The sequence below is a fragment of the Tetrao urogallus genome (assembly GCF_951394365.1).
Source record: "Tetrao urogallus genome assembly, chromosome: 17".
Taxonomy (NCBI): domain Eukaryota; kingdom Metazoa; phylum Chordata; class Aves; order Galliformes; family Phasianidae; genus Tetrao; species Tetrao urogallus.
The window spans coordinates 5,910,652-5,980,817 of record NC_136830.1 but is presented as its reverse complement, the minus strand read 5'-3'; the positions used below and the strand labels follow the sequence as shown (position 1 = coordinate 5,980,817).

The window sequence follows — 70,166 nt, the reverse complement described above, 5'->3', positions numbered from 1 at the left end:
TAGAGCAGGATTTTCCTGAAACTCTAGTAGCACAGTTTGTGCTGTCAGGTCCTGTGTGCCTTACCTCTGCTGACGTTAATAAGAGCTCAGTTTTACTGTAAGTAATAGTTACAATTCTTACCTCGTCTGCTCTGGTGTAATTAATGCAATTTTCCCAGTGCAGGTCATTAAAAACAGGGAATAGGATAGCCTAGGAGGACATGCAGTTGATTTTGAACAATTCTTAATTTTTAAAGTTTAAAAAATAGCAAGATGTGCTGTGCTGATAGTTCTTACCCAGCTCATACCTGTGTTGCACGTTTGGAGGAGATGGAAGCTGGCAAATCAGGCTACAGAAGGCTTACTGACTGCCAGGATCATTCAAGAGGTGGATGTGTACCTAAAGATACCATTACTGGAGGTTGCATCAGCTGCCAGAGCTGAAATGTTTTGGCTTTATTGACATTTCAGTTGGGATTTTGGGTTCTGTGAAGCCGTAATGGCTTTTCAGTATTTAAAATGATTACCAGAGTCACTGGTGCTGATGTGCATTTTTATTGCTTATTAAATGCCTGTTGTAAACATTTTTCTCAGGCAGTGATGGTTGACCTTTGTGACAGTCATTACTTTTTTTCACTTCTAGAAAGGACAAAATGATAGTACATTTTAGCAGGTGCCACACTGTGGATTGGGGATAAATTGTGTGAATTGCTGTGAGCATCGTTCTCTTTGGTTGTTCAAAATTTGACTCTTTCCCTGGAATTGCAGAGGTGCAGTTAGGTTGGTGGTGGGACTGAACTTGTACGGACGGATCTGCATGGTGTTAAATGAGGGGGGAAAGTCAAGTCTGGAGTATGTGCAGTGTTTCTCATCCTATTTAATTTGGAATAAATGAGGAAATGTAAGAGGCATTTCTGCCTTACCTGGCGTTCTTTTCAGTGTAGCGCTGGCACACAGCTGGGTGGTGTTAGTCCCATCAAGTCTGATGTATGTGTTTGAATTGATAGCCTTTCAGACAAGGCTGCACTCAGGTTGTTGCAGTCATAATCAAGTATTTCAGTGTTGCTGTTCTTAAAATGTATACTTGTATATTTTTATAACTATTAGATAATTGTACTAGTAAAATGCAAAGGATATGAGCAGCTAATATGGCATTATCCCTTCTTCCTTTTTAAAGGTCAGGGAAAAAAAGTGTATTCTGGAGGTAGCTGATGAAATACTCAAATCATTGTGAGCAGGCAGTTGTACCTGTGTCCTGTAAGGCACCTTAGCACTGTGCTGTCAGAAGACCGAGAGCTGTGCTGCATCTGATGGCCTAGGTAAAACAAAGTCCTTAATTGGTGAATCATAATTCTTGCTTTTGTTCCTAATGTAGGGCATCAATAATTTATTCATCATTGGGTTTTTGCTTGCTTTCTGTCATGACTGACTTTATGATATTTGAGGTAATTATGCAGGTCAAATGACATTATTCTTTCTCCTTCAAGTAGCTGATTCTGTCTCTGCTACATGGGCTAGTTTGCTAATTATTAAATTAGTCTTTAAAAAATCTGGGTATATTTATATCTTCTTATTCTGAAGTAAATATTTGGTGAGTCTTTCTTGTTCCAAATGTTTGTAGCACAGAGGCATCTGGCTTTGAGATGTCTCAAAAAAACATTTTTCAGTAACGTTGTGCTCAGTCTCAGTGAGCAGGTCAGTGAAAGCACTAATGAGGGCTGTGTTCTGCTAGGAACATTTTCATGAGAACATGTTGTCTACTTTTGGTGCTTTTAGTAACTCTCCTAACAACGGTTTTCTCAAGAATAAGGCTTTTAAAGCGTGCTAAATGACAGTACCCTGCAGTGACTATTGAAAAGTTTCCTAAGTGTGCTTGATAGCAGATAAAGGCTCGTATTTTTATGACTGAGGAATAACAGGGACAATCTTAGGAGCAAATTACTCTCCTTCCAGGAATACTTTAGGCAGTGACTTCATGGCTCTGAGCTTACAGCTTTATGTGCCTGCTAAACTGAAGCTGCAAGTAACATGAAAAATCAATGTCATCTGCATAGCAATGGAGAGGCTCCTAGGAAGTGGTGGAGTTCCTGCTTGGCTCTGGGCAAAGGATGAGTGAAAAGAAATTCTGAGATCCCTGAGTGAGCATGGCTTCCTTTCTGTGTTACGTTACGTTTGATAACAAGGCCCCTGTCCTCATCCTTCACCCAGAGTGGGTAGGGTCCAGGTTGAAAATGGTGCTCATGGCAACAAATCTAGTTAAGGAGATTGACATGCCCTAGTTTTAGCATGGTAATAATAAATAGCAGGGTGAAATAACAGAATTTCAGCATAAGAGGAACTCAGGCTGAAGGAAGTTGCTGAAAATCGTTTTTTGTGCTCTAGCCTCTGCAGGTGCTATTAAGGGAAAGCAGGTGATAAATGGAGGCTGCTTTGGATACAGTCATGCAGGGCCAGAATGGCAGTAGCCTTTTTGATAGCTGAAATCCTGGTTAGTGAACTAAAATCAGCAAAAATATTCTGAATCCTCTAACTTCCCTGTTAATACACCCACGGATTGCTATTCCCAGTAAAGCCTGTTGTATAGCTGTTGAGGAGTTGCTCTCTTTAATTTGCTTTAAATGGTGGAAGATGATCATCCCATTATCAAAAATAGATAAGCCAAAGAGTACGGATAAACTTCTGACAATAGCAAAACCATTTCTTACAAGTGCAGTTTTCTGGTTTTGTGCCTTTCTGCTCAGACCCGGCATCGATTGGGTCTGAAGGATCGCTTTCTGTTCAGCTTATGTCTGTCTGATTTTCACAGATGTTAATCAGAAATTGGGACAGGTTTCGCTTGGTAGGTTGGGATGCCGTGGTAGTTTCTAATAAACAGGCAGCACTCGTTGACCTCAGACTGTGCTTTTCAGTAGTAGCTAAATGCTAATTGCTTTGTGCTCTGTTGCAGCAATTTTTGATGACAGAGATAGGAGCCCTGTATCTGAAAGACGGGTTAGGTTCCTGTCAGTGCTGTGGATTCAGATAAGTTGGTTACATGCTACATTTTATCTTCTAGTCAGTGAACCAGGAGTTTGTCATCTGAGGTTTGAGCCTGAGCACCTGTTGCTTTGTAGCTCTCTAGTTTGACAGTATGGTACAAAATGGAAACCTTGCGGTCATGGAAGATCTTGTGTTTGATAATGCTGCTGTGAACTGTTGCCTACAAAAAAAGTAGTCTAGAACTTTTCCTTAGAGGCTTGGGCACTGTGGAGTTGCTTTTCAGTTTCAATTTTGCAGTGATCTGATCAAAGTTGTTACTGCCTGAAGTAAACCTAACGCTTTTAAAAATCAACCACCTCCAAGTTATTTATTCCCTTTGTGTCTGTGGTGCAAAATAAAACGTGAAGCTGTCATCAGGATCTGCCAAAAACAAGATAAAAACAACCTGTGGTATTTTTGGAAATGTCTCCAAGATTTCAAGCATCTTAATGTAAAATATGGCAAAACTAAAAGACTTGTTTAATAAGCTAAAAATGAACTGAGTTGCTGATAGACTGTTTTCTTTAAAACATTGCATACAAGAACTCAATTCCAGCACTTCAGTTGATGGCTTCTGGTAAAGTATTACTGAAGGACAGAGAAATGCACAGATCTGTTCATGGATCTAAACACTGAAATCTGTTAGTTTTTTAAATATCCTTTCTTAAGGATCTGTCCCTTTTCTATTAACAGGTAACATTGATTTTGTAATACCGTTACCTTCACCAAAGAATTGTGTGGCTCCACTGTGACCATTGGGAAATGCTGGTGATGGAATGTTGTGCACAGTCTGCTGCACTGCACACACGTGGCCGTCTGATTGCTCTATGCTGAAGATCCCGCAGTTCCTGACTCGTCTGTCCTTCAGACACATCTAAAACTTGTCCTGGATGTCAGGTCCTGGCAGCTGCAGCTAAGATTTGTGCTGGCCCCGTGCACCAAAGTGGCAGGGATGTCCTTGCTCCTGCTTTTCTTCCTATCCTTCCTTTCCCCCTCTGCTGGGCAGCTGTTGTACTGCGCTCGTGTCCTCATTTTAAAGTTGGGATCTGTGATCTGTTGTTGCTTTCCAGCAGCTCTCTCCCTGTCTTGAACAGCACAAAAATGAGTTCAGTAGTTGGTATCTATCACATGGTGTTTTGAGCAGGCTGTGAGGAGCCTGTGTAACCCTTAGAAATAAGGTCTGGAATAGCAAACACCAAAGGGATAAGAGCACATAGGTGTCACTGCTGCAAAGCTATGGCTGGGCATCTGCTTAATGTGTTGGAAAAATGAACAGCTCTAGAATGCCAGTACCTTCATAGGGCTTAAACTTCTGTTTGGACAACAGATGTATTGCTCTCCTTGAAAGCTTTCCTGTATTGGCATTGCTGTACATAGCTGTAGAAGCTGGAGTATTTTCTAGTTCAGCTACTGTGACTTGGAAGAGTAATCTGCAGAAGAGAGCATCCAGGTCTCAGGGAGTGATCTTTCCTGTGGTTTTTTCCAGCCAAGGGAGCCATGTTTTTCCCAAGCTCCTACAATCATACATTGCAGATGATTTTGCTTGTTAGAAAACCGCCCAGGCTGGACATTGAAACTCAAGCTCTCAAAATGAATTTTAAAAGCAAGAATGTTGCTGCCTAAAGGAGGAAGGAAATGTATTTCTGTCTGGAAATAGTGCAGCAGTGTGTTGAGACAAGGTGCAAATAAAATATTATTTGAAGTGGCCTGGCTTTTTCCCTCGACTGATTAATCTTTAGCTTGTTTCGCTCTCAGTTCCAGACTGTCATTTCAGAGAGGTTATTTTTTATGCATTGAAAGAACAAATGTGTGAGTACAGCACTGTCAGCTGCTCTTTTGACTTTGACCAAGCTGTCAATCAGTAATGTACTGTCTGATCTCTACAAGCTGCCTGGTTTGGGTCCAAATCAGAGAAGAGAAACTTGGAATACCGCATTTTTCATAGGATACTATTTTTGCCCTTCTTACTGGGGCTAAATCGTTTAGGATTCAGTCGCAGAAGTCTCTTAAGAATTCAGACAGAGTGAATATCCTGCATTTTCTTGCCAGCTCTTTCATCATGATTGAGAAAACCCTTGCACTGAAGATGCAGATTTCTCAAACCAACGTGCGTCTTCGATTGTTGAAGCCAAAAATATTTTGCACAGCTTTTTGGTATATAGGCCACTGGTAGAAGTAATTGAACAAGCTCATTTCTCCTGTGCTGATCCTACTTTAGGGGAATGTCTGTCATTGGCAGGCAGCACGGAACAGAACTGAATCAAATCTTCCTGGTTTTCTTCTGTCCTTTTGACATCTGTGTTAATGAGTTTGTATAAACTGCAACAAAGCATCTCTTGGTCACACCGAGGATTCCTGCAACCAGATGACTGAAACTGCCTGGGGATTATGCTGGTCCAATGGAAATAGGTCAGAGACCTTGGAAACTTGAATCTGAAACAGCCCGTTTTCAGATTTCCATTTAATCTTCAACAAAAATGAATGCATGTGCTTTATTCATGAGCTGTAGTGACTCAGAGTGTTGCTTACATTGTGTGCTTTTTTAAATCCTTAATTTATGTGTGTGAGATACAGGTTTTGATTTTATGTATTTTTTAGCAATTTCTAGCAGGAGCAAATCATGGAAAATCTGAACTTTTGCCTGCATGTATCTCATCTCTAAAATCAAAGATGAATTCTACTATAGAAGAAGAATGGAGAAATTAGCATTTGCAGTTTAACCAGCGGATCACTTTTTTCTGTACATTTCTGTTCATTATTGCTTCTGGATATTTGGCATTTTTAGTACCTTGTTCATTGCTTGGGAGCATTAGGAAAATTACTGTATAGATGAAAAAATGACTGCAAGGATGGGAAGCCTCATGCGTGATAAAGTGCTGTGACAAAGATTTAACTCTCATTTGTATGCTTCATTACTTGTAATATTTTAATGGAATACTTGAAGTTTAGTGGTAATTCCACATCGCCATGTGAGTAAATGCCAGTGGTGAGCAGTAACACGTAGGCAGTGGGTAATAGAAGAGCATGTATTGCTTGAAAGATAGCGTTATTAAAACAGTGACTTTTGGCCTGCACTTAACTGAATGTTGCCATCACTGCGCATTGTAATTTGGACTGAAGCTTGTTTGAGAAAAGGCTGTGTGCTTTACAGTCAGTAAAGTTGTCAGTGATTTGTAGTGCAGACAGTGTGAGCACCACTAGGGTCTCTGACAGGAGTTGGTGTGCAGGGTAGGGCTGTTTTGGTGGAAACACCATGTGCCAGCAGAGGTTGTCTTATGAATGGATATAACATGGTCACCTCTTTATTCTTCGTCTGAAGAAGGCATGCTAACTGAACAGTGTCTTCTGCCCGTGATCAGAAACCTGAACTAAAGTTGGGAACTTAAATGCTAATAAGAGAACATAATCCTTCTGGAAAGTAGTTCTTGCTCCTACTCTTCCCAGAGCATTCCACCCTCTCCCCCCAGGCCTTCTCCTTACTCTGGAATTCTCTCTTGTTTCATAAACCAAAAGGTGTGCAGTGAGAGTAACAATGTAAACAGAAACACTTTCTCCATTCACTCAATCTAACCATGACAAATGCTCTTGCATGCAATTTCGGTACAGCTGAAAAATTATGGCTAAAAGACATTTCCTTTGTATTTCTGGGCAGCAGAAAATGGTGTCTGTGACTGAGGGGTGGATCGGATAAATGGAGGAAAAACTCTTCTGGTAGCTACAGGAGCTTGTTCATGCCGAGCTGGTGTCCTTGTCATGTGGCTGAGCATTGGCAGGTGATAAAGGGAGCCAAACACTGTGAGGTGGTGGTGTACTGGAGGAGGTGGAAAGAGTGAAGGATTGGAAAAACAGCCTGAGCTGGGAGATGAATCTCATACCAGGTTGCCTTTCACTGTGTTCAAAGGGACTGGTAAGGAGAGAGCTAAAGGAGAAAACACAGAAAATACAGTGCTTGCTTTAGTATAGGTGAGTTTGTCTGGGCTCCAAGTGAGTAATGAAATGGCTCAACTTGAATGGCTGAAGAACTAGAATCTCCTTTTCTGAAATACACGAGCTGTTTCCCTCTTGATTAAATCCTTTGTAGGTTGAGACAGTCAATTTCTCCGTAGTAGAGACTTTCAAAGCAGTAATGATGCTAATAGCTCCCTCTCAGCTTTGTTGTAGAATTCATCAGTTTGGTGGCTTTGATTTTAATGTGTTTAAGAAATTATTCTGGTCCTAGGCCCTTTCTTCAGCTCTGCACTTTTTCTCATGTTGTTCCTCCTCCTCCTTGGCACAACCAAGAAGTGGGAAGGCCTGAGGATGGGATTTACAGGAAGCTTCTAAAATAAATGTGTTCACAGTCCCAATCATACGGAGCAGAAATTCTGTTTGAAGGGTTCCCACCTCTCCTTCCAGTTGCCAGATGTTCAATGCATTCAGCTTTTCCTGAGGGACTGGTGAAATAAGTTCATGGGAGGATGAAATAGGATCAGTAAAAAGGTAAAATGTTGTCTTGCAATATTGATGACGGTTCAGTACTACTAATTTCTGCAGCATGCTCTGTAACTTTGAGGCAGTTCTTAGGAACACAGTTATATTTGTCTGACTGGTCCATTTAGATTGTAAAACAATCATTAAAGGTGTGCCAGGTCATTCAATTTTGACAAGTCTTGTTTTGTGGAGGCATTTTCTGAGGATGAAATGCAGGTAGCATGCTGCCTTTGGGTTAGTTTAACCGAAACCTGACTGATGAGCAGAATGAAACTATGTTTCATAAACCTTGCGTGGCTTGGATATTTTCTTCATCTAAGGAAATGGATTTTGTTTTGTTTTTATGAATTCTGGGGCTCAAACTGTTTACTTTTCAGCTTTATCTGTGGTCTGACTGCTTTAATCTGTCAGTAGTTAGCTTAACCTCCGGCTGGTGCTGGTGATGGGCTGACAAGCATGTTCACATGTCTGACATTCCCATGTGCAATTATAATGGCCTGCTTTAAACTTATTTTAAGAGTTCAGAGCAGTTTGAATAAGATGGCAAACAGCTGAGTTTAGCAGCTAAGCATAAATACAGAATATTGTAAAATCTTGTTGAAGTATTCAATTGTAAAAGAACAGTTGTGTTCTCGTTCAATGTTAGTGGTGTTTTGGCACCCTTGAAATAATGCTGGGAATACTCTTGGCTTGGGTAACTGACTTCTGGTTCCTTCCAACAGTGAGAGGATCAAAACCAGGTAAAAATGTCCAACTTCAAGAGAATGAAATCAGAGGACTGTGCTTGAAATCCAGAGAAATTTTTCTCAGTCAGCCTATTCTGCTAGAACTTGAAGCTCCACTGAAAATATGTGGTAAGTGCTGTGACGTGATGCGTGGTTGGGAGTGGGGGGCATTTAGATGGATATCCTCTTCTAAGCAGAGAATGAATGCCAGATGCTGCTTTCGCTTACAAAACTGATGAATGATTGTAGCAAAAGGGAAAGTAAGCCTGTCCTGAGTGCTTCAAGTGGAGGAATGGGAAGGAGGTAAGTGCAATTTGTAGAGGGGACCAAAAAATCCCAAATCAGAAAGTAACTGGTCCTGTTTGATCGAGTCTCTTGGGAAAGGGTTTCAGAAGTAGTTTTGGAAAGAAATTTTTCTATCAGTTACTGCTCAGGTCAGTCATCACTTTTCACAAGGAGAAAAAAGGAGACACAGTAGTTGATGGTAGCTGCTGTTCAGAGCTGAATTGTGGTTTGACACAATTTAAAAATCTTTCTGGAAACTGAAGTTTCTGTATCACCTCTGGTTTGGCTTCACCATATTTCCACGTGGTGATATTGCTCATTTTTCACACATGCATGTCTAGGTATGCTAGAAGGATGAGGGATGTCAGCATAAATCCTCAATAAATGCACGCCAGCAGAGGTTCCAGGAAGCAGTATTTTATCCTGCTCCAACACTGCGGATCTGCTTCTGAAGTAGCGTGTTCAATATTTATAATATGTGGTAGTCTTAAAAACAGATTTATTGTTCTGCTTGCCAGAAACAAAACCATGATTTAAACCAAAGGCAGAAATATCAATTTCTTCCAATCCGACTTCCCTGCTAGAATTTGAGTTACTGGGTGTTGCAGGAGAATATCAGACACAGCATGGAGGAAAGGAAATTCCCCAAGCAGTTTTTCCATCAGTGTCACTACTGAAGTGTGGCTGTATCAAGGATGAAGTAGAGGTTCCTAGTCTTGCAGCCAGTAGTCAAGTAAAAGGATTAACTGGATGCCACACTTCTGCTCGAGTACGCAGAGTTGATTTCCTGGGATCTTGGAGTTGTGTTATGAGTGTGTGAGTATTTCTGAGTAGATGCATGGAGTCATCGTGCGTTCTTAGTCAGTGCCTTACGCAGATACCAGCTTTTGGAGCGCGGTGGCAGAAAGACAAACGATGTCATCTTCAGGAATGCTGCAGGCAGTATCTGTCTGCAGGTTTTTCCTGTTCGTGCTGCTTCTCTATTAAAAAAAAAGGTAAGATATCACACAGTCAGTTACATGCCATTTCTGACTGCTTCTTACAGGTGACATCCATGGACAATACTATGACTTGCTTCGGCTCTTTGAATATGGAGGCTTTCCACCAGAAAGCAACTACCTGTTCCTTGGTGACTATGTTGACAGAGGAAAGCAGTCTTTAGAAACAATTTGTCTTCTATTGGCCTACAAAATTAAATATCCAGAGAACTTTTTCCTCCTCAGAGGGAACCATGAATGTGCCAGCATTAATAGAATTTATGGATTTTATGACGAATGTAAGTAATATGGACAGACGTGGGGATCTTTGGTTTGGGAAGGCAGGGTAGGAGGTGCTTGCTGTCTTCTAGACTTGCAGTAATAAATGGCTTTCTGAACTTGCAGTTAGCTCTGCCTAGATCCATGGCCCCATGCAAAGAGGTAATTTTGTTTATTGGCCACTGAAGTTAAGCAGCTGTTCCCACCGGTATGCATTTGTAAAGTTCTTGAGGCTGTCTGGTCAGAGATTAGGGAGTTTTACTTTGCTTTACAGTTTCAGTTACTTCCATCTGCCTTACAAGGTGTAGCAGTGGGGCAGGGGGCTGCTCTGTGCTGTTGTGTGACAATGCTTGCAGCCTCGTTCCCAGTCAGTCCTGTAACTTAACAGATGCATACGTTCATATGTTTCAAAAGGATGTGACCTAATCCCATGTGGAGGAGGTGAAGCTGTTATGGTGGTTGGGTACTGAGGCATTCTCACTGCTCCCGCTGGGGACGTGCTTGGCTCGGGGCTCACAAGATGTTCTCTCTGTGTCTCGTTCTCCTTTTCCAACAAGGAAGCGGAGTTGTGTGGTGTTTGAGCTGACTCCTAGACATGAATCACAGGTGTAGTCACATGGTGCAGAGATGTTCAGGGTTCGTATCTGCTGGGAGAGTCGCTTGGAAGGTCAAACAGCAGCAGCTTCATCTTTTTCAGTCCTATTTCTTTGCCCAGAGAGACTTTGCAGTGAAGAATTTGAAGGGAAAACTGCTTTTGAGGGAGTGCTATCTATCCCTAAGAAAAAGCAGCCCATGGCATTTTCTTTTTTTAATTGATCAGATTCTCCAAGGGATTTTTTTCCAAAGCAAAGTGGAAGCAGGAGTCTGGCTGCCAGCAGTACAACGTTCTCTTGAGTGTACAGGAGTGTACAGTCCTGAGCCATTTCAAAGCTGTGTCTCTGCCACACAGAAAGAGGCCTTGCAGCTTTCTTAGCAGTATGTCACGGGTTCCAGAGAAGATAAATACTTGTGTGTAAACTTTATTGTTCACTTTTTGCAAGTCGTAGTTACAGGCAGCCATATTAGGTTATTTGTAGTTGTGTTAGAGAAGTATATTGACTCTTCTTCCCCTGCCCATCCTTTCTAGGTAAGAGAAGATACAATATTAAGCTGTGGAAAACCTTCACAGATTGTTTTAACTGTTTACCAATTGCAGCAATTGTGGATGAGAAGATATTCTGCTGTCATGGAGGTGAGTTCTTCAGTTGATATTTTATAAAAATGTAACACCCTGTACTACTGAAATATTGGCAATTTCATGTTCATGATGTGTGCTCCTCTGTTGCTGGAAAACATAATTTTGTGGGGTTTTTTTTGTTGTTTTGGAGCTCATTATTGAGGTTTTGAAACTTCAGGGATTTGTCTCTGCCTCGCTTTGTGTTGAGAGCCTGCTTAGTGGTAGTGCTGTGAACTGCTGAGCTGGTAGTTCTCCTTTATTTTCAGCTGGGACACCTCTAGTACTGTCTCCTTTGGAATAAAGAGCCTCTAATGGTTTTTTTACTTGCGTGACCAGAAGTTGCACAAACATCCTGAAAGCAGTGTTTTAGTGCTTCGTTTACAGATTGGCCCCGTTATGCTATGTGATACTTGTTAATTACTTGGAAAAGCTGCACGAAGCATTTAAGCTGCAACATGTATATTATTACCTGCAAGTAATCATCACCTGCAGTTGCTTGAGAGGAATATCAGTAAAAAAAAAAATGGTATGAGATCTGATCCTGCGTTCCATGTGATTCAGCCTGATCTTTAAAATAAACAGGCCTCGTGACCTCTAGTATTAGTATCTCTTAAGAGCTCTTCTAACAGACACTTGCAGGCTATTAAAGTGGGATGGTTGTAATCCTTTACACGTGGAAATGGCTCTGCTTATCTTGCTCTCAGAATATCTTGTGTCTTCTGTCAGAAAAGCTTTAAAAAAAATGCTGGATTGAAATGTTGGTTCACGTTGCCGTTGGACCACAGCACACATTGATGGTGGATCAGTCTGTGAGCGTCTTTCATCTTGAGCTGATTCCTCTGTTTCACACTAAGTTGGAGTAAAAAGCGAGCTGTGTGTCTCACCTCACCCAGGTTTGTCACCAGACCTGCAGTCGATGGAGCAGATCAGACGAATTATGCGCCCCACTGATGTACCTGACCAAGGTCTTCTTTGTGATCTCCTGTGGTCTGACCCTGACAAGGATGTCTTAGGATGGGGTGAAAATGACAGAGGAGTGTCCTTTACTTTTGGAGCTGAAGTGGTTGCTAAGTTTCTCCATAAACATGACTTGGATCTCATATGTAGAGCTCATCAGGTATTTTAATTTTGTACGTTAAACTGTAGAATAATGGAAATGGAAGGGACCTGGGGTGGTCATCTCCACACACAAAACAGCATGGAGCAAAACAGTGTCAGACCAGACACACAGCATCTCATCCATCTGACTTTTAAATATCTGCAAGGGTGGAGGTTCCAGCATCTTGGAGGAACTTGTCCACTGTTTAAAAACCTTTATAATTAATTCTTAATACATTCATAGTGTTGGTCTGAGATTTGAACAAGATAGCTTTGAGTGTAGCAGAACTCTGGTGGCTTTTATTGTTGATGGCCCTTGTTGCTAAACTGGAACTTGTGATGTTTGTCCAGTTTGGGGGTAAAAGTCTAGGACCTGTGCTCCTTGGCTGTAACTGTTTCTTCAGAGCTGTACTTTGTCTGGAAGAAATTGCCCGGTGTAACTCTGCGTTTCTCTCCAAAGGTTGTGGAAGATGGATATGAGTTTTTTGCAAAAAGACAATTGGTGACTCTCTTTTCTGCCCCAAATTACTGTGGAGAATTTGATAACGCAGGTGCCATGATGAGTGTGGATGAAACCCTAATGTGTTCTTTTCAGGTATTGTATCTGACAATGTTACCTCCTAGTTATTGCAGTCACACTTCAGATTCCCTCTTTCCATTTATACGTACCATCACAAAACTGTAGCACTGCTTCCGATAGATCTCACAGATATCAACTGTAGGCAGAGCTGTGTTTGCCCTTGTGGCCTTAATGCAGTGAGCCCTGACTGGTGTGATGAACCGCTTGACCCTGGGATTAAATCACTGGAGCAAAGCTATCAGCTGTCTTCCTGCTTCCATTGGCACGGGCTTTCTGGTCAGCTGCTCTAAGGCCTGCCAGAGCTCAGAGCAGAAAATCTATTTAATTCAGAGGCTTTCGAGCTGCCCGGATGATCTGCGTAAAACGCCTAATGCTAGCAAATGGATTGTTGGGGTGTGAGACTGCTGACGGCTTTCCTTAAAGGCTGAACTGTCTCTTTCAGATTTTGAAACCTGCAGAGAAGAAGAAGCCCAACGCTAGCAGACCCGTAACACCTCCCAGGAGTATGATCACAAAGCAAGCAAAGAAATAGTCCACGTGGTACTGCCTGGCTGGGACTTGTATCATAATATGTAACCTTCATTTTTAAACTGTAACGTGTACTGTTCAGCTTGCTCAAAATAGAATGTGTTTGTGGTTTCCCTTTTGATTTGATGAATGGCATTTGCTGGTTGTAGCAGCAAATGAAGGACTTTTCTCCCTTCTAGGAAAAGAGTTTTAAACTTTCCTTCTGTTGGTGTTCCCGCTGTACACTCCAGCATTTATCCTGTCATGATGGGTAACTGTACAACTGACTTTCTCAATCTGTACGACGAGTAGTGTAAATGCTTGTTTTCTCCTTTAGGATCTAAAGAGGGCACTAGTGTGCTGTGAGAGTAGGGCTTTGTTACTGTTGGAGATTACATTGTTTATACAAACCACTGTGAACTTTTTTTACGTTAAAATTTGTTTTAAAGGGATTGCTTTTCTTTTTATGTCTTGTCCTGTACACGTTGGTTTTATCGCTGTCAACATTAGAAATAACCTTCAACCTCCCCAGCATCACTGGTATGATGTATATTTAATGAAAACACACATCCCTGTCCTTTAAGTGACAACTAAAGCCATTATTTCAAGTGTTCGTGTCTTTCCTGAAGCCAAAGTCTGCATAGAGATCTGTATGTACACGACCCACCGCACTGAGCTGGCAGGGCTTTCCACTCATGCCTTCCTCGTGGAGAGAAAAGGAAGTCTGGACTTGAAGTAGCGAGTAGAAATGCTGTGCTGTTTGTTCTATTCACAGTAAAATTAAACTCAATTTTGTACAGTTTCTGTATGCTCTATCAAACGGACTTCTTACAGTTGCATCAGGCCCGTGGCAGCCGTGTCAGACAGCTGGAAGTTACGGAAACGGCTCCACGTCTGCCCGAATGGCTTGGAGCATTGTGGCCTAAAGACTTTGTTCTACGGAGGCGCCCAGGAAGCAGCTTGAAGAGCCAACCCGAGGCATCGATCAGCAGTTTATACAGATACCTCACGGTATCTCGTTTTTTAAGACTTTTTTGAACAGATGACAGTGTACAATACCATGTAGTGAAAATCGCTTATTAAATGAAGAAATTGTTAACTCTTCTCAGTGTCGGTTTATCACAGCGTGTGCACTACTGCTATCAGAGGACATGACTTAGAGAAATAAATCGTTCTGGAAACCCACACCATTCTGGTTTGGATTTGTCTGAGCTGCACACACTAGAGCTGTGCCTCTGAATTCTAGATGAAGAAAGTCGGTGTGCTTTAGCACTGCTGTTACGTTACTGAGGTTTGGTACGCATGCCAACTGCAGCAGTTTGCCGTGGGAGGAAATAGGTCAGGTGCAGCGTGGGCAGCCTGCTGTCCTGCCCTGCTGTCTGTGTGCATCTCTCACCTGCTCCCGTGTGCCTTGCAGCAGTAGAGCTGGACGTGGAGGTGACTGGGGCGGTTTGTCGGTGTCAGGGCTGTGCAGGGCCTGCGGGTGCCGCTCCATTTGGCACTGAAACATCTGCCCTGGGTCAGCCACCAGCTCTGCTCTGGCATCCTGCTCATCAGATCAGTTTCTGCTCCCTTCTCCTGGAGCGAGCTGAACTTTGTTGATGAGAACGCAGTGGGCCGGGCCCAGCTATTGATCACATTTTGAAATGCACTGCTCAGCTAAATCAAAGCATTTTCCTACTCGGATTTTTGCTTTCTAAAACTAATTAATCAAACTACCTCTGTAACCGTTCGTGGCCCCATCAGATTAGGTGTTGGATTGGCTGGAAGAGGGCTTTCTCACAATGTGCTTTCACCTCTTAAATCACATTTGTGGTTTTCTTGATAGCTTTATCATTTTTCTACCACCACGTAAAATGGTGTGCATTGTTACCCATCTGGTTAATAGAGAACACGCAGAACCAGCTCTCACTACAGGAATGCATTAACCCATCTGTGCAGCAGCCTTTGTTGGTGCGTCACACCTTTTTCCCCTGACTGCAGCTCTGCCCTCAGATGTGGCTTTAGTGACACACCATGCCTATTCTGGGCTCTGTTTTCTGCCTGACTGCATTCCCCAGGCGGCAGCTGCTGGGCTGAAGGAAGTCCCAAAGCACGCTGTGGCGGTGAGGAAGGTTCATGCCCTCTGTGTTTGTGTCCCTGGTTTGCTTTAGGATTTGTCGACCCTGTGCTGTGACGTGAAGCTGCAGCGCTGTGAAATGAAGAACAAAGCGTTCATTTTGCGTGCAGTGCAGCGCAGGACCGGACTAAAGGCACTCAGGCCGTACAGGAGGCTACGGGAGTTTCAGCAACGTCTGCCCTGGTGTACACAGCATCCTTTACATCCAAGTATAATGCTGAACAACATGAATTGTTGAATGAGAAGTGGACGTAAGAGAGCGCTTTTGGATGCGGCAGCGTCAGGCCTGAGTCCTGCAAAGCAGCCAAAAGCAGACGGGCTGGGGAAGGCTTCGGGGCAGGCAAGGCTGCAGTGCAGGTGCTGGAGATGGGCTGAGCTCCCTCGTGCTGTTGGCTCACACAGGGTTGTGCAAAGCGGTTCCTATTCAAAGCATTGCCTCGCAGAACGTGACTCTGAGCACGTTCTCTCTGGGGACCTTGGGGAGTGCACGTCTTTTTCTTTGTCAGATGCAGCCCAAGCCCTTCCTTTCAGCATCCGCACTCTCCGCATGTTCCGCTTAGGGTGCAGGTGGCCAATGCTGAGCATCCACAGCAGTGTAACAGCCCAGAGGCTGCTGATCTCCTGCATGGGCTGCAGCAGCGCTGGGCTCCTGCCCTGTCCCAGTGCCTGCAGCCCAGCACACCATCCTGACACATCCCAGCGCAGGGAGCTCATCCTGCAATTAACAAGGTTACAAGCACTGTTACTATAAAAAGAAAACACTACATACACTCACTGCATGTGTATTTTCTAGAGTGACTGCCTTCAGCAAATGGATTAAAAATAACCAGTCATAGAATGGTTGGAGTCAGAAGGGACTCCCAAAGGCCTCGTGCTCCCACTGCCCGCAGTGCACAGGGACACCCACAGCTCCAGCAGTGCTCACTGCCCCGTCCCCTGACCACGGCTGTCTGCTGGGATGGGGCAGCACCAGCTCTCTGGGCACCCTGTGCAGTGCCTCACTGCGCTCAGGGTCAAAACTTTTGCCTTGTATCCAATCTAAATCTCCTTTTAATTTGGTAGAATCAGCCAGCTGTGATGGGGTGTGTTCTGGCAATGCAAGAACGTGGGTGAGCTGACAGTAAATCCTCAAGAGCTGCTCTAAGCATTCTTGGCCTTGTTGTCCATTTCCCCTCTTTCCCCCCCCAAAAAAAGTTGTCCCCAAGCTGAGGAGCAATGACAATTTGCCCCAGCATGGATCAGAGCTGGTGGAGGCCCTGTTCCACAGTGAGATTGGAGCTGATGACAGCCAGGAGCACAAGGTACTTCTCTGACCCACAGAGCTTAACCTGCATTCCCCATCCTGTCGGCTGACTCGGCTCTCACACAGCACAGCAGCTGGCTGTGTTTTCTCCTTAAATCCTGCACTCCTTACCAAGAACAGATTCGGGTCTGCAGGGCTCTCACGAGGAAGCACTGCTGTCTGCAGCTTCAGTCCTGAGCTGGTGCCTTCTTGCATTTGCTGATTGCGTTGGTGTTTTGGGGGCCAGCTGAGACCAAATGCCTAAATGAGCTGGAAACACCCAGGTTAAAGCTCCTCCTCCCTGCTGCTGCAGGGTCACACCTGTGCTGTTCTCTGTAAGTACGTGCTTTGGGGAGGGGGCTCTGGGACTCTGCACTGGGCATTGCATGCGCTGCTTCCCCTTCACCCTGGGGAACGGGCTGAGGACAGGGCTGTGTGCTTGGGTTAAGGTTCTGGGAAAAGTGTTAGGCTCTCTAGAAGGAAAAAGAAACAGGTGAAAACAGAGCTTTTGCTTGGTGGAGCACTGAGGATATTTTGAGTTCGTTGCAGCAGAGACTCCTCCCTGATCCTTTTGCAGCTGAGTTTGCTCGGTGCACTTCCCAAAGCAGCTGTGTTTGAAAGATGGTGGGTTCCCAAAGTAAGTAGGGCCCCTAAAAATCGAGGTGGATTAACAGGGGCCACGTTTCTCAGGTTTACACCGTTGTAATCCTCCTGATCCCGACCTCCGTCTGCTCCGTGGGACTGATCCGCACCCTTCAGCAGCTGAGTTCTGGTCTCAGCACTCGGGCTTCCCTTCTGTGCCCGCCCTCGTGTTGTTTTCTTGCAAAATGAGCACGCCGCTGATTTTACAAAAAAAGTTTAGGAAAACAAACCCAAAGTTAACATCCATTTGGTGTATCCTCTTCCTGCAGCTTCCGCTCATGGACGTCCATCGGGGCCGAACTGGGGGAAAAAAATGCTGCGAAAACGGAAAACGTCAGCAAGAAGGGAGCGAGGCTCCGGGCTGGGGGGGGGTCGGTGGGGCCGGGCCGGGGCAGTGGGGCCGCCCTCGGCCGGGAGGGGCGGAGCCGGGCTGGGAGCTCCGCTGCAGCGGGAGGGAAGCGGCGGCAGTGGGACGCGCACGGTACCGGGGCTGCTGGGGCAGCGGGGGGCTGTGGGTCGGTGGGTCGGCGGGGCCTGGCCACGGCTTCCCAACCCGGGTCGAGGGTGAAGGTGTTGGGCGGACGTTCGTCTTCCTTTGGATCTTGGCCCCGTGTTGGCAACGTCTCGACTTCGGTTCGGTGTCAACAGGGTGGAGAGGTTGGGGATAGGTTGGGTTGTCCTGTGCCACAGCGACGGCTCTGGATCCTGTGACTGGCGGCCCCTCAGTTTGCTAGCTTCGAGTGTCGGCCCATGCTGGGCTCCTGGCCAGGAAAGGATGGGGATGGGGATGCACTTATGCACTGGCATCAAGAGAGGGTTCTCAGTGGGTTGGTGGGCTGGGCAAGCTCACCAAGTTGTCCAGAAGAGGAAGGGCTGTGAAAGGGGAACATAGGAGCAGTCAGAGCCCCTCCCGCAGCCCCATTCGATGTCAGGCCACATCCACGGGTTTGGGCTGGAGCTGGGGGTGATGCGAAGGAAGGGAAGTCACAGCTGTTGCGTGGGGTGAGAGGGACCAGGAGGAGCTGGGCTGAGGCCGCCTGAAGGGCTGAGGGAGGCTCTGAGAGCACAGCGAGGGTCGGTCTCAATAAGGGCTGCTGCTGTTCTCCTGTAGCTGAAGTTTTGGGATGTTTGGAAGTAACCTGTTGAGGAAGAGCCTCAGAGTTCAGCAGTGCATGGAGCCCTGGGAGGAGTGGGGGGGGTCATGTTGTGCCGTGGGCGGTGATGCAAAGCAAGCGGCAGCACCGTATAGCGATTTCCCGTCCGCAGGCTTTGTTCTCAGAACGAAACGCCGCGCTCTTGTCGCGCTCACGGTGCTGAAACGGGAGATCTCGCGTCCCCGGGGAGGTGACGCTCAGCTCTGGTCCCGCAGGCAGGTGATGCTCGCTTGATCCGGAGCCATGTCCCGGTACCTGAAACACTTCACGGTGGTGGGGGATGACCCCGTACAGTGGAGCAACGATTATAAAAAGTGGGAGGAAGAGGAGGAGGACAATGGGGAGAAGGATTCGGAGATCAAATTGGAGCCCTCCCGTGCCCACGTCACCTTCCAAGATGTGATGAAGAAGCTCTTCAGTTCACGCAGGTTTCAGGTGAGGCAGGGTAAGCAGAGGCAAAGGGAAACGAGGCAAAGCTCGGCCTGAAGGCATCTGTGGGAGCAGAAATGGTGTGGGATCGGGTGCAGGGTGGGAGCTGAGTGGTTTCCTATGGACTTGGGCCCATCTGCTGCACTTGGAGAGGTTCACCTGAGTTCTTCTCCAACAGATTGTCATTGTCTTCTTGGTCATCGTGGATGCCTTGCTGGTCCTTGGGGAATTGCTGATGGACTTGAAGATCATCCATCCAGACAAATATCACATAGCCCCAAAGGTAAAGCACAAGAAAGGATCAAGAGGAACTGCTGTTTCCCCCTCTTCGGTGCTACAGAGCTTGCCAGAAAGCTGACCAGCCCATGGTCTGTGCAGCAGCTCTGTGTTTCCTTGGGCTCAGCAGAGCTGCATTGTGCTCACCACTCTTCTTCTCTGGTTCAGCCAAAGTCTACTGCAGAGCTCAGCCAGAGGTGCCCTCGAGTGGCAGAGGCTCCCAGCCTGCCCCACACATGTAGACAGGATGGTTTCCTAGCTCGAAATCTGCACTTTCTTTTCACAGGTTTTCCACTACCTCTCCCTTTCTATTCTCACCATCTTCCTGGTTGAGGTGGGGTTTAAAATCTTCATTTATGGCCGGGAGTTCTTCCACCACAAGTTCGAAGTGCTGGACAGCATCGTTGTCGTCGTGTCTTTCATCCTCGACCTCGTCCTGCTTTTTCGGGAGCACGAGTTTGAAGCTGTGGGGCTCCTGATACTGCTGCGGCTGTGGCGTGTGGCCAGGATCATCAACGGTACGTGGCACAGGCTGGGTCTGCTGCCCTTCCCTGAGTTACCTTGCATGTTTTCCCACCTCAAAGAAAGAGCGCGGGGTCCTGTTCTCTCACCAAATTAAGTTGTACTGGAGTGTGACCTTTGCGAGGCTGTCGTCTCTCTGGAACAAAAACAACCCATTGCTGGTGTGGGTGCGATGACTCGGTGACGGGCGCACAGCAGCACGTTCCCCTGCAAGCCGCTGGAACGCTGTTCTTGCACAGCTCCCTCCTGAAGGGATGTGACGCACAGCGTTGTTTGCGTCGCAGGATCCTCTTGGCAGTGCTTTAGCAGGGAGCAAGGTGAGCTGCACCAGTGTGGGTTTGATGGCTCTGTCTCTGCTGCGGCTCCGTCATCCCCCCAGGGAGCTGCAGGGAACATCTTGATCTTCTGCTGGGTTTTTCTCGCTGGGAGGCAAAGGATTTGCTGTAAAAAGAGGAATACAAGATGTTCCCAAATTAGACCTTTCTGTTGGAATTATGAACTGTGGTGAATGGTTGTAAGTTCTGACACTTCTAAATTTGCCATAGCTGGAACCATTTCCTACCTTTGAAGAAAAGTCATTTTGTGATTTATTTATTTATCTTTTTCAAGAATATACTGGTAATGAGCTTATCCCTAATTCCTGCATGAAACCATAGCCTGAGCATTGACCCCAGCCCTGTGCCTACAAATGCACTCCTGGTGAGGAGTGAGCCTCCTGAGCCTCAGGGCTGTAAGCCCTGTGAGTCAGAGTAGGAAGAAAAGAGATTCTTAGTCCCTGTAACTGGCACCTCTGGTGCCATTCTGATGGGGTCAGTGTCTCTGGAGGCTGAGAGGAGATGAGAGCAACTTGAGCCCTTTGGGAGTGGATGTTGGACAGAAAGCAGCCTGGTGTGCAGATGCATAAGCCACAGGAGCTTGGTATCTCTTAATGCACCATTTCGTAGTGGGAAAACAGCACTGCTTTTGCAAAGAAACCTTATCCTTGGGTGTTTCTGTTCTCATGGCAGGGCTGCTCACCGTGCCCACCTGCTTGGTTCTGTGCTTGGTACCAAACCACTGTGAACTTTGGGTGCTGTGTAGTTTGGTGCTTTCAGCCCCTGCTGGTTGGAAGAGGCCGGGTTACAGCAGATGGAAGCTGTTTGATGTTGTCAGTGCAAATAAGCAGCATTGCTTGTTTGTTTTCGGAGAAATGAACCCCAAAACTGCAGGCCTGCTGCCTGTAGCACTGGAAACACAGGCATGCACTGGTGGCTGAGTTAGTGCATGTTGTTCTGTAAACAGGCAGAGGAGCTGTCAGGGAGATTGTGCTGTTCTTGGTGCTCTTACCAAGCAGGTTTTTGGTTTGGTTGGTTGGTTTGGTTTTTTTCCCCTCAGAAAAGAGTGGGAAGAAACTGCCTTCACTGTGTGGGTTGAGTTCACATGTAATAAGCTAAGAATAATTTGGTAGAGAGGTGTCACTTCTGCACTAAGGGGAAACTGTGTGCCATTGCTGCTGGGTTGCACAAGTTGAGGCCAAACCATGTGGTGCTGGCAGCAGTACTGTGCCCGGGGCTGAGCTGTGTGCTGCTGCTCAGCAGGTCCTGTGATGGGAGCCCTGAGCCCTGCTAGAATGCAGCCCCTCGCTGTATGCAGCACTGGTTACATCCCCCCGGCTCTGCCAACGGATTGAATTCAAAGTCAGGCTTTGAATGACAGTTTGAGAGAATAATTCAGCTCTGAGGCCAGACTGCCTCTTCCCAGCAGAGCATCGGTATCCGAGTCCCTGGGGTGGCTCATCTAAAAACCTCCTCATTAAGAAAAGCACTTGGGAAAGGTGGTTGTAAGATGACAGAAGCAGAGCTTGAGAGGAACAAGCTTAACTCCCTGTGTACCATTCACCTCCTGCTAGCGGTTGTTTTACATTGTAAGATGAACCCACTGTGAATTGTTGCACAGGAATAATCTTATCGGTGAAGACCCGCTCTGAACAACAAGTGTCCAAGCTAAAGCAGGTGAACCTGAAACTCGCAACAAAGGTTGAACAACTTCAACACAGCTGTGTGGAGAAGGTAAGAAAACACTTTTAAATTAATCATGCTTTACCTACCAGCTGCTCCCAAGAACAAGCTGGCCTGGGATTCTTTTGCAAGCTTGTTGCTGCCAGCTTGGTTTCCTCATCAGCCAGTTGTGAGGTTGTGTCTGTGAGGAACCGCAGCCTTGCCTGTGCTTCCCTGAGTTGTTTCTGTTTCAAAGGAATGACGGCTACCTCTGTCCTACTTGTGTTAGCCAGGTTGTCCTGTTTTCCTGCAGTGAGACACGTTCCAGCAATGGGAAGATCTGTAGGAATCTAGGAAACTACTTTAAGGTCAGAGCTGTGTGAACGGGGTGACTTTTGTCTCCAACAGGAGCAAGAAATTGAGAGGCTTACCAGGATGTTAAAACAGCACGGGCTCATCAGCGAGCAAACGTAGAAGGCCGGTTTTCCAAGGTGGGGAAGTCTGCCGTGGCGAGTGCAGCGTTGAAACGTATCAGATTGACCTGAAAGGTTTTCCTCTCTGCCTGCTTTCTCTGCTGTAGTGTTTCTGTAAATGTTTTCTATTTGACCACACTTTGATTAGATCTTGGGATTGCGAAAATAGCTTTACTGGAAAATTAAGTGAGTGCTCCCTGTAAACAGTGACTCCACAAGACCCTTGTACAGCTGTACAGACGAGTGCAAAATAATTTAATAAAGACACAACTTTACAAGCTGTACATTCAGGAAGTACCACTCATTTCAAGGAATTCTGTTTTTCAGTGATAAGGTTCTTTGTTTTGCATCACCTTGTAGAAACTTGCTGTAGCAGACATAAGAATCCAGGCTGGAAAGGTCATTTCATCTCTCACAGCTGACCATTCACCACTGCTACATCTCTTCTTTGCTAACAGTTCTTTTTCACGCTGCTGGTTGATTCGTTTTCTGTTGCTGCTTGTGCCACTTCATTATTTATGTAATCTGACTTCTTTAGCTGGCAATCACATGAGCACCAAAATGGAGGCAAACACATGCCATCTTATGTCAAACAATGCTTGATTCTCAACAGCAGATCTGAGTTCTGATCCTGTATTCTGTCATCTCTTCTTCCATTTAAGTGTTCGTTTGCAGCCTGCTGGGCTACAAAGTCATCTGCTTCCACAGCTCATAAATCAACACATTAAAGGAATCTGTAAGACAAGATCTAGGTGAGTGGACTTCTGGGAACAGTTAGACTCCAGGAAAAATAAATAAATTAGGAAGCACATTCTAAAGGACTAGGCTGGTGTCTGAATACCATGTCAACTTGTTCAGGTACTGGCAGCCCTGGGGTATTTTATAGTTAAAGAGTGAGACTTGAGGAATAGGAATTTCAAAAGGTGTTGACTGCAGCAGGCTTCTCCAATTGATTTTAGCCACAGCCAGCTGGAGGGTCACTGAACTCTTCTGAAAGCATCATTTAACTGTTCACATTTTTAAAAAGAAATGTAATAAATTAGTGATTTGGGGAAAATAACCAGGAATGTGTATCTCATTCATCTATAGAAACAGATAAAGCGGAGGCCTTATCTAATGCCACATGATTAATTAACAATTAGCTCTGCTGTTCACGGAATAATAAAGCCTCGTTTGCTATGGAGCTGTGCTGCTTCCCTTTCTTTCCTTTTCTACCTGCTTGCTGTGAGCCCCAGACCATTGATCTGGAGCGAGCTCAGAGTGCCCAGCTGCTGGCTGAATGTGTGCTGACAGGCCAGCTTGCAGCCCCCAAGAAGCTCATGTGCAACATTTTTTCCTCCCAGCAGAAGTGCAATTGGTGCAACTCATCACTCATGCTTCTTTCTCTTTTTTCCCCTGCCTTAAAGCTTTTGAGAACCCTCACGAGGGCTCACTCACCTTTTCTTCTATTGAGCAGTTTTTAACTCAGCATGCCTACAGTTTGGAAGGAAGGGATGGCCAGCACAGTGACTGGATAAACCTTGCTTCTTTGGGAAATGGATTAAAAATAGAAAAAGAAATTAAAGAAATTAGCTTTTTATCTTTTTTTTTTTTTTTTTTTGGCTTGGGCACTTACCTTAGACAAATGGGAAGAAAAAGTCATGGGGTAACTTGGCATTAATGGTGGGCCAAGCTTTATAGCCTGGTTCTGCAGGTGAAGAAATATCAGTGAAAACAACAGAACTTGTTATAGGAATAGTCCTTTCTCTTCCCAGAGGAAGCTGCAATGAAAATACAAACAGGCATTAGCCTTGCTCTTCTCCTTGTATGACTGCTTTGTTTAAACTGAATTCTGTTTTTTGCTGTTATTTGCAATAAGGTTTTTCCATGTATAGTTCCACAATTCTTTTCATGGCTGATGTACAAATTTTACTGAAGCTTTGGCAAGCTGCCCACAGTCATGTTTGAGTTGGAACAGAATCTGGTGGGTGTGATATGTTCTAATATAAAGTGTTATCTTTATCTAGAGAGATTAACCAGGTCACTGTTGCACAGCTGATACCCAAGCAAAACAAGCCACTCTTTTTATCTGAGATCCTGTAATTTAATTACATACCTGCTTCAATGTAGTAGTAGTGATTGTTGCTGTAACATTTACTATTCTGGCTTGTGGATTGACTAGGGATCCGTATTTAGTCCACTTCACTTCTATGTCAAGTGCTGCTGGTATTTGGCAGGAGCTCTGAAAAGTGTTAGAAATCCTCTCATTGTCTGACTGGTATGGGAGTAACCTCATGACTTATTCATCTTATTAGCTGAGCACAGTGCCCCCAGGAAGCTCTCTGCAGGAGGTCAGCAGAGCAGCTCAGCCTTGGGGGCGTCTCTGAAGTTTCTCCATAGGTGACAAACTGACCTCGTAAGTGAACTTCAGGTAGGGCTGCTGTATGTGAGCAGAGCAGGGCTTTGGCTGTTAATGACAGTGCTGAGCTGGCTCTTTTCAGCAAGAAGGCTTTCCTAATAGTTGCATCTTACTAATGTGGCTGGGACAGTAGAAAACCCTTAACTTTGCCAAGGCAGAGTTTTGAATTTTATAACCTTAAATATTTCTAGATTATTTCTTTTTTAACTCTCATGTTCCTGTTTATAGAAATCATTCACTGTTCAGCTGCAAAAAAGATGCAAAAAAAACCTCTACAGAAGCTGCAGTTGAGGATGAACTGTCATTCAACCCACTCAAAGTAGCATAAGTGCTCTTTTACAGCAAGAGGGAAATGCTCCTTGTTTCTGAATATTCCAGAGGAACTGACCTCCAGTTTGTTTTTTTTCTGCACTTTTTTCGTGTAGGTCTGAGAAACCTTAAGCTGAGAACAGGTTCAGATCCCAGAACAGGAGATGGAAAGGGTGATAGTGGGGGGGAGAGTTAATCTTCACCTGTTCTGAGGTGCGAAGGTGAGTTATTGGCACCCAGTCAAGCACATCCTGGGCTTGAGAATTTCCAAATGAGGCCACGTATTCAGGAAAGCTTTGTCCCATCAGTAAATCCAGGAGGATCTGAGCCAAGGGCTGGCAATTCATAGCTGCTGTAATTCTTCCGGGGAGGGGGGATAAAAAAAAAAAAAAGTTAAAGCAAAATCCATTGGTTTGGCACAGAAGTAATTCCTCCTTGCTGTCACGCACTGCTCAAGCCTTCTGGCTAAAGTGGCTAATGTGAACAATCTCTCCAAGAGAAAGAACGTTGTTAATTAAATGATATTTCTTATAATTAAATACTCTATTCCCAATACTCTTACAGCAGTATGAATGTCCCAGGATGTGAACAGATCCTAATGGAAAGGGTTGTTGTGGGGCTAAAAGCACTGAATAAGGAAAAAAAAAAATCCTCTTACCGTAACTTACAGCCTGATACCATGTTGTAACCAAATAACACTGGGGTTCTGGCTTCCTGTGCTGTGAGACAATCTTGGTTGGCTGTGCTTTGCAGAATAGTGAGCTGACTGTATTTGTTAGTACTCTGAATGATGCCTGATGTAATGCACAGTTAAAGGGAAACACAATACTTGAGGACTATGAAGAAAGAATCTGTAGTCAGACCCTTAAGATTTATCTAAAATGCTGCAGTAACCCAAGACTCCTCTTAAACCATGGAGAAGCATTAGAGCATGCAGTGAAGATCTGAGTCTACCTCACTGCACAGTTCCAGGAGATTGCAGTGAGGACAGGCATTGGTCACTTCTAGAACACACCAAAAAGCATACATTTACTTTCAGTAAGGAACTGATGAAATGTACAGGGTGTCCAAGCTAGAAAGTCTTTGTGAAGTTGGAGCAGAACAAGTGTTGAAAGCATAACTGCAGCAGGGAAAGGATATCCTTGTGGCTTGAAGCCTGCTCTTACAGCCAGTCCAACGACATAACCAGGATTACCACTGAAAGGAACTGGATTTGTATTCACCTGCAACACAAATTTACAGTATTACTCATCTTGTGCTGAAATATTTGGAAAATGGTAAAATGTTTCAGTGTTCTTCCTGTTATTAACTGCCTTGTACAGCAGTAAAGCTTCGCTGTAAGAATATCCCAGTTTTCTGATACTGGGATCAGCTTTGCTTTCTCTGGATATGGTCGTACACAGTGACAGGCCGAGTCTTCTGCACACCAATAACAGTCTCTGGAGGCCCTTAATGCCCACTTCTGAAATGCTGCCTCATCTGTGTAGTCAGGACAAGTTACATTTTTACCTTGCTGCTAACAATTGCTCTGATTCAAGTTTAATAAGTTTTGTAATTAAATGTCTTTCACCAAGTCATCCATAACATCTCTAGCAGTTACCTGAGTAAAGCTGATTTCAAAGCTCTGTTGTATTGAAAGTGCTTCTTTGTTAACTGCTCCCAAGACAAAAGAAGCAGCTGCTTCTATTATTTCTCCTGTGTCTGTGTATGTAATATGATAACTCACCTGAAAATGAAACATTTTAGATACTAATTAGAACAAGTAGATAAGAGTATGGAACTAAAATAAAGGAATTTAAAACTATGGAAGTATTGTTTTCCTTCCTCCTTGTTTAAGAAACACTCAGCTGCATTGTAGAGATGTACTCTATCCTCAGTTGCAATAATGGGCTCAGAAAATAGAAGAAACTGAACAAGAGCTTCCCTCTCAAAATAAAGCACTATTTTCAGTGCTTGTTATTTATTCTATTTTGCCCATCATTTCTGACCTCAGAAGAGAGGGAGTTTTAAGGCCACGAGAAAAGCTGTAATTTGATCTGACAAAAGCATAGCATTTGCAAAGAAGTTAGTAGCCACATCAGCATATTTAGGACATGATTGTTACCAAATCAAGCCACTGATTAGCAATGTTTAAAAACAGATCTAGGTTTGGAGCCTCTTCAAAGCTGAATTCTTGATAAACTTCTAGGTGTAATTCTAACGCTCATCTACTTAGGATAAAGAGGTAAACTGCAGTGTGTATTCCTCTGTCTCTGCTACCACTGTGCCTTAAGTCATATTCTCCTAAGGGTAATCTGGATTCTAAACTCATTTATTGTCCATTGTGTTATATATGTAGAGCAATAATAAAAAATATTTCATCTTGACTGATATTATTTTGTTGCAAAATGTATTCTTCTATCCTAAAGTCTGTGCTTCTCTTGTGATAGTAGCTTTGGAGGTACCACAATCTATGGAAATGGCAAGGCTTCTCTCACATCTTTGTAAGCTGTGAATCAGAAGTTATTTGATGCACACGTTTTCTGCTAAACAAAAGAGGGAAAGGCAAATGTCATACCTACCCCAAGAACTACATTTATGCACAGTTCATTCAAAATCACAGGGTGCCTGAGGACATCACTGCTGTTAAGTAAAGTCTGCATTCCATTCAGAGACTGGACAACTACGGACCGGACAGTAATGTTAACCTGAAAAATAATCAGTGTCATTTCCAAATATGATGTATAATTATTTCTGGCTTTTTCTGTATCGTTACATTTGTGACTCTTCAGAAGTTCTGCTCTGCAGGGACAGCAGTCAATAGTCCTTTAAGCAAGCATATTGATGAAGTTCAACTAAAAAAGCAAATAAAATTAGCCAATAGTTTCATGTTGGGGTACTCCATCAGATTAAAGTTACCTGCAGATAGCACGTTATTTGTTGGTAGCACGTTATCATGGAGTTGCTAATATTATTACTGAATAAAAACTGGCAGCATTTTTGTCCTAAGGCAGGTGCAGGGGATTTTTGCTTTACTTTTTGCTCTAAAGAACAAGGCTGAAGTCACTGTTCTGATGAAGTCAGTGAAAAACTCCCGCTGCCTATAACAGAGTAAGAAGTTTACCCCCACCAGTTCCAAGTTAGAAAGATACTTACCATCTGACTTGATTTAGGCACCTAGAGAAGAATAAAAGAGCAATTTCAAACAATAGCAAAGGTATGAACTATTACAAGTAGCAGTTAAGTAAAGCAATTAAGGTTTAATTGCTTTGCCTGTTTAACTCCCTGTCATTACAGTGATTTTTGAATACTGAGAGTCATTGGATACACCCTGCTGTATTTAGGGAGTGTGAAAATAACTGCTATTTGTGGCTACTATGCAAAATCTTACAGTTCAGTGCTCTTCTTCCCCTGGCAGCAACTGGAAAGTTTCTTAGTGACTACCAGCAGTTTTCCACCAGGCTGAGCTTTGTCTGCACTCCTAACAAACATTCAAGACATACAAGAAGTACAAGACAAATCTAATATTTCCCTCTGACGCTGACTGCAACTCAGAACGAAGGCTGAAAAAATTCATTTGCACCTGAAAGGAGAAGGCACCTCAGTATGGCATTACTACTGCTGTGTATCATTTTGTTGGTCCTCAGGGTATTAGAGAACATTCTTCCTACTACAAGTCTGTGCAAAAACATTTGTAACCATTCACAGAATGCTAATTTAGGAAATCTGCAAGACTGTACCCAAAGAAGAGCTTTTGTTGCCCCATTCTCATGATAGTGAGTCCATAATTTCATGGTCTCTAAACAGATAAATGAGAAGTTAAGTATCCCTCTGTCATTACAAGTGCATGGTTACACGCGGTCGCTCTGTTGGAAAAGCCTTCATATCTCTCAAGGTGCCTGGCGTGAGCGTGAGCTCCTAATGATGGGGTTTTCTGAAAGGAACACTCGTGTGAGTCTGCTCACCAAAGGCTCCCGGCCTCCCTGGGCTGATGATTTCGCCATTTCTTTTGCCACTAGCTCCACCTGCTGGCACTGAAAGGGTTCCCTGCTCTGCCCTCTGACCATCCCAAAACAAAATAATTTTTGCTTTCACGTCCCATCTTCACAAGGGGAGCTGCCTACAAACCAGCTTTACTGTCCATTTGGCCCTCTCTAATATTCCTCAACATTTGCACAGGGGACTTCTGTATAAATATGAACCTCCTGTTCAAAAAAGAATGAAAAAGTAACCTTAGCTTTGAAAAACAGCCAGACTGGACTTGGTAGTAGGCTGGATATGAACATGTTCTCTCTCAGAGGAGTAAAAGGTCACATTCTTTGAAGAGTATAATGAAGATCATTGCACACGTGTGCATTAACTCTATATTAACACCATTATTAAAAACTGAAGACTATTCAACCTTACAGATTCTTTAAGTACAAAGATTTACATGTACAAGCACATAAAACTGCTGCCACTGCAAAATTAGCTCAGTGACACAAGTTTCTGTCTTCCAGACCGTTACTTTTGCTGGCTAAGCAGACAAGGGTAAATGCTTCTGTTACTTCAGCATGAAGTAAATACATTTCTAAAAGCTTTCTATATGAAACTGCTGGATTTTTTCTAACCCACGGTTTAAATACCAAAAACAAACATCATATCCTGTAGGCAACAGCAGTTACTTCATTCTGGAAATGCAAAACACTATGTAATATGGACAGTCAGCTGTATGATGCTTTCAGATCATACTTACTGCTAAAATGCTGGAGTTGATGTAAAAAAGCATACTAGCTGCTTCAATGTTGCCACAGTTTTCCACGCTGATTGATCGAATGCATTTTGTAGCCTGCTGCACTAAGAACCCTGGAAGAGAGTCACAAAGTCTTGCTGAAGGAAATTAAAGACTGATTATGAAAAACACAAGTAAAAAACTACGGAAGAACATATTTAACAATAACAAAGGGTCTTGGAAAATGCAAGCTTCTTTTTGGTTGTTATCCTTTACAGGTTTCCAAGAAACTGAAAGTTCAAAATGTAGGGTTCAAGTCTGCAAGTCTGACTGCAGTTGCATTCAAACTGTGAAAGAAACCTCATTCTGTTAAAGAGATGTCTTAAAGAGGTTGCCCAGTTAGGTCATGCTTATGCAACACACCCTCACAGTGTCACCTTTGTACTACTTCACTACATCAATTAAATCAATTATGAAGTCAGTGGTGTTTTACTGTTGCATAAACAAAACATTTAAAAGAGATACCAACCAAGGATTCCCAGATCTAGCTCTGAATGTCTAACAGCTGCAATACGACTCCCAACCTACATCCAAAAAACCTCCACAGACTCAGAAGATATCTGGAAAACGTTTGTTCACAAATCTTCACCTGCATTTACACTGGTGTGTGTGATGGTTCACTGACTGATTAAACTCAAGTTAGAACACAATATTCTACTGCAAATAAACTGGAATTCAACTGCATTTTCCAACCTGCAGGGTTTGCATCAGAGCACCAAGAGGAGACGACAGGACTTGGCAGCCTGAGAAATGCATCCACCGTCTGTATAGGAACCCCATACTGCAAACAAAATGCCACATTCAAATATATGGGTGTATTTTGGTTCATGGAAAGTTTTAGAGCATTTGCATGAACAGCAAATCTGTATAACAGAAGTTCTTTTTTCCATTACATCTGTCAACACCACATACCACTTTGCATGTCAATTCTTAAGCCACTACTAACAGCTTTCTTTGTTCAGAACAGCCAGTTACTTTTCTCAGATCTTAAAAATCCAGCTCACTTTTGAAGAAAGCCAAAACAACACTACAGTTTCTTTCTATATTTCTATGTTTAAAGAACAAAACAACGATTTTCCTTTTACAGTACTGCAATTTTTTACAAACAAATGCAAACAATGCCCGCTTGCTTTTTTACAAAGCAATTTAATACTACTTGAATCATGCTATCATGTACCTCATATCTGTAACTTTCATTTGCATCAGAAGAATCTGAAGCATCTGAGTTCATACTCCAGCTGTCGGGCTCAGCACTGAAAGTAGCACTTCCATACTTTCTAAGCAGTTGATCAAAATTTTCAGCAGTAGGTATTTCAGGGGAGCTAAAGGAGAGTGCTTGTTCATCTGCCAAAACATTTTAAAGAATGAGATGACTTTTAGGATAAAACATATAATCGTTTTTAAGGAAAATGTCACTTTCCGACTCTTGATTCGCCAATGGAAAATAAAATTAGATTAAAATTGTTAATTAAGCTTCGTTAGAGCCAGGAGCATACTTTCAACAGAGAAGACTAAGACTTGGAGTACGAGATAGTTTCACAAATAAAAGTATTACAACATAAGGACCACGAGCACAGAACAATCAGTTTTCTGATAAGTTTAGTTATTGTTAACTTCAGTCTATTTTTGTACCCAGAGAGCTTCTAAAAACAGGTGTCCAATGCTTAATATTGGCAATAACATTACTTACAGTTTGTAGCATGAATGCAGAAAACACTGGGATTTACATGGTCAACTAATTTAAAAACTCTTTCTGGTGGATTTGCTTCAGTATCAAGTGAATATATGGCAGCTTTCTGACTACAAAGACGGCTGTCACCTCTGCAAGTAATAACAAAAAAATCAGTGATCCACTAGAAGTTACTACTGACCATATTTTAAAGTTCTCTTTGTGTGCTGAGGCAGCAAATGGCAGAGTTACAGCAGTCAGTGGCAGGTACTGAGAAAGTGAAACAGCTTTCCAAAATGACCTTTTAAGCACGGAGCTAAACTTAAATGCTGGCTACCAGGATCACATCCTGTATCAAACACCCTTTTTCCTCAGCATTTCAGATGCAATACATAACCTCTCACTTCTGATCAGGCAAAATCCGATCAACGATTACCACAATTACACAAATGTACATAAATCCAAATGTAAATAATGAGATCCACGATACTTCCAGTCATTGGAAATTTCATGCAAAATGAACATTTTATAGAACAGAATTTTGGGGGACAGCTACAACTTCATTTTATGCATTTCTAGTTGACAAAGACAGAACAGTCACCTGAGGCAATTTAACTGTCATTCAGGAAGGCGTTGATTAGACCTTTCTGATATACCTAAATATCTATAAATGGGTAGCAGTAGTCATTATGTGCAAGAACAATAAGAAATGGCAGTCTGGGATGACTGCTAATTCAAATTTCAAAGCACCAAGAATAAACCCCAGCATTCAGATTGGCATAATTTATGCAGAAGGTGGGTTGAAGTGCTGTACTTATTGTTCTGAGAAGTCACCAAGAGATTTTACATTAAGATAATAAAGTGAGCTTTCATAACTCCTTTTTGAGAGGATGGAAATAAGTAAAAAAAAATTAGGTTTTCAGATAAACTGTAAATAGCAAGGAAATAACCAGCAATGTTACTTTATGCATATAAAGTTACATTTTACTGTTTGTAAAGTGACAGATTGGCAGCGAGGCAGCAGGCTGAGACCATTGACTTGTAAAACTAGGATCAGAGCAACACTCACACCATTTCATTAAGCCCTGAATTGATCATGTTTCTAGTTGATACTGTAAACCTCAATTAGAGGTTACTGAGAAGCTGCTGCTGGATTATGGAGGTGGCCAGATGGTCGCGTGGCATCAGCTTTCTTAAATTCCAGACACTGCATTATATCGATGAAGGTCTGAAGATACATTCTTCTTCCTTCAATGCAAGGCTTCACCAGTTAAGCACCCACGCACAGTAGGACAGTACAACAGGAAGAAAAAGGAAGAAGCACAAATTTAGAAAACAGGGAATGAGAAATTGGGCTGGGAGGCCAATTTGCTGTTCTGCCTGGTTGGGAGCCAGAAGTTTACAAGCCTAAGGATTGGGGAAAGGGTAGGAAGGGGCTAGGATGGCAGGGGAAGAGACTGGTTAGAAATTTGTCAGAGGAGAATATAGGGCTCAGACAAATACATGAGACAAATAAAACTGAATTTTGTATTTCAGATAGCTGTTTGTTCACTTACGTGACAACAGGAACTGAACACGTAGTAAAGAGACTGAAATCTGCTGCACTGCAGTCAGGGTCACAACAGCAATTTATATCACACTGTGCCACCAGCAGATCACAAACACACAGCTTGGCAACTGGAGAAAAGATTTAAATTCCAATTAGGACTGGAACTTTGCACACTACAGCATGTTCCCTAACACCTTCAATTCTCACCTCGCCTTATTTTGACAATGGGCAAAAGTCTATATCCAAATTCATGCTGGTTTTTTGTGTGTGCTTTGGGTTTTTTTTTCTCCAAGTCATTTTTAAAAGCTCTTTTCTGTCAGTTAGCAAATCCATGCGGAGCAAATAACAAAACTGGGAGCGTACCAGAATCTGACATTTTTTTCCCTATGAAATTGAAAAAGCAACTGGAGTTTATAGGAATTTTGAAGGTATAAAGGTATGAAACTGGGTCCTGCACAAGAAAAGATACAAACAAAGCAGTGATGCTACGTTTATCTGTTTGTTACAAGGTAGTGAAATTATGTTTATCAATTTGCTTCATATATTTGGAAGAAAAAAAACTCGCAACATTTTGATAAGAGCAATGATTTATAGGTATTGAGAATGCCCTGGAATGCAGAAATACATTTCCCTGATGTGCCAGCATAACCAGAGTTGACCTCTTTGTTTTTTCTCTCTGTCTTTAGATACTGTTAAATATTGTAACAATACAGAAAGCAATTTCTAGCAATACTGCAAATGGTCTCTATTAAATAAATTTGGCAGCTTCTTAAAAAAAAAAAACCTCTTAGGTTTTCCAGTTTACATATTCAAAGAATATTTAATATTTTATTGAGCTGTTGTTGAGAGTTGCTGTTCCGTAATAAATCTAAACTTAAGGGTAGCACAGACACTGCAGACAAGATTTCAAAAGAATGCTTGCTTTCAAAACTATCCCTCTTTTATTTCCATCTGACTATTTCCCACTTCTCCTTGGCCTCCTGGATGCTCTCTGACCATCTGAACAGTTCCCATACCGTTCCTGGAATCTCTGAGGTGGTGTTGTTCTGTCAGCTGAGTTTTGATGGAACCTTGAGGTCACCTTGTCAACAAGAGCAGTTTGAACACAGAAGACGAGACTGTGAATTTCTCTCTCCGAGTTGGAGGATTTAGGGCTCTTTTCCCTAAGGAGGCACAGACTGGGACAACGTGTTTTGAGAGAAACTGTGCTGGTGACAACTACACTGGGAAATCAGAAGTTAAATAAAAGTCTACCTGCCAACTAAAAGACAGCGGGAAGCCCTTTCTGACACCACAATGACAAACATTTATGATCTGTGTCGTGATAGCACTGCATATCAAAGAAACAGGACTGGATTTAAAGTTTGGGACAAACTTGTGCCACGGCAATAAACACCAGAAAGAAGCAGGGCAGCTGCCTCACAGTGTCATCCTAGATAGAGGAGGCCCAAGGGCCCAGCAGTGAGCGGAGACTCCCACAAGGTCCTGAGAGAGCCTCCCCTCGGCCAGGCGCCGCGCGCAGCCTCCCGCCCCACCCGGCACCCACCGTCCGTGAGCGGGGCCGGCCCGCTACGACCCCGCTCCCAAGCGGTAGCACGGGCCTTCGATGGCGCCTCTGAGCTGAACGGGAGCTCGGTGCTGGGCTCGGCTGCCCGAAGCGGCGACAAGAAAAGAAGCAGGCCAAATCTCAGCGCCGCCGCCATGGCGGCCGCTGCTAGGCCGCCCCCAACAACAGCCTAGGCCTCCCCTAGCAACGGCCAAGGCCTCCCCTAGCAACGGCGCGGTTGCCAGGGAGCGCAGAGTGTGATGGGAAACAGCGCCCCCCTGCGGCCGCTGGGCATCACGGGAAGCGGCGCGGGGTGTTATGAGGGGTTGTGTAGGAGCGGCCCCCCTTGGAGTATAAAATCCCGAGTTTAGCGGGTCTTTGCAGCTTTATTTCTAATAATACGCATTTCGTTAGCTTTTAAAGTTTATCAGTTTCTTCTCCTCAGCTCCTTCGCCTTGTCAGTACTCTGCAAGTGGTCCTGGTATGTCCCTTCTAGCTCTGAACGTTCTGTGGTAATTAATCTTGTGGTGTAGGAGGGTGATTTTGAACCGATCTGATAGTTGGGAAATCTGTGCTTGACTTACACAGACGCCTGTAGTTCCTTGGTGTTTCCTCAGAAATGCCAAGCTCCGGGCTTTGCTTCCACCCCACAGCCTTTCTCACTTGGCCTGGCAGCCTCCTTGCGAGGTGCAGGGCAGGGCTGGCTGTGCTGCTCTGAACGCTGCGGCCTCTCGAGCCCTGCCTCACAAAGCAGGAGGCACAGAGCGTGGAATTCAGCTGAGGGAGTTAAAAGAGCTGTAGCTTTGAGACTCAGGTGGCTTTAGGTAACCCCTAAGGAAAGGAGGCTTGTTTTCCTGCCTGCTGAAAGGCAGGTGAAGCTCTTTTCCTTCCTCATGGTTGAGTGAAGTTTCCACATCCTCTTGCTTGAGAGAAAGTAAAATAGATTTTGAAGCTTTAATTCTAACTACCGTCGTGCTTGTCCTGCCTGCAGGGAGAGTCTGACCACATGCCTGCTCTCTCTTCTTCACTGTTAGGTGTTAAAGAGCAGTCATCTCTTTGGGTGAGTGTGATTTAGGGGCTTACAACCCCTTGAAATTCCTTGAGTGATCTGCTCCCACCTACCACACAGGGTCAGGTAACAAGCATAAAGGTGTTTCTCCTACCTCTTGAACTTGGAATTTAGTTTGTTGTTTTAGAGGGAAATTGGTGCTCTACTGTTTATCATCACTTGTTCAACAATGTTATCATCAGATAATTAATAGTGAATCACCCCCCACTAGTTTACACTTCTCTTATGGATTTAAAATGAGTAAAAAGAGCTGTTGATAATGTACAAGGGAAAATAAAATTTAATATGTTACTTTTGCATACAGAATAACTTTGTGAAGCTGATTATACACGATGGACCAGAGTCGTGGATAGGAAGTGCAAGCCTTGCTGAAATCTCTGGGCTCATCTCAAGAACAGATTGAACTCTGAGTACATGTGGGAAGGAGCTGGATGAGTAAAGAGGTTTTATTTCTTACCACATCTACCACTGAAACTGGGAGGCTGTTCAGTAGGAACATACAGAGCAATTAATCTATTTTTCTCATGATGTTTTTCCTCAGAAATAACCTAGGACTTTTCTCAGACCAATAGTTCACCTAACCCCATCCCCAAGACTGGCTGTGAAAGAATGGGATATAGGATGAACATAGGTGTTGTGTTACTTGACTTTCCATTTTATTAATGCTTAAGTGATTAATTAATGAATTCCTTACCACTGGGATGTGATAGTTCAATAAAATCATGAATTCCTTCCAGAAATACTTGCACAAACAGAATGCAATAAGTAAAGTCATTGTTGAAAGAAGCTGGGAGAAAAAAAAATCTGATGTAGAAAAAGTCAAAGCAAAAGCCAAGTATAAGAGAGCTCATTTGAAAAATCCTACCACCACAAAAATAAACCAAACCAAAATCCCATCATTGTGTTAGACTTCTGAAGCAGGTTCCAAAAAGCAGCACCCCACAGCATGTAGGACAAGATCAGGACATTAATAAATAATGCATGTCCTCCATCAGAGATATTTTAATTTATCCATCAACATGAATTAATTAATAATTTAAAAGGGCACTGTGATACCCACGTGGGAATTCCTATGAAATGAAAATTCAAGCAGTTTAAAATGCAGTAGATTGCTCTCTATTAAAAAACATGTTAAGGGATTTACTGTATTACTATTTTTCTTTAAGCAACAAGGTTCTGATGTGTTTGAACATCATAGTGTGCCATTTGCAATCCAAACATTGCAGGATTAAGTCCATCAAGTGACTGATCATAAACACAAACGGAATTAACACACGTGTCTTTTATGAGATGCTAAAACAAAGCAAACAACATTACCTAAATTTCAGTTTCTCTCATGTAAGCATATTTTACTAATTCAGTAAAATTCATTTTCACTCATATAACTTACACCATAGCCCTTTCCTTCTAAAATTGTTTCAAATAGTTTAATTACTGCTACACATACAAAACTATTGTTGTTCTCAGAACAAAAGACAGTAGAGTCATGTACCAATCAATACCCATCCTGAATGTACTTAACAATATTCAAATCTAGGTGAACAAACGGGCAAAGTCAGCATGTTTCTCTTCAGTGTGAAGGTGTCAGAAATTCTGCTTATGGACACGTATCCTTTTGATTAAACAGTTCAATTTTATTTTTGGAAGTTTAAGCTAACTCAGAGTAGGATTAGTTTAATAAACACGGTCCTCATAAATTAGTGGGTGAGGTGTTCAAGCTGTTTGTTGGCTGAGCCTGCGCAGCTCTCTTTGAACACGCCATACACAAAGCTTTAACAGACTTGGAACAGATTTCAGTGTGAGGAAGCTTTCTGTAACAAAAAGTACTCATCAGACCCACTGTTGTGAAAGAGCTCCTATAGGAAGTGGTATCATTCCTGGTACTTTAAAATTAGGAAAAAATCCTGCGAGGAAACAATTTTGCATGTGCCTTAGTTTAAGTATGTATGCACTTAAATATGCATATTCCAAACACATATTTCCAGTTTGATCCATTCAAAACACCGGCAAAAGTAACAGTCACCATTAATCTGCAGTAGCTTGTATTTGACAGAGAAGCTGGATAACTGAGGTGAAGTTCCAAAGGAACCAATGGAGAAATTGATGCATGAAATAAGTCAGCTCTCCCCAGGTATCACAGAGGTCCCATGTGGAGGTTCTAGTTGCTCACCCTGAGAGCGATCTCCTGACCCTGCATCTTCCATGTGGGCACTTCTGGTAACACTGTCATTTTCGCAGCAGTTTCCTGTTTGATATTAACTAAGCTGTCCTAACTTCTTTGCAAGGCAAACATGGTTTTTGCTCTGTGACAGATGACTTTAGAAATACAGGTGGACAGGCATTTTTAATTAAAGTCGAAACAAAGTTAAATAAGCCTGAAGTGCATTCTGCTCTAGCACAACATTAACTGTTAAATAAATCGTGGGAAGCCTTGGAGCCCTGTGCTGCCTCTGTACAGCAGATGGCATTACAGGTAATATTTATCATACTCCAATTCCGAGGCGAAGTAGTAGGGAGGGAGTACTGACGTCAGCTACAAGTGAATCAGTCTTAACACAGGCTGAAAAACTGCTTGTGCCTTCAACAGTCGATTACATTGTACAGCATTTCTGCCTTGTGCTCCCCATCTCATTAGTCTGTCCGAGCAAGCCTAGCAGGAAGAGTTCATTTCGTTTTGCAGCTTAAACGAACTGATGTAAATGGATCTTGGACTTTGAGGTGGGAAGATTCCACCCAGCTGCTGTAACCAGGGGAATGCCCTTTGCTCCAGTTTTTGTGCCAAATTTGTGCATTTGAGAATTTTAAACAAATACCACTTGGCAGGATCTTGGCCCTGAGGGTACGATAATAGTACTGAGTGAGACAGCAATGTACGTACAGAGATCTATCAGTGCTGATAGTGAATACTAGGAAGAACCAATCCTCTTGTATTTCATTTAAAATGGGGGCTTGGTGGTGCTTTTTTCTCCCAAGAGCCAAGCGATCTTTTGAATGAAAGCCAGTAGCAATCTTTTACCTGGGGGAACTGTCATCACAAGGAGTGAAAGAGTTCAGCAAAGGTTAATTATTATTACGTAAACGATGTTGTCTTCCTTGGCCGTCTGGACCAGCCTGAGTGGATGACCAGGGATGGAGGGATTATGAATTGCTCACGGCATGGCCTTGCAGGAACACAGAGTCATGCTCTGCCGAGTGTATTTGACAGCCCTGCTCTCATGCTGAGTTTCTCAATCTGTGAGGCATGGCCTATTGATAAAGCCCTACAGAGCGTGTCCCATCTTGCTTCAGGGAATTCACTGCAATGGGGCATGGAGAACTCGTGCTCAGCTGGAAGTGAGGTGGGGGATTACAGATGGAGAAGCGGTGTGCATCCAGCCAGTGTAGGACAGAACACCTTGTGATGGTGAGAGCTGTCTCAGGGCACACAGCACTTTAGGCAGGATTGAAATCTGGTGCCTTAAAGCAGGAATTAGGCTGGATTGGTCTTAGCATAGAAGGGACAAGAAGGAAGAAAGAATGAGTTAAGGGAAAGAATGACTGTTGGGGAAACTCTGAAAATATGCACTTCCCTTTCCTGCTCTAGGTATGAGAGGAGGTGAGGCAGCAACTCTGATGGCCATGGCAGCAGCACTCCTTTATTAGCAGCATGTTGGCAAAATGGGCTGTGCAGCAGTTTCCTAGTTCAGAAAGGCTGGGCTTAAGTTGGTCTTTGTGGTCTCTGCACTTTCTTTCTCCTCATACAGAATTACAAATGGGCAGATTATTTTTAATGAAGTTTGGATACCATTTCAGCTTCAGGCTGAAGCGTTTCACACATTGCACACTTTAGCACTTCAAAGGGGACGAACATTGTCCCTCCGTCAAGGTGCACAGCAGCCAAATGCTCACTGTGCCTTAATGCTGTTAATGACAGTTCTTCAGCAATGCTCCCGGCGGGCTGGATCCCTGCTGTACACCGCACAGCTTTTCCTTTCACCAGCTTAGGGTTCAGCTTTCACACCTCTCTCTGCTTTATGTCTGCCTTTTGTTTTGCTCTTTATGTATCTCTGGGCACGCAGCGCAGCAGCCTCGTTAACGCAGCACTCAGCGCACGTTCAGGGCTGCCAGCCAAGAGCTCCAAGCAGCACCAAACCTTTCTGCGCACCCAGGGCTGGCAGCAGGGAAGGATCAGTCCTTCGGGGTCTCCATGCCCTGAAGCCGTGCCACCCGCACAGCCATGCCTTTGTCCCACGTGCAATGCTAAGTGTCTGCTCTGTGACGATCGCACCCCGCAGCCTTATCTCAGCACTCTGCAGCCTTATCTTTAGTGCTCTGGCATCTGTTTGCCCTACATAACGGGTGAATCCTCTCTACTTTCACCTATTTTCCCAGAAATCACAGCCATCAGACGCAGTGAGTTCGCATTACACAAAACCGCACGCTGCCAGGGAAACATGAGGAGTCGTCCTTTAAAAATACTTTTCAGTGCCGCATGACTCACATAACCGTCCTTAATCACCAGAAAAGCGCAAATGGCCACCGAGTCCCTAGGAGTTATTTCGAGCACGCCAGACACGCGGCCCGATATGGGCGTGGAGGGCACATAGCTGGGTTAGGCGCAGCCCCGGTGTTGAAAACATAATTGCAATAATAACAGGTAGAGCTGGAGGAGGCGGCGAGGGGCCGCAGCCCAGCGCTCGCCTCGTAGCCGCGACCACCGCAGCGCTACGGCCAGCGCGGGACCCGGCGGGGAACCGGGGCCGCCCCAGCGCCGCGGGGGATGCCGGGAGCGGCGCGCTGTTATTGTCCTGTAGCATGCAAATGAGGCGCGGCGGGCAGCCAATGGGAGGCTGCGCTCGGCCCACCCGCCGCGCACGCGCGCTGCCCCGGGGCGGGGCTGACCTCTCCTCACCGCTCGCTGGCTGCCGAGCGCCAGGCCCTCGGCTGTGCACGCGCGGGGGGAAGATGGCGGCCGCGGCCGGTGGGGAGCGGGGGCGGCGCGGCGAGGAGCGGCGGCTCTGACCGGGGTCTCCTCAGCTCTACGGAGAGAGCTCGGAGGGCCTCCGCGGGGCGGCTCGGGAGTAGGCGGAGCCCCCCCTCCCCCTGCGCGGGGGTGGCGGCGGAGGGCGGCGGTGCCGGCCGCGAGGAGCCGGCGCTCGGGGTGTGAGGGCGGGAGCCGGCCGAGAGGGGCGAGGTGGGCGGGGGGAGGGCGAGGGGCCGGGCCGAGGAGGGACTGCCGGGCCGAGGTGTGGAGGGACCGAGCCGTTCGAGGGGCTGCGAGGCGGGCTGCTGAGGTTGGCCGGGCGCTGCTGCTCCGCGGGGCTCGGCCGGAGGTCCGGAGCTGTCGCGGCGCTGAGGCCCGGAGGCGGCGGGCAGCAGGAAGGCTGGCTCGCTGCAGGAGGCGGCTGCGCCGGTGGCTCCCCGCGTTCCTGGCCTTGGGCTGCTGGGCGCCCCACGCCATGTTCTCGGTGCTGTCCTATGGCAGGCTGGTGGCCCGGGCGGTGCTGGGCGGCCTCTCGCAGACCGACAGCCGTGACTACAGCTTAGTGACGGCCAGCTGCGGCTTCGGTAAAGATTTCCGCAAGGGGATCCTCAAGAAAGGCATGTGCTACGGGGATGACGCCTGCTTCGTGGCCCGGCACCGCACGGCGGATGTGCTCGGTAAGTGACGGCGGTGCGGGTGACCTCGGTGGCATAGGGACGGACCCCGGCTCTGCGCCCTTACCGAGGGTGCGGCGGGGCCGCCGTCCCTCCGGGCGCAGTGCTGGGATGGGGTGGCGCCGAGGCCGGCGGCCAGGAGGCCCTGTGCTTCACACGGAGCTGCCCCTGAGGCCTGGTGGCTGTGGGAGCGGGGAAACACCTTTGTGGGTGTTTTCCTCCCTTTGTGCCTCTAAAACCTGGCGGAGCACCTGGTGGCTGCGATACGTTTCCGTGTAAAAGATCGCTGAGTTGCACGCTTCCTTATTTTAGTGCATGCTTTGTCCTTGTCAAGTGAAAGGCAAAGTGACATTGAGGCTGGTTTCAAATGTCAAACTTCAGTTTCGGCGGGTGCTGTGTCCTGATTGCTTGCTCTGCTTTGTGCTCGTCTGCAAAATGGATCTTCCCAGCTCAGATTTTAAAAGTAATGGGAAAACAGAGGCAGTCAATAAGAATCTTCAGTTTATGAGAAGTGTTGCTTTGGACAGTGCTTGACCTTTCTCCCGTGCAGTCAAGGTTGAATTTGGCTGACACTTTGCAAAAGTTGCTTTGCAGCAATGGAAGTAAATTTACCACAACTTTAACATTAAAGTAAATTAACAAAAAAAAAAACCTTTGTTTTTCTCCCTGTCATTTTAAATTAAAGATGCTGAGAACTTGCTGCAGTGTCTTATGATACGACAGTGCCTGGAATTCAGCTCTGTCACTGTAGCTTACTTGCTTGTTAATATAGCTAAAACATTTTTTCAGGAAGCTGTAACGAGGTGCTAGGCAACAGTATTGCTGGTTATTCTAAAAGGGAGCCCGTGCTGTAGTGGTGATGCTACAGCTTTCAAGGAGATGTGGAAAACCTGTCTGTGTATTTAGACATTTTGCATCTTTTCTCTTGCGCCTGTTCCAAGGAAACTTTTTCCATTTAGATCAGCTGTTGGACAACCACACTCCAACATGTGACTACGGCTGGCTGCCTTTAGGTTCTTACTAGGCCAGCACTGATAAATAAGTAATCTGTATTTGCCCTGAAGAGAAATGCAGAATATGCTTCTTGTGTAAGTGGATTCTTTACATGGTGTAGATTTGGACTCATCTGATGATGTTTAGGGTTTTTTGGCCGTATTTGGTCATTACCATATGAGGATTTCCAGCTTGTCTTGCCTTCCAGCTGGAATTAACAGAGAGTTGCATTTCTAAGTTTGTCTTTGCATTAATTTTCATGGCAACTTGATAACAAACAGTTATAACTCCACTTAAGGATCAAACAGCAAAGACAGCTTCAAACAAGGATGTCTGAAGTCCTTAGCAGGAAGAAGACGCTTCAAATAGGAAAGCTGCTTTTTGTTTTTTTTTTTCCCTGTAAAGCTGTTTTTATGTTCTTCATTGCTCTTTCTGATATTAATATGTATCAGTAAAGCAAAACTGCTGCAAACATTCTGCAGACATTAACACAGTATAGCTTCTAATGCAATCTCAGTGCTTTTTCTTCATCAGTAGTTCTTAAGCTCCAGAGCACAGTAGTTTTCTCCTCATTTCTGCTATTATTCATCTCTTTGCTCTCCCTTTCTCACCAGCTGTTCAACACTGCTGCAAAAGAAGTTTCAGCACCAGTCTTTTCCTGCCCTCAATTCCTCTTGCTCTCATCGCAAATCTGAGGCTGTTTATCTTTCTTTTTCTTTTTTAACAAGCCTCATAAATTTTGTGCCAACTCAATACCTGCCTAACTTTGCGCCTCAGAAATCTGGCCTGGGCTGAACTGTGGCTTTAAAAGCTTCGTTTTTCAGCATTAGTTTAATGAAGAGGCTCAGGTGGTTTCAGTGAAAGTGAGTGCTGAACACAATATAACACTTCTAGAGAACAGTGAGTTTCAAGTTAGCCTGCCCTAGTTGTCATCACTACCAAAGCTATAGCAGATAGGAATTTAAAACTCTTCCGTGCCAGTCTTTTCCAGAATCTCTGTATGGAAAGCATGCCTGTGTGGGATGGATACGGGCGTGGTGTTGCAGTGAAGGAGCTACTCCCAGCCACTTGGCATGAGTGCTTGGGGTTTCATTTTCTTAGGTCAAACAAAAGTTGGCCAGGGCTAATGAGGCAGAGTGTTTACAGCAGATACAACAATGCCAAGCACTTCTTTTGTGTTATGCAGTCTAGAAGTTGACAGCGTGTCTGCTAGCCTGTCCTTCAGCCTTTCCCTGTAAGAAAATGAGGACACTTATGGAGATGTGCGTTATTTCCAGCTGTCCCGCAGTCATCAAGGCTTGGTGGGGTCCCTTACTGGTGTACTGAAAGCTTTGGCTCTTTAGCTCTTATTTTGACTTCTGGCTGCTATATACCTCTTACATTTGCATGTTTTCTTCCCATTGTGAGCAGAAGGAGGAGCAAGAATCTCAAATCCATGACATCCTTTGGGATCGCAATGAGGAAAGGAAATAACATTCCTACTAATATTCATTTCTGGAGCTCCACATTTCAGGCCTGCGTGTGCTTTCTGCTGCTGCTTGTGCTGTTGTGTATGTTTGCTGTTGGTGCCACTGTTGTTCAGACCCTCAGAAAATTACAGAATGCAGTGATGAGAAATATCGGAAGGTGTCTTCTTGAACATACGTGTCTTCCTGCTCATGTCTTAAACTTTTTGTAACTTTAAGATAAGTGTTTTTCCAAGCTGGAAAACAGAGTTTTAGGAACTAATACCTTTGTTCCCTTCTAGTTAGTATACAGGTAAAAAACAAAAGCACTAGCCTTAACAAAGCAAATGAGTTCACCAGTCTGTAGGTGCTGAGATTGAAGCTGGTGGTCTCTTTCTCTGTTGTTTGGATCTGCCTTTTCTTGCTTACTCCTGCCTTATCAGGCTCCTGTTCTCTTTGCAGTTTTTTTAATGGATTTTCCGAACTGTTGTGTGACTCATGATTGAAACATTGCAGCAAGCAGAGTGCATCCCGTGACAGCATCACTTCTACACTGTCTGCTGGGTGGAAGTTTGGGTGTAGCCAGTGTGACTTGACTAGCCTTCCAAACCATGGAAGCTGTGGTAGCAGAAGGGGTAGGAAACAACTGGTGGCAGTGGTAGGAAACAAGTGGTTGGCAACAGGGCGCTGTTTGTCCACTGCAAAGTTAAATTTGGCAGCTGTTCTATCTGCTGCAAATCTTGGCGATTTTCTTTGGAGCTGTAGTGCAGCTACTCTACGGTAAGAGGAATGGTGCTGTGTGTGAGAGTTAAGTTTGTCATCTGCCTGCATAGGAGGTATGCAGCTCCCCAGAGAGCGGTGAGGCCCTCGGAAGATTGTTGGTTTTGCTGTCATCAAGAAAAGTGAACTGCAAAATATAGAAGGATTTGTAGGTGAAATGTCAGAGATGTTCTGGCAGCTACAGAGGAGGAATTCTTGCTCAGATGCCTGAAGGTCCTGTAAGACTATGTTAAGTTGTTTATTTGGTATCGTACCTATTGAAGAGATTGCTGCTAAAACTTACCGACGCTAAAGGAGGCGAGTGGTCTGCTGAGCTCAGTGCACAGCTCTACCCCTTCTCTTGGGAGAAATGGAAGTATTCTAGAGGGAATAATCAGCGTCTTGAAAAATGTCACAGACTGTTTTTGTACAGTAGTCCAAATGAGGCTTTTTTAACATGAGAACAAGTATTTCCATTTGCAGAGGAACTACAGGTTGTTGAGAAACATCTCCATTAGAATCACATTCACTGACATACTTGTCTGTACAGCTAATCCAAATGTCAGCAGAGCTGCTAAGTAGCACTGAATGTAATCTCTTTGAAATTAGTGGCTTTCTTTCTGAGGGTGAAGCTAAAATCTGATGATGCTTCCTTACCACAGTTTCTGGAAGAAAACTGCACAGGGCAAAAGCAGGTTCTGTCAGAAGGTACAGAAGGAAATAAGCAAAGCACACAGTGTGCTAGGTGAGGCACTCTGCATACCTATGTTGCAGGAAGTGTTGTTGCCCTGCTACAGCTTCCAAAATCACTGAGCAGTTGGGTAGGAGAGATACCTGGAAAAAAACTTGTTTCCTGAGCAGTGGTGTGTTGTTATGGGAGGTGGGAATAATAAAAGGAACTGCTTCTTTTTCCTGGAAGTAGGTGCACAATTCAGTGTTTTCAGTTCCTTGTTTCTCCTTCAGCCTCTTGCTTTTTGTTCCTCCTTGTCATTGAGCCATTTATTCTTCTAGAACCTTTGAAGTTAATGCAAGTTGAGGACAGGTATAAGGTTTAAAACGCACAGTGTGAATAAGTAACCTTTCCTTTTGTAACTAGTTACCAGTTGAGCCCCACCTGCCTCTGGGGAAGGTGTCTGACCAGGGTTATTGTACACAGTGTGTTCCAAAGGGAGCCTGAAGGAGGGGGTGCTGGGGAACGGGTGCCACTTGGCTGTAGCATCCCCTCCCCTGCCTGCTGCCAGTCACACTGCTGGAGGAGCTGCAGGACCGTGGAGCTTATCTCATCACTGATAAACCAGGAATCTTATCGGTTTATCTCAATTCTGAGGTAGTGACGAATATCAGGTGCTGCATTTCACACTCATGCAGCACAGCAGATTGTGCTTTGTTGCCATTTTAGTCTGTCCTCTGTGTCAGATGCAAAATAAGTCCAGGCCCATAAATATATCCTCTCGATGTTCTTTTATTAGTGAATCATGGCTAATTTGGGTAATGTTCTCCAGAATCTTAAAGTTCAGTTTGATGAGTGGAACATCTTACGAGGTTTGCAGTGTTTGCATGCAAGATCAGTTCCTGCAGGCACGCCCGTGTTTGCCTCGTGCCTCCATGTGCCCATTCTTCTTAGCTGTGTCATTCTCACAAAGTTTTTTCCAACTTTGTTCACATTTACATCTTTTTCAGTAGGAAATAAAAAAATATATATATATTCCTTTCCTATTAAAACATTGAGTTTATATTGAGAATTTGAAGATACTGGCTTTCATTTCGAAACCATACAGAAAGCAGGACATGATGGCTGAAGACAGCGAGAACTGGGATTGCAGTGATGTAAGGCAAAAGCAAGGAAAGTGGGTATCTGAGGTGTGCTGCAGGGCTCCCTGTGTGCTCTGCCTGTGTGCTGCGCTGATCTCGATGGCAGCAGGGCCTGCTGACTGCATGCCTGAGCAGGAGGAAGTGTTTGGCTGCTCGGGCAGCATGCCTTGGGAGCTAACAAGGTCACCTAGCTTAGATTAAATGGACTGGTTTAGAAATGCTTTTTAAAGAAAAGGAAAAAAACAACTTTGTAGAAACCCCCCATTGTCTGTGTTGGGCGAGGCAATGACAGCAGCGAGCTGCTGAGCCATGCGGAGGCGCTGGGGCTTGAAGCATTCTGCAGGGCATGCTTGTGAGCGTGCTGCTCCGGTCTGCTGCTGTGCCAGAGATGGAGAAGGAATGCCTGGCTGTGTGTTGGACCTCCTGCAGGTCGGGGCACCTTGTGGGCATGGGAGGCACTGGCAGCGTCCTTGTGGCTGTTCATAGCTTACAGAAAGCAGGCAGGAATACAAAGCAGAGCAAGGTGTGCCGCCACGGTTGTGGGTTCAGATTTCTTGCCTGGAGTAAGAAGTGAGCAAAGAAAATCAGGTGGCGTGCTCTTATTTTTACTTCGGAGTTGGTTTTGATAATTAACCTCATTGGGTACTTTCTGCAGTGGCTTGCTTTCTTGCCCCGTATGCTAATGCTGTGCTGTTTCTGTTGAAGTATTTCCAAAGAAGGCTAACACGAAAATAGTTTACTGAGCATTCAGGGGTACTCCATAACTTCTCACAAGCTTGTTTTGTAACAACCTTAGGAACCAGGAGCAGTATCTGGACAGTATCTGTCAAACACTGCCCTTTTCGTTGTGTCAACCTTTTCACTGAAGCAATGCTTGCTATGATCAGCTGGCAAAATTATGGCTGGACTGCAGTCATCTTAAAGGGAAAAAGAGCTGCTCTTCGGGTCGCTTAATGCAAAGCAAAGCATTATCATCCAGACTGGTGCTCGGCTTCTATTTCAAGTTCCAGATCAGAGCAGAAACCCTTTTCTTGCTGATCTCTTACACTAGCCTGGTTTGAGTGGCAGCAGAAAGCGAGGGTTTAACCCAGCGTTACCCTGAAGCTGTGGGACTTGCAAAGGGAGGATTAGTTTTCTCCTGCAGAGAGGAGGAAAGAAGTTGTGAGGAGTGCCTGGGCTGCTTCCATGTGAGCTCTGTGCCAGAGCTGCTCTGAAGAGGGGAAGGCAGGGATCTGCCTTCCTGCACCATTCTTCTAAGAAAGCAAGCGGACAAAGCAGGTGTCTAAAAGGTTGTGCACTATTTTTGGGAGAAATCTGATTAATGTTGATGGGCTGTTCAGAATCTGGATGTAACCTCTTGTCAGATTAGAGTTTGTGCCAAGGTCGGCTCTAAACCTTCCGTCTCAGTTTCAGATGGTGACTGGAGTGAAGGGCATTTGTAGATGAGGCAAACTTAGTTTTTACCGCCTCAGTCAAATTTTCCTGCCTTTGCTAGCAGTGCTGCTCTTTCTGGAGTTACAGAGCTCTCAAAAGTTGAAACGGAGCACAGCTGCTGTTTTAAGGAGAAGGTGCAGATGTGGGCCTGGATAGGGGGTTAAAATGCTGGGCATCTTTTTTTGACATATCTGCTGTGTTACTCTGACCCAGCTCAGGAGCTTCATCTTCCACACTATTTGTCTAGGAGATGCCAGAACTGATTTTCTTCCGTGTATGAGACAGCCAGAGCGTTTTTCTTGCTCTTATTTCCACTGACAATAGCATCATGTTGCTGTCAACATCAGCGTAGTGATTGGCTCAACTGTTTGTCTCTCTGACAACCCCACTTGCACATAGCATCTTCAGTACTTGCCTGGAGTTGCTCAAAGCTTGTGAAGCTTTGGCAGAATTCATCTCATTTTCTGTTTCGAGTAACAACAGAAATAACTGAACCATGATCAGTTTTCATTCTCTTCCTTGTCTGGAGTAAGCAACGAACTGTCCTTGCAGACACAGGGCCCGGCTTTGTGTAGGCTTGCTCTGGTTTGGGGGTTAGGCTGTTTTGTGTGGTCTTATTTCTTTTCTGAACACTTCTTTAAAGCTGAAGATCCGTTTCCACAAAAATTGCCATGCTGTGTTTCCTGCAGCTATTGAACATAACACGTGTTTTGGATAACGTTCCTGTTCACCTAACTCTTGTTTTCTGTTTGTTTTTTCCTCTAGGAGTAGCAGATGGTGTCGGTGGCTGGAGGGACTATGGGGTCGACCCTTCTCAGTTCTCAGGGACTTTAATGCGGACATGTGAACGTTTAGTAAAAGAAGGACGGTTTGTACCAAGTAATCCTGTCGGGATTCTCACTGCAGGTTATTGTGAGCTGCTGCAGAACAAAGTACCTTTGCTTGGTAAGAGGCAAAAACGTGAATTGGATCTGTGTCCTGTGTTATTTACACACGTACTTAAGTACGTGCAAATATTCGTATGTATCTAAGTACATGGATATAAAAATAAGTCAATATTGATGGTAAGCAGCCTTTGTGGGTGGAGGTGATTCTTCACCAGTTCTTGCAGGGAGTTTGAATGTTGAGTTTTGCAGTAGAATATGCTGCAGCATGCACTTGCTATGTGTAAATAGTTCTCTGTTGATTGTGGCTTTTTGCTGAAGCTGTGCAAGTAGAGACTTTCTGATCATAGTTGGATGCATCTGCTCGCTCCTTGACTTGCTGTTCCTGTTGCCTTTTATGTCCAATGAACTTTAAACCTAACAGGCTGATTAAAGTGGCTCATATCACGCAACCACTGATAGCCTGTAGTTTACAGTTCTTTGGAAAGGAATCGTTAGACAAGTTTTTGAATGCAAACAGATGCTTAGCATATTCTTTGTCAAACTTGATTTTAGATAGTGCAATCTAGCTGCTCTGGGAGTTGTGAACAGATTGAAAGGCAGTATTTGACCTCTACTGACAACCTTGCCAACAGAACGTGTTTCTGAAGGGCATGTGACCTCTTAGGCACCAGGAAGGTGTTACCCTGTGTGATACGCATGCTTCTCACCTGACCTTAAACTTCTATGCCAGGAGAGTGCTGTGTAAGCTATATTTAGCTTGTCTGCTGAGCTTAGCACAGATGTTCTTGCATTATATGCCTAAAGAATAGGTTCAAACCTCAGAAGTGACCTTAAGTGTCACCAAAATAGCAATAGTTGTTAATTCCATTGGGATTTTGCACACGTAATAGCGCTCATCTGTGCAAGGCAGGTGTGGCTGTAAGCAATCCACAGAGTGGGCTGCTGGTGAAAGCTCCCTCAACTCCTTTGTAGACAGAGGCAGCCCTGCTTGGCTTGACCTTTCGGATCCTGAAAAGTGGCATCTGCTGAGTCACAAGATCTGCATTCTGTGGTGGCCTCCTAGTTACACTGTGCTAATACAGCTAAAATTTGAAACTAGTGCTCCTCTGCCTGAACTAAACCAGAGCTACCACAGCAATGGGCATGTAGAATTCATTTCAAACCAAGACTTCGGTAGGAAATTTTCATTAGGCTTGAACTTTTCCTTCCTGCTGCGCTTTAGCTCTCAATACTTGGTTCATCAGGATTGAGTCTAGGAAATTATTTTTAAATGAAACTGGAGTGGGAGGAAATTGTGGCATTTACTTAAATGCTCTTCCTGTATTGCAGAACAGTGCTGGGTGCTGTTGTATATAAAACATGAGTCTTTCCAAAGATACTGCTGTGACTCTTCCTTCACTCAGAGTGGAGAAGGTCCCGTGTATTCACTAGAGAACAAATGAAGTGCGGGGTTTTCCGGGCAGCTCCCTGGGCTAGAAAGTGAAACATCTGTAACACGTGATGCCTCGGGCCAGTTGGCCTCCTTGTAGGCCGTACAGTCATACACTTAGCTCATCTGTGGTCTGTCCTGCACACAGGTCTGCTTGGAAACCTCTGCTGCAAAGATCTGTAGCATTTTGCCTTATTTAATGTGTATTAATTTTATTTTTTCATGAATGAGTGCTTTTATTTATCCTGATTTGTAAGCTTTGATAAATACTTCAGCCGCTGGGCAATGACTAAAGGCAGTGAAGGAATAAGTGCTTTCTGTAAGGTGAGCTTGTCACCGTATTCTGCTTGCTTTCAGGAAGCAGTACAGCTTGCATAGTAGTTTTGGACAGAACAAGTCATCGTTTACATACAGCCAACTTGGGAGATTCTGGATTTTTGGTAGTCAGAGGAGGAGAAGTAGTACATCGATCTGATGAGCAGCAGCATTACTTCAACACTCCGTTCCAACTGTCGATAGCTCCACCAGAAGCAGAAGGAGTCGTCTTAAGTGACAGGTAAGATGGGAAAGGATCTCACGTTTTAAATCTGTATAGTGATCAGCTTCCAAAAGGTGACAGTTTTGCTGCTTCAGTGTTCCCTGTATAATGTAGCGTAGCACACGGGTTTCAATGTGCCCAGTGGCTTTACCTGCCTCTGCTGCAAACAATTCTCACTGTGTACTTGATAAACTTTGTAAGCTGTTGCACAGTCAGAAGTCATTGGCTTCACGATTACTCATCCAGCATAGCATGTTCTTACCATCTGTAATGTGTGCTGGACGCATTCTGATCCACGGGAGAGCACTGCCTGATAGAGGTGCTGTAATGAAGACTGCAGCTGTGGCTGTGCCCATCGCCCTGCATGAGTGACTCGTCTGATCAGCAGCGTTCATTCCCAGCTCCTGTCTGTGCTCCCCTCAGACTGCCTTGGAGTACGCTAATGTAGATATTTTGGCAGTGAGTTAGCAGTGCTTGAAGAATAGAGGGGGGACATGTGACTGTAGCCTGTGGTTCCAAGCGGCTGTGTTTCCAGCAGCATCTTGTGTTTGACCAAAACGAGCAAAACTCCGTTTGGCGGAACACCAAGCTGGGAAATGAGAGTGTTAGGAAAGGACAATCTGTTCACAGAAATGAGTTGCTTCAAAGGCAGACTTGTGTCTTCCCCCGAGAATGTCAGGCTGATAAATCCTGTGCTGTGTGAAGCCTCACCAGTAAACTAAAACTGGAGGGGGGGGAGCAACAATCTGTGAAATACACAAATTAGAATACAGCTCTCGTCTCCAGTATGGTCATTAAACTGATACCTCTCTTCTAAATACAAATGACAAAGGCATCTTCAGAGAGGGATGGCAGTAAACACAGAATGCAATAGGCACCTTAGAGTTGGATGCAAAGCTGTCAGTCTCAAGGCTGATGCCATCAAGATTGCAATTTTTGATGCTGGAATTGCTTTTTTTGTTTGCTTTGCTTTTGAAAACACTGCTTGGGAGCTGTTAGTCAGTAGTTTCATTCTTGCACGTGGTTTTATTTTGTGAGGCTGCAGAGAGGAAGCTAGTGTAGAGCTCTGAAATTGGAGCCCTTACATAGTCTAGCTTTTTTATTAGACTAAAAGCAAATGATTGTTTGAAATTCCAGAACTATTAAAATCTTTTTTCTAAAATTCTGTGTCTTCTATAAAAAGACCCCCCAAAATAGCATAAGAGTAGTTAATATGGTCCAGTGGAAGTCAGGGAATTAAAGCAATCTGAGTCATCACACAGTGAGAAAAGTGCAAGATAAAACGAGCTCCTACACTTGGGTTCTGAATCACGATTGAAGCTTTCTGGCTGCTCTTGACATTAATTGGCACTCATGCGTGTTGTCTGGATGGTTGTCCCACCTGAATTTGTTTTGTATTTGGTCTGTATGTGGGGATGGGCAGGCAGTCCCAACTCTGACCTTCCTGAAGGCGCACACCGTCTGGATGGTGGGATGGCATTGGGGATGATGGCCACTCTGCTTTCTCGCACAGCCAAACAGCACGGCGCGCCTCACTTCTCTCCGCTAAAGAGCTCTGAGGAATCTTTAACAAGGAAGATTTTTGTTATGCTTGATCTGAGAAACAGATCCTAGAGCAATATTCATGGCCTGAAAAGGTGTTTTCTGCTCTTGATATTGCATGATGTTATCAGACGTAAATAGTCCAACCAGCTGTGGTCTCCTGGTAATGATTTCCAGTCATGCTTCCCATTCCACTGCCACAGAAAATGATTCAGAATCCTTAAGTGCTTTGGCCATTCTCATTATGAATTGTCCTTTCAAGTGCAGTTGTGTTACATATTTGAGATGGGTGAGAAGGAAGCCCTGAACTGCCATTCTCCTTAATGGTTTCCATGGAGACACACTTGTGAAGCAGATTAGTTTGCAGAATTGTTCATCTGGGAATTGTAAATGCAAATCCTTTGTGTAATAGCTGGAACATCACCTGTTTGCAATCACAGCTCTTTTGTTGTAGCTTTCTTGACAAGCTTTCCCAGTGCAAAAGCTCCAGTTAGTGATTATTTCTTTTATTTCTAGCAAAACACGTAACAGTGGTGAATTACAAAAGCTGTCTGTGCTAGTTTGACGTTGCTTGGTGCCTTCGTGAAAGCTGGAGTCCATTTCTTTGACATGTGTCATTTCCACAGCCCTGATGCTGCTGATAGCACTTCTTTTGATGTCCAACTTGGAGACATCATTTTGACGGCGACAGACGGATTGTTTGACAACATGCCTGACTACATGATTCTGCAGGAGTTAAAAAAGCTGAAGGTAAGCGGGAGAGATTCGGAACGTGCGCGTCTTTGGCCGCCCTCGCAGTTACTGCCATTTCTTTTATGGCTTTGTTTTACACATAAAAGGCCCACAACCAAGGGCTGTCGTTTAAATTTGCCAGTTAATACCATGTTTGAGCAGGGACGTTGGCCCCAAAGCGCTCGCTCTCTCTCAGGTCTGCAGCCAGGCTGAATCCTGAAGCAGCAGCTTTGGCACAGATGTGCTGAGCAGCAGCCAGCAGTGAGTCGGTGGCTGCTGTAACACAAGGGGATGGCGGGGGGACTGGGGAGAGCTGGCAGTTCAGCAGCAGGCGCTGCTCTTAGCTGCCTGTATTCTATTTGCATTTGCAGTTGTAGATTAAATAAGTGGAAATACAGCTTTCTCTTAAGGGTTATTTGGGGTAAGGGAAGCTGAGCACTTAGAAAGAATGGATAGTTTTTTGAAGGCTTATAAAACAGTAGTTCTGAAAGTCTGGAGTTTCTGAACTGTGGGCTGTGTGTGTGTGTGGAAGATCTGATATTAAAAAGAAAACACCTCTCAGCTAGTTCTCCAGGTTGGTGACCACAAACACTCCTTTAAACAGTAAACATACATTAAACTATTTTAGTTTGCGTGAGAGCATTTAGCTTAAGGCTATTTACAGAAAGGAAAGTATGCTTAAGAGGTATCAAGATGTGTAACTTCCCTGGGGGAAGCATTTTGATGTTATGAGAGGCAGAGGAGGCAAACGTGTAGAATTACAGTGTGGTTTTAAAAATATTGTGCCTGCTCTTATCCTGCAGGTATGTAATTGAAAGGTGGTGCCAGGCAGAATGGGTCCTTGCAGACTAAAGGTCGGAGGCCTCTGTCTGCACACGAGGTAGACTCCTGTGCTTCCCCTCTGCAGGCCCCCCCTATCATTTCCTCTCTTGTTGGTGCTATGATCAGAGCAGAAATAGCAAAGTGTGCAGCTGTGCTGTGAAAGGGAATGTGGGATCGTGCCACAGCACAAGCTGTCAGAGGGGCTTTAACCTGGTTAGCAAAGGTAATGATGGTGCTGAAGGTGTCAGCATGCTGTCGTGGGCTGGAAGGCTCTGGTGTGCTGGCTGCCAACCCGAGTCGCTGATGGATGGTGCCGCAGCATGCTTCTCTTTGTGGTACATCCACCTTTTTGTTGCACAGACAAGAGGTCAGCAGAGGTGGGTGCTGGAGATTCACTTCTCCGGAAAAAGTAAGTTGAGCTCCATCTATTGGTGTAGTTGGGAAAGGCACCGAAGTTCCCCTTGAGGAAATTCAGCCAAAAGTTCATCGTGGAGAAGCCTGCTGAGTCCCCAAACTGCAGGGAAGACTTTCTGAAATGACATTTAAAAATAGTTCTCAATAATAGGGATGAATTGTCATGTTGTGTTGTCTGGAGTAAGAAAAGTATTGAAGGAAAGCAACAGGGAGAATGAATAAGAAAAGAGCATGAGTTACCCATGGAAATTCCACTCTTTAAAGCTTTTCTCATCTTACTTTGAAGGTGCTCCTTCTTCCCAGGTGTGTTTTTGTTGGTTTGGGCAAGAGGCTCAGACTTCAGGCTTTCCATTCAAGGTGTAAAATGTCATTACTTCAACTGAGTCTCTTTTGTGAGGGTAAAAAAAATGGTTCTTTCAATGCGAACTCTTAGGTATCAGATCTGCTAATTAATAAATAGCGATAGAGGCTTCCTTACAAGAATACTTTTTTCCTCATCAATTTAGAACTCCAACTATGAGAGCATACAGCAGACTGCAAGAAGCATTGCTGAGCAAGCTCACGAGCTGGCGTATGATCCCACTTACATGTCACCCTTCGCACAGTTTGCATGTGACAATGGCTTGAACGTGAGAGGTAAGATTTTCTTTTCTCTTCCTCCCACTCTCGCTATCTTTAAGAAATCTTCAGCAAAGTAAAGCTCTGCTTAAAAATCCAATAGGAAAAGAGAGAATTAAGAAATGTGCTTGGCAACAGAGCAGCAGTGCTGTCAGTTTGGCAAGGACCCCGGTTCCTGACGCGGGTCATCCCAGGCCCCAGCCAGTCAGCAGCCTCCTGGGGGGAAGCAGCTGGAGTGCATGGAGCTCTGTGCACTGACTTTTATTATTTTTTTTCTTTAATATGGATGCTGCTGCCACAAGAATCCAGCCTGACATAAGTTGTCCAGGCTCCCAGGAGAACTGTGCTTGACCTGTTCCTAGGATTTGTGCATGGCTGTGGATTGTTGTTGTTCAGTTGTGGGATGTGATTTTCTGTTAAGGTCTTCCAGTCTTGATGCATTTTAGTCAAGATTCTGCCAGCTGTTTGGATTTCTTTCTGAACTTTGTACCATTAACCCCCAGCCCTGATCTCTGTTGGTTCTATTTCCTATGCTCTAGAAAAGTACTAATGCCTGGCAGAGTTCAGACTCCAGTCAAACGATTTTTTTTAATTAATAATTAGAGAGATCCTCATTATCCCTGTATCAAGAGGGCAGGATTTCCTGCGGCACCTTAAAAGCCTTTCATGAAGGTTGATAGTAATGAATCTGCAGATCTCCCAAGGCCTGAGACCTCCTGTGACCTTCTGTGTAACCAAATACCCCTGTGAGCTATTTCTGTGCAACTGCAGTGCATTGCTGCAGCCTACTGAGTCTTGAAAAGTGATAGCTGAAAATGTTAGTAGCTTTTAGCAGCATCTCGCTATTGCTCAAGAGGGGAGAGAGCTTTTTTGATCTTTTGAATGCTCTCCCCAGCTGTATTTTGGAAAGGAAGTAGAGGAAGCGTTCTGTGCTTCAGATTTTTAATATTTAAACTAGTTCACCAGGAGCTTTCCGTGGGGCAGCACCACAGGCTATAAGAAGACAACCCAGCATGGTTTGACATCATGCTTTTATTCTTATATTACAGGGGGGAAACCAGATGACATCACCGTCCTTCTTTCTATCGTAGCTGAGTACACAGACTGACGTGCCTGCAGTGCCTGCAGTGCCAGCTGCCGAGGTGTTCATTATCCCCGAGCTCCCAGCTTCACACGTGTGGTTTCCTGCTGGCAGGATGGCTTTCTTCCTTTGCAGCTGATCTCTGCAGCCAGTTTGCGAGCTCGTTGCCTGTCTTGAGACACAACTGAAGTCCTTGTTAAGAACCACTCTCGTAGTGCACTGGTCTCTGTCTGCCAGCAAGAAGTGAAGAAGCAGCTCAAGGCTTGAAGCATGTCTTTCAGAGCTTAGCAATTGTCCATAAAAGGGGGAGGATCAATCCCACGTTGTTATTGCATTTGAAATGTGACTTTCAGATGAGTAGAATTGGTTTATCATCTTTCAGCCTAGATTCAATAGCTAAAACCTCTACAAGAGGGCATATTATTCTATCTGCTAGAAACATTCACTGTTCGTTAAAGGGTATGTTACAGAACACAGTTTCATAAGCGTAGTCTTGTTACAGTGGTAGCTGAGGTCTCGTGTTTCTAAGCTCCGGTTTTCAGGAGGTTTGTAACTGCTGTAAACATTCTGCTCTTGCCATACACGGTGTCAGCCTAGGAGCCTTTTCTAGTTCGGAATTTCAAAAACATACTTTAGGTCAAGTTATATGGATGCAAATGTGTTTTGTGATTTCAGGTGCTTAACCGTGATCTTAAAGAGTTCTGCAGATCATTCGTCCATAATGGGGCTGGTATCTGGATGTTTTGGCTGTGGATAACTATCTTTTTTTAAACAAAAACTATAACTTTGTCTAAAAAAACAAAAAAAAAAACCAAACAAAAAACCACCACCAGAGATGGTCGAAGCTGAGGTCCTTCAAAGCATTTTAACCCATCTGACCAGCACAGGTGATACGGCGTCAATGCTGCAGCAGGAGGCTGCACAGAGAGCAGATCAGCCTCAGCTCCGAGCATCGTTACTTTGGTACACAAATCTCTTGTTAACGAAGCATCGTTTGTCTGAATATTGCCACTGCAGCACAGCACGTGCTGCACCAAGTGAAGGCCAGACGATCCTCGTGTTTTCTGGCTCCCACACGCACCTCTTTGCTTTATGCTGTGGCAGCAGCAGTACAGAAATGGAAACCATCAATGAAAAATCAGCAAAACACAACATTTCAGAAACTAAAGCGTAGGGTTTTCAGAACGAACCTTAATGATGTTTACAGTTATCTGACAGCCACTTTGCAATATTACATTTCCTTTGGAATCACAGCAGCTCGCAGTTGTTCCCCCCGTTCCAGCAAGCTTTCCTTTCTATTTTGAGGTTCATACAAATAGCTGATAGCTGTAAAGATATATATATTTTTGGTCAGTTTTTCATTAACTTTTTTGCCGGTAGAAGAGTATGTAGAAATAAATTAAAGCCATGTTTTTATATATAAAAAGTCGGGTAATGTCGATGTCTAGGTGAGTGCAGTTAAACTCGGTCAGTAAGCAGTCTTACCTGCTCTCAGGAGGAGATCTTTACTACCTGGTTTATTGCATTAAAACTGTTTAAGTTTGAGGTTACCTCAACTTGTTTAAAGAATTTTTGTGGACTTGTACTGTATATTTGCGTAACTATGTCGAGCTTTTATTTAAGATCATTTAACATGTACCATGTACATGTCATTTTACTCTATTTCAATGCATCGTGCTTGTAACAGGCATTTCATTTATAATAAGTGATTAATTTGGAAGCTCTTCAGTAATTTATCTGCTATTCCTAAATTGGCGTAATGTTACGTATCTATTTTAAATCACCTTGTAATTACTTGTCAAAATGCCTTAACTACCCTAACTTGACCAAAATCTTATTTTGGTGAGGGTATGGGGAGGATTATGTTAATGAAGAAAAACCAATTAGTTTTGCGATCCGTGGAGCAGTGAGTGGTGGATAACTTTGCACAAATGTCAGTCTTTGTTTTTTAGAACTGAACAAGCTGGATCCTGGCTTCTCGTTGGAAGGAATGTATTCATGCTGCAGTACAGGGCTTTGTTTCTCGTCCTTGGGAGGGATGTTTCCCTCTCAGATCTGGGTATCTTCACGTTTTGTTCTTCAGTATTGACTGTCGTGTTTCTTCACTAGAGCTGATTTGATCAATTACTCTTTCCCCTGAACTTACCTTAAACGATGCCCTTGTAGACCCGGACTGTTTTGCACTCTGACTCCTCGCTCTCACTGCGCTCATTTCCAGCCTTCATTTTTTTTTTTTTTTCCCCCCCCTCCACTTTTTAGAATTATAAATTGAGAAATGTACGTGGATCAGAGAGATGAGCACAGCAGAGGTGTGTGAGGTGCTGCATGCTCTGTGCTCTGCCTCTGCTGGTCCAGGGCTGGAATCCTCCACCGGAGAGATTCGGCCACCTCCCCGGAAGCGAACTGTGCTGCCTGCTGGGTTTGAGCCTCTGCCTTGCTGTTTGTGTTGAAGCAGTTCGTAGCTGAGCGGTGTCTGTTAAGCCATCTGCCTCACATCACATCCTGATTTATTTTTTAATAAAGAACAAAATTGGATTTTTATTTACAATTCATGAGTTTATCCCTCACTGGACACACCAAAGACCAGTAAAGCTGATAGCTTTTCCATCTGTTTATAAAGCAATACTGTATTATAAAGAATTGATATTTTTATCACGCGCTTGTTTTTGTTTTGTTTTCAGATATGCACTCGAAACATATCAAACCTAATTTCTTCCTATGAACTTAAGCTGTCTGCGCACAACAAATTTTTGGAAGAGGAAATGACAGGGCCCATACTATCACAGTAACTTTAAACGATGCACGAAGCAGGAACGCTTCTGAGCAGTTAGGTTCTTGTGTGTTGGTGAGAGGAGGGTACAGGAGAGCTGTTCATAGCATGGGGACATGCAGGAACGGCCTCAGCTGCCACGGAACGTCCCTGTTAGCTGACAGGAGCTGGCTGTTGTGGAGCAGGAATGGGAAGGGAAGGGGGACCCCGGTGTGTGCAGGAGTTGGGATTTCTGCGGCTGTGTTACTCGGTGTATGGGTGAAAAAAGGGCTAAGATGTGAAATGGAAGAGTCTGTGGTTCCGTGCTACTTGGATGGCTATCTTTGGGAGACCTACAGTGTACAGTTTCTCTCTACACTTTGTGCTCATAAAGAAGGTATGGCTGAGGAGAAAAAAAAAAACAAGATTTTGGGACCAGACAGGACTGGGTGAGGGAGATGAGAGAGGTGAGGTAAAGTATTTTGGGAAGGAATTTCCATCTCTCAGCAATGGGCATTCTTTCTCTAGGGAGAAACCAGACTGTGTGTGTAGAGAAGGACTGTATGAAGTAGTTTCTTCCAAAGATAGCTGAAAAAATGAAGCAAATCTGAGTCTGTATCTAATGAGGATGCTTTTTTTTGTTGTTGTTAAATGAGACTATCATCTATGCTTACCTAAGAGGCAATTATGTGAATTTCATGTCTGAGGTATAACTTATGCAGGAATAGTTCTGTAAATACATTTAAATGAATTGTAAAGATATTTAATAAATATAGTATTTATACTAAAATGTGTCTGTTTTAATCAACGTTGTCTGCAGAAACTGCTAATGGTACAAAGCACAGGTCAGGTGCCTGCTGCACCACGCACCCTTGGTGGCTGTGGCTGTTCTTGTCCTGTGCCCTGCTGCTGCTGTCTGTTGCTGACTCAGTAGAAGTGATGAGGGAAGGGAAAAGAACATTCAAACCTGAAACACCAGAACCCTTAAACTCAGGCTTCAAATTGGCTATTGCATCACTTTTATTTTTTAAACACATTTTTATGCCAACTTTCTTGCACTAAGCTAAGCACTGGTTCTACAAGCTTCTGCCATAATACCAGCAACCATACAAGCAGTAATTTGGCTGTAGTGGAGCGGGTGGTTTATTGCAGTGCTTGTAGCTGTACAAGAGCAGCTTTGTTTGTCTGAAGCTCTGACACAGCTGACTTCTCTTGTGAGACTGAAGAGCTGCACATACAAAGCAGCGTATCAGCAGGATATACAAAACTAAATGACCTAACTTTGCATTAGGACAGCATCCTCCTTTTAGAATGATCAGAATACAGGTACAGTGAGTTTCCATTAAGTTCTAACTCGCCTAAGAAGTTTAGGATACTTTCATAATAGAATTAAACTTTGTTCTAAAGCTAAAAGCAGCTCTATGTGCCAAATACACGCTTAACGGTCAGGGCAGCCCACGATAGTCTGAGATTCGTTCATTCCACCTTACTGGAGAACTTGTGAGCTCTGCGTCTTGCCAAAATCCTCTTCTGTGTCACTAGCTGTTGCTAAACTGTGGAAGGCTTGACTGACGGCGTCCTTCTCCTTAGAAGAGACTGCTCCAAAGAACAACGAATGAAACTGGAAAATGCAACAATCACAGGAGTAAGACACTGCATGTGAAACAGAATTTGAGGGCTAATTATTTCTGCAGATTGGGACTATGTGTAGTATTCAGCTTCTAAATGGCATCTAAGGTATAACACTGTTTTATCATAGAATGTAAATGTGATTGGGAAGGTCCTCACCTTGTGATAAGGAGACTCTGCTTCCAGCACTGCTTGGTCATCTGCCTTTGTTACAGCTGTTCCTTCTGTGCCTGCAGTACCTCTGTATGAGACTGGGGGAACACTTTTGACCTGTTTTGCCAAGGGACTTGCAGGTGCCCCTGACCCTGTGTTCTGTGCCTGCCCGTTCCATCGCGGCTTTTTGGAAGCAACTGCTTCAGCGCTGCCATCCTTATCAAAGCATTTGTCCACACGTGGCTTTGAGCTGAATCAGAGGGAATAGGTCAGATTTGTAACATCCTTCTGCGTGCCTTTGTTAGGAGGTCTTTGTGCTAATGGAAGGCACTACAGCTTTAGCTTAGCTTCTCCACAACCCCTCTCACTGCAACAAAGCCCCATGGAGATAAAGCTGCAGGAGTATGGAGTGCTCCCCCTTGCACCAGCAGTTTCTGTGCTGTTCGTGTTATCAAGAAATGGCACCCAAACTCTCGGCTCCTGGCTCATCGTCTGCTGCAGAAGTGGTGCAGCAGTGCAAGTAAGGAAAATGATCTGTGATCAAGAAGGGAGCATCTGGCTAAACCTTTCCTGTGCTGACAGGTAAGATGTGAGGTGCGTTGGTGCTCAAGCACACAGTGGCTGTCAGAGCTGTGGCACTGCCTATATGAGTAGCAGACATAGCTGCAAGCTTCAGGGTAACAAATGCACTGATGGGGAGGGAGTGGTCTAGCTGTCGTGCTTTGCATCTCAAACTATTTCAGTCTTTTTCTGAATCTATCCAATGCACAGCTTTCCTATGAATAAAGGCTCCAGGATAAGTACAGTGCTTATGAATACCCTGCACATCACCAAGTAGGAGAATCTTAAACTCAGCTGTTGCAGCCTGCTGTGCCAGTCTGCCTCCCTCCCCAACCTCTGCAGCCTGCTGTTACCTTTCCTGCATCTGTGAGAAGCACGCAGGCTCCTGGGAAGCCATCTCACTTCTGATGTCAGACAGCGTAGCCAAAATAAGGCTGGCTTCCAGCACCGTGTCTTCAATGCTGAAAGCAACTGGTCTAAATGCAAACAGCCACATACAGGGGTCTTGTTAAATGCTTTGTGCTCAGTAAGAAACTACTTCACCCCATGCTACAGACTAATTAGAAATATAACTTGTAGCCTGACATGAATATCTGACTGTTACAGTTAAATGCTTGAGTAACCTGCAGATAAAAACAGACAGGGTGCTTATATCTCAACCATTTCCACAGGCAGCTCCAGAACGTACTTCCCAGGCATGTCCAAATGGATGGAGACAGGAACACTGGTAGCTTCTGAAAACGCCAGCAGTCCCTGAAAAGAAGGGGTGAGGGGTTGAGTACTATTTTAAAAGTGGCAGAAGATTAATGTTAGAATGCAGCTGTTGTTTATTGGCAAAAAAGGTGAAGTCTACTTTAAAGGGAAAAAGGCTACTGCTGCTAGATCACGGTTTCTGCTTTCTCTGCCAGGAGCTGTGCAGGTAGAGTTACTGTGGCCGTGACGCTTACTGCAGCAGTGTTCATCTTATCTCAGCATTGGGTAGATGGGGTTTGTTGTTTTAAGAGATTCTTTGAAGATCCTTTCCAAAGCCATTCTTCAGCCAGCTGGTGAGATAGTGCTGCTGGCCGGCAGGCCTGGTGGAACACCAGAGGCTGGGATCGTTCTTCTGTGTTATCCAGGTCAAAGTAAGGGAAAACAACAAACTCTTAACCTACCCTCAGTTCTCTAAGGCAAAACGTCACTTCAGAATCGACTCCAACTTGAAAGTAGTCAAACTCATCTGGACTCAGCTGTATTTCGGTGACCATTGTCTTTGAAAAGTCTGTTTGAAATAACAAGGCTGGAGTGAAACCTCAACAATATGATTATAATGATTTTTTATATCGGCAGCATCTCAATAAATAATTGGCTAATAATAAGTGGCTAGTAATAGTACATGTCCAGCTTATTTACATTAATTTTTGTAGTTAGGTAAAACAAAAAATCCTGACATTATTTACAGTGCTCTCTGTGGATTTACGTGGCTTTTAACAGAATTTATTTCATATTCCACAACGTGCTGTAAGCCCAGCACTGCTGCCAGCCTTGTAAATCTGCTCTCCTACAGGCACTACTGCTCTGGAAGACATTTGGGAAGACCAAAAGCAGTGTGACTTTAACAGATGGATCACAATCGCTGGCAACCTTCAGAGGACTACAAACGAGGTCTGAGGTTATTTGTTCTAAACTGTCATTTTTTTCCTGGTATTATGTAAGTGAGAATGGAAAATAAGCTCTTCAGCATCAGGTGTTGCTCACTGTCATTCAACTGCTCGTTAATTATTGTCATGTGTGTGAAAAGAAAGTCAGAATGCCAGAATGCATCACAGTCTCAGAGGCAGTCAGAGCTCTGTCAGCACTGCGCTCCTGTCCAGCTCTCCTCCACAGCCCGACTGCTGCACAGCACTGCCAACAGGTCCCACGTTTCTGTTTCTCAGCCCCCAACACACCACTGCACGTTCACACACCCCTGTGGGGTTCTTAAAACTGTAGAAACAAACGCCTGTAAGAGAGCTGCCAACTTCTATGAGGCAGAGCCACCGCCTGCAGCTGAAAACAAGTCTCGACAGCTGCCACCTCTTTGGAAAGGACACCTGAGCGTGGAACACAATCCATCACCAGATAATGCGCTCAGAGGACGTGTTTTGTTTCAGTGTGTACAGAACATTTGCTGCAGGCAGCGCTTCGCATCGCATGCGACGCAACAAAAGCAAAATGCCTCCAATTCCTTCTTCCTCTTCTGCCATCGACACCAGGCAAGTATTCCTAAACCCCAAGTTCTCTGAGGTACATTAAACCCAAAGGATGGCAGTATGAGCAGCGTTCCTTTTTGTTTTCTGTTTCCTTACCAGTGTCTTCCTCAGTGTAACTCTTGAAGCAAGCCCTCGTTGGAGTAACTGATAAGGTGACTTCTTCTTGACTTGTTGGAAAGTGAACCATTATATCAGTCAGCAGCCTATGAAGATGAATTTAGCACTAAAATGATTTTACATAAGACAAGTCATTGTCTAGCAATGGCAAAGGTGTGGATTCAAATCGTGGACTATGTGCTTCTCAAGCTGGCAGCAGGATTAATGGCACAACAACCCCTGATCAAATCCAGCTCCTGAAGCTGTTATGTGAAATATCCAACATCACGGCAAGGGATTTAGCAGCAATTCACCATTTCTGAGTGTGGGCCCTACCCACATTTTGGTCATGTTAGTGACAGCTGGAGCAGCACTGTCCTCTGGATTCTTGTTACTCTTTTCCCCAGAACAAAACATTTGAATGTTCATTACCTGGAGTGGGCTCTGAGGACATTTGGACACATGTGCTTTGCAAAAACAGCCTGCAATGGGTCACATTCTTGAAAAGCCAGATTATGTGTTTTTACAATACCTAGGTATAAAATATGTGAATGAAAATCAATGCTGGTCTAGAATTCTAACTTTTTTAGTATTAATTGCTCTTCCAAGACATCTCAACAAAGGAAACAAATGACTCACTCTAGCTGTGTAGCAATATCTCACCCACAAATAGAAAACCAAATTCTGGTGCCCTCTGCCTTCCTTCATCCTCCTCGTTATATCCTCAAGTCTCTGACATTTTTAAGAATTCACAGCAAATGACTTAACAGCAACAGATGCAGGAAGAAAACCTTCAACATTTAATTGTTACAGCAATATAAATGCTGGTGGAAAACAAAGGACAATTAACAAGTACACATAATTACTGACCGGATAAAAGTCAGTCTGGGAAATGCTGTTATAACTGCTTTTTAGCAAGGCAATGTCACGACATAAATTACGATGTGAAGAGGCTGAAGGCGTTTGGCATAACGTCCCATCAGTGACACTCAGTTAATAACTACACCTCGTCCTGCTGTCAGACTGCTCCTGGTTGTGGAAATGCACTCTATGCATCACGTACCATTTCTGCAGAGGAGCTGAAAAGTTATGTGGTGATCTTTAGCATTTGTGTAAATGCTGCATTTCTCCACGTGCCTTTCCAGCACGTTTACACATCTGAATATAGGAAGAACTGACTGAAAAAAAGCACACAATCAGTGCAGAGGTTACTCTCTAAGACATTCTGCAGTGTTATTTCTCTCATGCAGTTCATCCCCAGCTCCTGCTTTTATGACTGCTCTGTAAGCAGAGCGCAGGCTGCTGGTGTTGATCTTCGCTGCCCTCACCCACCCACAGCCCTGTTTGCAGAACAGTGTGTCAATGTTCTCCAGCTCATGATGTTCTCAAAGGCCATAGGGAAACCCTCAACAGACAGAAACACAGCATTCCTTCACCCCAAGACGAGGCTGATTCAGACTTTGGAATCTGCAAGGTACAGCTCAGGACTACACCTTTTAAACAATTAAACATTAACACTCCCTTCTGCAGAACTGCTCAGAAGCCCTTCGGTTTAGAGCAACCTGCATGCCCATAGGATCCTCCCCTACCACTTCAATTTGAAAGCGGGCTGACTTCCTGCTTTCAAAGCTGCGTGTAGCAGTGTGTTCAACTATACCTTAATGATCAATTTACATGCAAGTGACAACTGCTTTTCTTTCTGACAGGGCTGAGGCGCAGCTGTGCAGCAGTAATGTTGAAAAAACATGGATGAGAAGAAGACATACGCATATGCTGACCGAGAAGAATTCACTGATCTTAAGGCAAGCTGAAAATAAATGCAAAGTAATTCATTAACTCAGAGCTGTTTCGTATTGAGCCTTTAACAAAAAAGCCATCTCTGTACCTTCAGCGTGGTATCTTCAGAGCCACACCTAAGCCACAAGACCTTTATGTGTGTACATCTCCAAACAAATCCAGATGCATCACTTCTATTGCCGTGTTCAGACTTATCCCCTTTGTTATTACCGGTCAGAAGTCCCGGCCCTTATGCAGACATGGGAACCCAGTGCAGGGATATGTGAGTTAAGCCTTGAAGTGCAGATTACCCAGCCCTTAGAAGTTGCATTTAAGGTATGTGAAAGACTGGAGCCTATTCTAAAACAATCCATGAGATACACAAATAAGCAGAGACTTCTAGCACCTACACAACATCTCATTTACAAACAGTATTTCTACTTCTGATGTACCAGCCCCACAGCATGTTGAGCTCATTGCTTTTAATTAAGAAAGCTCTAGAGAAAAAAACAATTCTGAGGGAAGTGGTGTCTGATTAACAGGAGCCATTCTTCCTGCTGAGTCACACCAGGGCAAAAACCATATCGTTTAAAGGCAATTTCTGATGCGAAGCAACACATCAAACTTCTGATTCGTGACAATGGGAATAAAACCCTTGGTATTAATCCGGATGTCCTGGACGAGCATCAGGTAACCAAATCCCCAGGAATATCAGGGACAGAGGAATGACCCTTCCGTGATATCATCTGCATAATTACAATCACAGAAAGCATGGCATTTGTCAACCTTGAAAGTGGAGGGAGGAAACAGAATGCAGCTCAGACTGAAGAATACCTGCAGGAAGAACTAACACCACAAACACTGTTTCCAACGAAGACTTCAAACTGTCAGTAAATCCAATGTACTTACACCTCTGTCTATGGGGTCAAAGCAGAACTCATCGCTAACCCGTGCCATGGCGTGCACTGCCCTCCCAAACACTGCCAGGGAAACAAAATGGCATGAGATGCATTTCAGGTTCGATTGAAAAACAAGTTACACCTCGTTAACTTTCTCCAGAACAATTTAAGGGAAAAAGTTAGACATTTCTCATGCTTTTCCAAGAGAAATGATGGTGTGGGGGAAACACACACGCGTTGCCCTTTTTTAGTGTCACTAACACCTCTGTGTTTCCACCCAGAGGAGCACTGTGGATTTGGTGTGTCCCTTTGCAGCTGTACAGCCCAACATCACCAAACAATCTCACACTGACGGCACAAAATGCTGCTTTGGCCAGAAATGTCACTCTGTAGATGGCCACAAGACTGAACAAGCAGAACCCTAAGAAGCCCACAGAGAACCTGCTCTCAGACTTTACCACAAGCTCAGAGCTCTGTGAGGAACTCTCACAGCGTGGTGCCACGGGCAACGGCTCCTCTGCCCCAAACCCCGCTGTGGCAGCCGCACCCTACGTAGGGAAGGTTCTTCACTCTGCCCCGACGTGCCACCACGTCCCCTGAGGTAACAGGTACCTCTGAGGTGCGTCCCCCCAATCACACACTTCATGGCTGCCCGCCCCGCGCCCTCTCGCCTCACGTAACAGAAAAGGCGGGAAACCCCGCTCAGAAGAAAAAGACCCGGATGTAACCGCCGGAGAAACGCGTTTCCCGCTCTTTTGGACTTACGGTGGAGCCGTAGCGGAGGGGAAGTAGAGGCGGCCTGACTTCTGGGAGAAGCCGCCTGACTTCCGGGAGAGAGCGCTTGACTTCCGGGAGTGGCTTCATCGGGCGGTGCGCTGCCGAGCAGGATGGTGAGCGGAGCGCTGGGTCTCGCCTTTGGGCTGCGATGCTCCTGAGGTGCTCCCGCGGCACCTCCAGGCGGCCCAGCGCCGACGGCGGCCCGAAGGAGGCCCCGCTTTGTGTCGGTCGGCGCCTAGAAATCAGCCTGTGGCCGAACTGAGGGAGATGGAGCGGGGAGGGAGCAGCGGGGGCCGTGGGTGGAGAGCAGCGAGGAACCGTGTGTCGTCGTTGTTGCTTAATTTTATTTTTACCGTTTGACGCTGCTTTCATAACATCGACAATTCATTAATTATGATTTGCCTATTCATTTGGCTCTGTTTTCTTTTCTGTTGCTTTCCTTGGTTTAACATTGATCACGCCTCGCCCTGTTTCCCATTCCCCTGTCTGCAATCAACTCCTCCACCCGCTCAGGCCGGGCACAGAGTAAGTTCCGTCCCGGCGCTGGGGCTGCGGTGGGGCTGGGGCCGCTGCTCACATCCCCTCAGCTCCAGATGTAACACGCTTCCGTACTGTTAGGTTTTGTGGATGGAGCCTACGGAGCTGTTTATTATTATTATTATTATTATTTTATTTCTTTATTACCAGGAGCTCAGATGTGGTTTGGGAAAATCTGGGGCCTGCCTGTTTGTTCAAGGGAACAGGTCTTTGAGCTTCGTTGGGGTTTTGTGGAAGTGGCAGCAGTTTGATTAGACATCAAATGCAGAGTTGCTATTCCATGGCCCAGACCTTTAACCATCAGTGAGTGCATCTGTTTAGTGCCACTTTAATCAGCAATGAGACATTTTCAATTAAAAATAGGGGGAAAAGGCCTCCACAGCCACCCGAGTCCTCTATGCATCTTAGCATGGCTGCTAACATAACGACAGCTGCGTGGCCTAAAAATATAAGGTAAAAGCAAGTATTAAAGAAGGTAAATGTGGTTACTGCTTTATACAGACTGTGTCTATTTACAGACAGATCTGGTGGCTGTTAGTTTAGGACTGGAAGATAAGCTTTTAGGAACTGGCTTACTAACAAAGCTTTTTAATTGGAAGATAAACTCAGTTAATAAGGGGTTTTAGTCAAATCAATGGGGGTGACCATTTCTAAATCCACTGGGTTTAATGTAGTAGCATTACGCCCCATGCTGCAGAGAGCTTTTCATGCCCTTCTTGCAAAATTAATTTATTGCTACTTTGCTTGCATTAATTATTTTCTCAATTAGCAGACTTAAGACTGTAATTTAACGTTATACATCTTAATCTGGTTGTATCCCCCGTTAAATTTATGTTCTCATTGCATCTGTAGAACTGAAGCTCCAAATACATAGACCTGGTAACAGAAACAGTGGATGCAGTAGTCCAGGTTATCTTCTCTGCAGCGTTCTCAAGGGTTTTGTGCTTTTTTTTTCCCTCTTCATTTTGTTAGTCTCACTATCCTATGATATGTGTTCAGAACAAGCTTCCTGTTCTGATTAACTATTAACACATGTGACAAATTTGCTATTTGTTATTGCTATTTTATAACTTAAGTAGAAAGGAGCTTTAAAGGGATGTGGCCACAGTTCAGCCAAGTCTGTGCTTGAGAGCAGCTGGTACAGATGTCTGATATCTTTTCTAGTTTAAGGGGAGAAAGGAAGTGGGACAGCTTATGGTAGTTCCCAATTTTGTGTGTCACATCAAGTAGTAATGCAGTTCTTCTGTTATACTTTGCAATGACTTTCAGCAACAAAATCACAAAACCTCTGCAGGTTTGTAAGGCTTTCCTCTGGGTAGCATTCAGTATTAATAAGGACCCCTGTTTTCACTGAAATATGGAAATATTCCTTTATTTAATTCTTATTTTAGTAGCTTTTATATCAAAATACAATTGGGAAACAGAAGAAGACATTGTGGTGCTTTTTGTTACTTAATAATTCTCATCTTAAGTATCTGTAATGGCTTTTCTTTCCTGTCATGACGCCCGTTCAGTTGGTGTTAGTGTTAGGAGATCTTCACATTCCACATCGATGCAACAGCCTCCCAGCCAAGTTCAAAAAGCTGCTGGTTCCAGGGAAGATCCAGCACATCCTCTGCACGGGAAACCTCTGCACCAAGGACACTTATGACTACCTCAAGACCCTGGCTGGGGACGTTCACGTTGTCAGAGGGGACTTTGATGAGGTAGTGACCTCTTTTGGTGGTGGTATTTTGTGTTCAAGGCAGTGGTTGAGTTACTTGTACTTCTTAATAAAAAAGTGGGCAGTCTGAGCTTATTTAGTGCTAAGAGTGAAAAGTAAACCGAGTAAAAGGGTTCCAATTAATATGAGTTGCAGTCAGTATGATTAAAACTGAATTGGGCACTGAGCTAAGGCTAAGACTAGCAACCAGGACCTCCTGTTGTCTCTCTGTGAAATTCCTGGCATCTTTACCAAACTCTTGACAGTGCTTATAAAAGCAGTAATGTGGCTCCCACTCTGGGGCAGCAGAACCAATCAGACTGACTTTTAGGTTTCATCTAGTGCTTTTTTTTTTTTTTTTTTTTTTGTATAGATGAATTTGTACATCTAATCAGTTTGTAGGGCTTAATTAGCTTATTTTGCTTTTCTTTTTTTTTTTTTTTTTTTTTTTTTACTTTTGATTTTTAGAACCTGAATTATCCTGAACAGAAAGTTGTAACTGTTGGACAGTTCAAAATTGGTCTGATTCACGGCCACCAGGTTATTCCTTGGGGTGATATGGCCAGCCTGGCACTGTTACAGAGGCAGTTCGATGTGGACATCCTCATTTCAGGACATACACACAAATTTGAGGCGTTTGAACATGAAAACAAGTTCTATATCAATCCAGGATCAGCTACAGGAGCTTATCATGCCTTGGAGAAGTAAGTAAAGCATGAGAAACAGCTGTGGGATATTTCTTTTTGATAAGAAAACTTGTTAAGGTTGGGATTTGCCCAACGTTTAAAAATGTAACCTTTAGTAGAGGACTCGTCGTCCTTGCTGAGGCTCCTGGCCTGAAACGGGTGACTGAAGTCCTTAAAGCTTCAGATCTGATGTGCTGCACTTACAAAACTCACATCAGTTTTTCTCAGGAGATTCTTGCTACGAAGTCTGACAGTGAAACACCATTAAGGTTATTTTATACACGCTCTCAATTCATGTGATGTTTTTTTTTCCTTCTTTCTAGCAACATCATCCCGTCATTCGTGCTGATGGACATCCAGGCTTCTACAGTCGTTACGTACGTCTATCAGCTAATTGGAGATGATGTGAAAGTAGAAAGAATTGAGTACAAAAAATCTTAGAAGATATTTGCTTGTGTGGTATTTTTACTGTCTCGTTCCAGAACTGCATGTTACTGCAATCCTTCCTTACTAGTTTACAGAACTACACTTAATGTTTAACAGCTTAGCAGTGTAACTTCTTGGTAATAACTTTAAAACATTGTTTTCTTCTTTTCTATGTATGAATTGATTGTAAAATATGTTGAAGTGCTGTTCTTTCATGTTGTCATAAATTTCACTTCATAGAAAAACAAGCCTTTATGAACTGTTGAAGAAAATGCAACAGTTGCACTTGGTTTTGAGGTGTCTGCCAGTACTTTCATTTGGTAATGCTTGTCAGATGTCACCAGAACAGTGCATGGAGCTTTCAAAAAGACTGTAAAAGGCTCGAATAAAAATAGCAAGGCCCCTGGGAGGCGTGTTTGGTTTGCTTCAGAATCCATCTGAGATTTGGATTTCTCATTCAGTATCATGTAGTCCTTTAATTGGATGTATTTTTGAAAAAAGTTG

General features: G+C 44.3%; 6 protein-coding genes across 6 annotated transcripts in view; 4 read left to right on the top strand and 2 right to left on the bottom strand.

Moving 5' to 3' along the window:
• Positions 1–13,159, top strand: part of PPP1CC (protein phosphatase 1 catalytic subunit gamma) — a gene marked incomplete at both ends in the record, with an annotated part of 13,709 nt that extends 550 nt beyond the window's left edge. Inside the window, 6 exons of the mRNA XM_079544096.1 lie at positions 8,190–8,321; positions 9,523–9,753; positions 10,860–10,964; positions 11,843–12,066; positions 12,508–12,642; positions 13,070–13,159. Of these exons, the coding sequence (XP_079400222.1) occupies positions 8,190–8,321; positions 9,523–9,753; positions 10,860–10,964; positions 11,843–12,066; positions 12,508–12,642; positions 13,070–13,159 (917 nt within the window). The remainder of the gene's footprint in view (positions 1–8,189; positions 8,322–9,522; positions 9,754–10,859; positions 10,965–11,842; positions 12,067–12,507; positions 12,643–13,069) is intronic.
• Positions 13,160–18,574: 5,415 nt separating this feature from the next.
• On the top strand, positions 18,575–22,008 carry HVCN1 (hydrogen voltage gated channel 1; the record flags this gene model as incomplete). The annotated part of the gene is made up of 5 exons (XM_079543820.1): positions 18,575–18,766; positions 18,939–19,043; positions 19,323–19,554; positions 21,494–21,606; positions 21,943–22,008. The coding sequence occupies 5 exons, from the start codon at positions 18,575–18,577 to the stop codon at positions 22,006–22,008; spliced, it is 708 nt and encodes a 235-aa protein (XP_079399946.1).
• Positions 22,009–23,623: 1,615 nt separating this feature from the next.
• Positions 23,624–34,385, bottom strand: TCTN1 (tectonic family member 1; the record flags this gene model as incomplete). The annotated part of the gene is made up of 14 exons (XM_079543772.1): positions 23,624–23,767; positions 24,103–24,228; positions 24,918–25,074; positions 25,373–25,508; positions 25,850–25,937; positions 26,315–26,440; positions 27,276–27,401; positions 27,850–27,870; positions 29,429–29,538; positions 30,158–30,245; positions 30,642–30,808; positions 31,155–31,285; positions 32,690–32,810; positions 34,229–34,385. The coding sequence occupies 14 exons, from the start codon at positions 34,383–34,385 to the stop codon at positions 23,624–23,626; spliced, it is 1,698 nt and encodes a 565-aa protein (XP_079399898.1).
• A 6,350-nt stretch (positions 34,386–40,735) lies between these two features.
• PPTC7 (protein phosphatase targeting COQ7) lies at positions 40,736–55,467 on the top strand (the record flags this gene model as incomplete). Its single annotated transcript, XM_079543830.1, has 6 exons — positions 40,736–40,937; positions 48,143–48,322; positions 50,051–50,249; positions 52,400–52,523; positions 54,248–54,377; positions 55,409–55,467. The coding sequence occupies 6 exons, from the start codon at positions 40,736–40,738 to the stop codon at positions 55,465–55,467; spliced, it is 894 nt and encodes a 297-aa protein (XP_079399956.1).
• Positions 55,468–59,675: 4,208 nt separating this feature from the next.
• RAD9B (RAD9 checkpoint clamp component B) lies at positions 59,676–66,180 on the bottom strand (the record flags this gene model as incomplete). Its single annotated transcript, XM_079543662.1, has 11 exons — positions 59,676–59,810; positions 59,978–60,221; positions 60,886–61,008; positions 61,221–61,285; positions 61,687–61,793; positions 62,860–62,966; positions 63,292–63,391; positions 63,923–64,037; positions 64,517–64,666; positions 65,545–65,615; positions 66,147–66,180. 11 exons carry the CDS (start codon positions 66,178–66,180, stop codon positions 59,676–59,678), a joined length of 1,251 nt encoding a protein of 416 aa, XP_079399788.1.
• Positions 66,181–66,704: 524 nt separating this feature from the next.
• Positions 66,705–69,677, top strand: VPS29 (VPS29 retromer complex component; the record flags this gene model as incomplete). Its single annotated transcript, XM_079544014.1, has 4 exons — positions 66,705–66,836; positions 68,363–68,554; positions 69,019–69,254; positions 69,560–69,677. The coding sequence occupies 4 exons, from the start codon at positions 66,705–66,707 to the stop codon at positions 69,675–69,677; spliced, it is 678 nt and encodes a 225-aa protein (XP_079400140.1).
• Positions 69,678–70,166: the final 489 nt, after the last annotated feature.